The following is a 71,247-nucleotide window of genomic DNA, read 5'->3' as shown; positions in this document are numbered from 1 at the left end:
ACAAAAAAAATAATAAACTTATATACTCACCCTCCGGTGGCCCCGATGCGCAGCGCTGCTCCCCCGATGTCATCGCGGCTCCTCTTCTGGCTTCCCGGCTGTTCTTCTTCCTTCAACGTGCTGGGCGCCGCCATGCTCTTCTCGCGGGCGGCGCCTAGTATGACGTCAGCAGCGGCGCGTCATACTAGGCGCCGCCCGCGAGAAGAACAAGACGGCGCACAGCAAGCTGAAGCAAGAATGGGAGCCGCGATGACATCGGGGGAGCAGCGCTGCGCATCGGGACGCACGGTGAGTATATAACTTTATTTTTTTATTCTGCTGGGGGCACGGCTGTATACTACTGGGGGCAGGCTGGGCTGTATACTACTGGGGGCAGGCTGGGCTGTATACTACTGGGGGCAGGCTGGGCTGTATACTACTGGGGGCAGGCTGGGCTGTATACTACTGGGGGCAGGCTGGGCTGTATACTACTGGGGGCAGGCTGGGCTGCATACTACTGGGGGCAGGCTGGGCTGCATACTACTGGGGGCTGGCTGGGCTGTATACTACTGGGGGCTGGCTGGGCTGTATACTACTGGGGGCTGGCTGGCTATATACTGGGGGGTCTGTGACTAATGCATTTCCCACCCTCAGCTTATACTCGAGTCAATAGGTTTTCCCAGTTTTTTGTGGTAAAATTAGGGGTCTCGGCTTATACTCGGGTCGGCTTATACTCGAGTATATACGGTATATACTGCAATACAGTAGTATTGCAGTATATAGTATTAGCAATCGGACCCTGCAGGGTTAAAATACCCTGGAGGATCTAAAATAATGGTAAAAAATAAAAAAAAAAAAATATGAAAAAATAGTAAAAAGAGTAAAAGTTTAAATCACCCCCCTTTCCCTAGAGCTGATATAAATATAAATAAACTGTAAAAAACAAACACTTTAGGTATCGCCGTGTCCCAAAATGTCCGATCTATCAAAATATATTAGCGATTTTTTCCCAGCATTTAACCCCGTAACGGGAATTGGTGCCCAAAGTTGAAAATGCCACTTTTTTGCCATTTTGAAAAATATAAAAAATTCTATAAAAAGTAATCAAAAGCCCATACAGTCCTTAAAATGATAGCATTAAAAACGTCATAAAAATTCACAAAAAATGACACCATGCACTGAAGTATGAAAAAGTTATTAGTGTCAGAACATGGCAAAATGAAGAATTTTTTTTTGTACAGAAGGCTTTAATTTTTTAAAAAAATGTATGAAAACATAAAACCAGTACAAATTTGGTATCCTCGTGATCGTACCGAACCAAAGAATAAAACAGACGTGTGATTTGGGGCGCTCAGTGAAAGCTTTAAAATCCAAGCCCACAAGAAAACGGCGCAAATGCGTTTTTTCATCATTTTCACTGCATTCTGAATTTTTTTTCCGCTTCCCAGAAGTGCAATTTGTTACGCCGAAAACAAGCCCAAACAGAGCTCTGTACATGGAAAAATAAAAAAGTTACAGATTTTTGAAGGTGGGGAGTGAAAAATGAAAATGCAAAAAAGAAAAAGGGCCACGTCCCTAAGGGGTTAAAGAGAACCTGTCACCAGTTGTTACCCTACTTAACTAGCATCCTTTCTAGTATTGCCACTTTTATGTGAAATCACCTAGATTTACCTATAAAGAAATCTCCTCCAAAGTCAGACAATTATGAATCTTCTCGTCGCATTTTCAGTTGCGTGAAATTTAGTGGTTTCAGGGGTAGTGTAATTTCAGACTCCCCTATCTTCTGTTCTATAGCACCTGGAAACATGCTAAAGTCATATTAAAGACAACAATCTCATAATTCAGATAACATCAAGCTTATGGCTTTGTCTGCACTGTCCAGAAAGGACTAATCAAGCTGAGCTGGATCACCCATACACAGCAGCTGGGGGATGGTGCAGCGATTGATTACTTCCGCCTGTCAGTGATTACATCATTCTACTGATCAGTGTAAGAGGAGAAGCGCTGAGCCAGGCAAAGGAGCAACAGACTTATTATCCTGAATTTTAGAATTGTTTTTTCATCAAAACCACTCAAGCTCAGGGATTAAACAAGATATGTCCCTGCATCATGGTGTAGCTACACCATTCTTGTGGTATGTTTGGTTCATAATGCATGAAATCTAATGGTAAATTTTCTTTAAGTGACACTATTCCTGCAACCATTAAACTCGACTCATCACACCAAGCACGATCTCAACGTAAAGATATGACCAGAACCAAGCGTAAGAAAGACCCATCACCCTCTGGCCTTTCTATATCAGATCTCTCGCAACAGCTTCAAGCCGCAAGTAGACCAACAATGGCAGCATCTGTGCACACCTGACCTCAACCACATTGATCCCAGGCATCCCCAATATGGGTCGACCCTCCACCATCAGTATCCCGGTCGACCCCACTCGCTAAGGAGGATGTCCTGAGATACATACAGGAGACATTCTGCAAGAAGCTGTTTACAGGCGTGGAGACTTTCACCAAACAACTCCAAGACTTAGCGACCAGAACAGAAGACCTGGTACGCCGCATGGACAAAACAGCTGATGCCCTTGAGGAAGACCGAGAATAACTCGAAGAACACCTAAGACATATTGAGGCACTGGAATGCGAAGATCTGGAAAATAGATCTAGGAGGGGCAATATTAGGACTCCCTGAATCCGTCACTTCTCTCAAGGAGACAGCTACTAACATCTTTACTGCTTTCCTGCCACAAGTGGACCCTAATCTCTTCTACATAGTGCAAATACATCAAGCGCTGGGCAGAACTAGACCGGAGGGATCACCCAGAGATGTGGTACTCAAGCTTCAACATGAGGACTTTAGGGACCTGACCCTCAATGCTGCCAGAGACTGTGCTTCTTTCTCTGCTCTACCAGACCCGGTAAACCTCTTTGCCAACATCTGCCTTGCCACACAGGCTAGACGTCGAGACCTGCACCCTATCACTGCAGCGCTACAAACGCAACAAGTGAGCTTTTATTGGGGTTACCCCTTCTTTCTTTCGTTCACTCATAATGGCTCCCAATTTATAGCCTGCTTTTTGTAAGAAGGACGCAGAGCACTGGCACAAACTGGGATCCCCTGTGAGGAGCAGGCCCTTCTCCCACAGTGACCTACTCGCCCAGTGCGACAATGGCACACTGTGACACGCCACAACGAACGCTTTCCCTACCACCCCTGAAGCAATCCATCTGGTCTCTATGCTGAAACAGCCTGATGTGCCAATTGGAACTGTGAGTTGAAAGAAGTGTATATATGCAATTACTTAAGACACATAATCTAGCCAATACATGGAGAGAGTCTCACAGAAACATACGCGGTTATACATATTTTTCTCCGGTGAACCGCACCTATTCTAGAATTGACTATATCTTTACTGACACTTCTTCACTAACATCCATGCTTTATTCAAGGCATATATCCTCCTCCTGGTCAGCTCACGACTCATAGTGTTTAAATTCGTGGCCCAGATACCCCGCTATATCGTTGGCGGCTAAACAAAGCCTTATTAGAAGACCCTAACATTCGCTCAAAAATAGAAACCGTACATTACTCATATTTCTCGTCCACAGCTGACACTGATCACCCGGTAGGCACCTCTGGTTGGGTCATAAGCAGTTAATTTCAAATGCCATATGTAAATTAGCAGCAAAACGTTAGAGATCGCACAGAGCTCCAACATGCACTAGAAAATCAGCTACACAGGCTAGAACTGGCCAACCAGCTTCACCCCATCCTACATCTTACTAAACGTATCTACTACACCAAACTTCAGCTAAAAGCCCTTCCCACTACGAGAACCAAGAGAGCATTAAACTGGACTCAAACATTATTTTAAAAATAATAAGATAATAAAGATGGATAAAATGTTCTGTTACAACAAAAAGGTGTTCTGTCCATAGAGTGCAATGGCATATCTATAGAATCCTGCTTGACGGAGTTGATGCTCCACGCAATTTGTCTCTGCATGGTTACTGTGCAGGGATAAAATGTTAAGCAGTTGAATGAAGATGTGCAGAGCAGGAGCAGCTGATTGCGGAAAAGACTGTGGCCCCAATGATCATAATTTTATGGAATATCGGAATATCCTACTATTATGTTATTACTTTTGTAGATGCATATACCCCTTTAACTGAAACATCTGATATGGTGGGTAAATGTCACTTTCTGCAAATATCTTTTCAGAGAATCCCACTATGTGACATTTCAGCCCACTAGAAGAAGCATTCACTATCTGCACGGCTTATATTTATTGCACAATTCAGTCTTCTGAGAATGTTGCTCATTGCTGTAGTTGTTCTACTGAAAGTCTGGCTCTAAGGAGTGGGAATTTATTGTCCATATGTTACATCCCAGAGAGATTTATTCCACTGTGCCCGCGTCGTCGTATAACTCTCCCAGTTTGCATTTTTTCTCAAGCTGAGACTGTTTCTCAGCAGTTTGCAGGTATTATGAAAACCTCATTTACTCCTCTGTGGGAACATTATTACTTTGTCTTTATACTAATCAGCTAGACTGATTAAAAAGAAATTAGCCTAAAAAGGTTCAGAACATTCTATAAAGGAATAGTTATTCACCTAAATCATCAATGAGGCATACTGAGCTACATTCTGTGTAAGCTAAATCACATATAATGCATGTGCTATAATCTATGCAGAAGAGGGGATCCTGGGGCGAGCACAGTCTCCATGAAGCTTTGTGAATATATCATGGATGTAGTCGATTCACAAAACTACAAATTACAGTAAATAATTGTTAGTGCTGCTTTCTACTTGCCTAAACAATAGCTAAAAAACACTTAATAATCACAAACAGGGGACTACACAGCAGAGACATTTATAAAAAGTATATATCAGAGACTTAACTTTGCTTGTTGCCCATCTAATGCACAAATCGACTGTTTGATTACGGTAAGCAGATAAGTTCTTTTTTTTAACAACCTGTTTGGGAGAATGTACCACATCCCACCCTAATATTCAAGGGGCCAACATAGATGTCTGCATTTGCTTGTAAGTCATGGAATCTCCACAATTAAGTCTATTTGTTATGAATCAATGGAATAACAAAGTGAAGTCTTCTGTAAGCATATTGCAAACTTAAAGGACACCTGTCATCAGGTCTGTGTCACTAGTCCTGTCACTACTACCTGTTGGAGCAGCTCACAAGGATCCCATCCCAGCCTTTATCTAGTTATTTCATACATTATTCATTGTAAAATCATCTATTTTTTATCATATAAATGAGGCTGGTCACATGGTCAGAGGCAGTGATGTCACCCCTGTTCCCCCTCCCCTCTCCTCCCCCTGCTCATGTCTGTGTGTAATGTATAGTAAATGCTGCATCCTCCTAATATACAGGTGAGAGACACAGACATCAGCTACTCATGAATCTGACATGTAGTGCTGTAACATGGCTGCCTGGAGCTGCTGTATCTCTCCTATACACACACACATGCACACACCAGGAAGCACATCATTATACAGCCTCACACCATTATACAAGCTGTCAATCGTGCACTGGGGGTGTGGCTGTACCTCCCACTCATGAATAGAGTTGACAGCTTGAATATGCTAATGCTTCATTGGACATTTCACAGGTCATTTGCATACAGCTTTAGGACCTCATTGCTTAGGTTTACAGGCATGTAGAGGGACAATGAAGGGATAGAGGCAATGCTCTCTAATGGCAGTTTATGAAAATATATTTAGTTTAGGGGGGTTATTTTGCATGACGGGTTCTCTTTAAAAGCCATGTGCATAGAGGCACAAAGAGCCCTTGTGGTTCCCAGCAATGCAGCCATACGCAATCCATGCACTGGCGTATAGCAACTCTGTACTGCATTGTATTATGGAGAGAGTCCACAGTTAATCTTCCAAGATGACATGTCCATTAGATCTTGCAGTCAAATTTTTTTCTGTATGAAAAACCTTTCTTGAGGTTTAATTTTCTTGAAATTGCAGATTTATTAGAGACGATTAGAACATGATTCACTGGCATTGTTGGCATCACTCTGCAAAAAGCAGGAAAAGTACACAACTGAGCACAAGGTATAGTAGTAGTTATGGTTCACATTTGTTTTGCCCACAATATGTATGGTAATTTATTGTCGCTCTCAAACAACAAATGCAAGAGAGGACAGAATAATGCAGAGAATCTCCATGGGTAATTATTTCAACAATGAAACTGGATTGCTCTCCAGTTCAGGACTGAAAGGGTAGGGATCTGTCTTGTCATACACCTTCCTGACAGGGCCCTTAAAAAAAAAAATAAAAATCTGACCTGTTTCACTTTAAGCAGTCATAATGCTTTAACATATCCAGGTGATTTTGACACATTATACTTCAGGTTGGTTGAGAAATTAAAGCAATATGTTTAGTATTTATTTATGAAATAAAAGGAAATTTGGTAAGAATATCATCATCCCAACTTGATAACTAACATTTTCCATATGCCTGCTTTAACTTGGCATCATTTTTCAAACATCCTTTCCTTTTTTTAAGGATGTTAGGTGGCTTTTAACTTTAGGCGTGATTTTTCAGATTTTCTCTAAAATCATCAAAACCAATTTTTGGAGGACCAATTTAGTTAGAAGTGACTTTATAAGGCCTACATGACAGAAAATCACAGAAACTCACGCCATTTAAAAATTTTGTATTTTGGACGTCATCATTAAAATTGCTGCTTTTGGCTGGTCTGCATTGATCAGACAGTAGCAGCTATAATGAACGGGGGGGGGGGGGGAAGAGGGGCACATAACCCCTCTGGTCCACAGGGCAGGATGGATGGCTGTCAGGAACAGCCGCCACCTTGACTCGATCACTGTGTCTGAACCGTGTTGCTAAGCCACTTCCCGCCACACCGCTCTATTACAGGGCGCGTCAGAAAAGGGTTTATAAGCTATCCAATCTTTATTTTTTGGGCAATTTGGACAAATAAGGGCTTAGTTTTTGCACGACGAGATCCCATATAACAAAAAAAAACCTTTTTAGTGGGTATTTATCTTATGGACTTAATTGTAGTAACTTTTTATTTGTGGAGAAAAATAAAATCATCAAATCTTGTTTTGGATTTTTAGCATTCACTGTAGAATAAAAAATAGTATGTTATGCGGATCACTACGATTACGGTGATACCTCATTTATATAGTTTTATTTATATTTGTCCAACTGTATTGAAGAAAAACTAGAATAGAAAAAATTGCATTTGTTTTTAGTATTGTCATTTTTGCGATAGCCAAACTTTAGTATTTTTTTTGGTTGACGGAGCTGCTTCTGGTCTTAGTTTTTACAGTATGGCAGTATGTGCAAATCGCTCATTGTAAAGAATGGGTTAAATCCAGACAGCCTCGGGTCCTATTAACCCCCCCCCCCCATGACCTCACAGGGGGCGGCGATCGCAGTAACAGTTAACACCCATTGTGTTACAGTGTACAGAGTGGCGCACACAATCTGTACCGCTCCGTACAATGCACCACTCTACACAGGAGTAATTTTAATTAAAATAAAATTAATTTTAATCTAAATTAATTTCATTTTAAATGGTCATCAAAGGGCTACAGGTGGGTGTTTGCTGCAGGGGGCACCTTATTGAATTTTGCTTCAATAAGGTGCCTCCTCCTCGGCGTATAAGACAACCCCAGGCAATTGAAAACACTTTCAGGAGTAAAAAAAAGTTGTCTTATACACCGTACAATACAGTAATTGAAGACCACCAGCCAGTATTCAATAACCTGGTGCACTCTAAACATTAGTGACTGCACATACTGTTCTGAAAAATGAAAAACATTCAAATATTGAAATAATACACAAATATTTAGTAAATTGTCCAGTCAAATATTATCAAGTAATATTCTTTCATTACTATCCGCAGGAAAGGGGGAACACAAGGGCACATTAACTTACAAATTTTGACGGTTCACTAAAAGTGAATTGTCCATCTATAATGCTGCGTATGGCGATTCACTAAAATTGTGCGCTAGAAATCATGTGTCGCTTCATGTGTTGCATGCGACACAATAGCAATGTAGACACTTCTTAAATACCTATGCAAGCCATTTTAGCCATGAAGAACGTGCACAGTCCGACTAAGGTGCAGCACATGACCCTTAGTAAATGTGCCCCTGGTTGTCCTTGAAGTCAGGTCACAAATAATCTTTAATTTATCATTTGCCAACAGATTTAAAGCACCATGATAAACCGTTCTATCAAAATGATTCCACAGCCTCAGAAGTTGAGCAGATGCAATCACCCCGGAAACCTGACCAATTTAACCCTTTAGATGCAGTGGCCATTTGTTTTGTTTTTTCTTTTTATAGTTACTGGAACTTTGATGGTCCCAAATTTACTGCGGCAAGTGGAGGCATAATAAAGGTTTACATGGCTGCCATCTCACTATACTTATTAGACCTTGCCTTGCAACTTTGTGGTCACCAACATCATACACTAATGAATTTATTTTAGAAAATGATTAAAGTAAAAAAAAAATATATATATATAAAATAACAATATTTATTCATATAGAGGCCAGTACATCACCTTGAGTTCTCAAAACAGTTTAAACAATTTTAGTGTAAACCAATTATTCCATCCACCTGCAGCGTGTATTAACCTATGTATACAAGTCCTTATTAGCATACTATATTATTGATCAAGAATTCTTTAGTTTTAAAATTGTTTATTGGGTTTATATACACGAAAAAAAAGGCTTACAAAAGTTCAGGTCAATAATTTGCCATGTAAGTGATAAACAATGACAAAAAAAGGTAAAAAAAAGGTGGGGAAGAGAAAGAGGGATACTGGGGTGTGCAGTCGTCAATCTTATTTCAATACAGAAAGAAAAAGAACATTCGAGACACGATTTAAGGGGAAATGATTAGAGCCCTACATAAGTCACTGGAGCGATGGTGAGTCAACCAGTGATGCTGACAAATAGCGGATAGGTGTCACATCTAGCAGCTTCAAATAGCATAAAATCAATCATATTTATAACTGCCGCATGAGAAAGTGTTGGAGTCCATTCAGCTGCAATATGAATCCTAGTTGATATGAACTTTATCAGATGGTGGACCTTATTGTGTACCCTGGGGGGACGGTTTCACCAGTAACAACGCTAAAGGAGATGGTCAGTGATTGACCCAGTAAAATAAAATTACGTTCCAAAATTCTTGCCATAATGTCTAGACCAGGTCGGAAATGTGAGTTACACAACAGGGAGAGGGATTGGGACTGTAGCTTGTACCTGAATCCTCATGAAGCACCAGATTTGGAGCAAGTGGTGGGAAAATGCGAAGGTAGAGTGGAGAAAATCAGGTAGAGAAGGTCCTGGGGTTATAAAGTTGAGACTCGGAGGTCATCCAACTGGGGGCTTCCGCGTTGCCTTATAATAGAGAAGTCTAAAGGTTTGGGAATAGGATGGGAGCTAAATAGGTACAGGAGATATGGGAGAGACATCATTCTAGATGGTATGAACTCTTTTTAGCTAAGTAAGAGGTGTATGGCTACATAATCATTACTAGAAACTGGAATGGAGCTAGTGGGAATATAGAGTTTGGTATAAAGTGTTTAATTGTTCTCATTGCTTAAAAGAAAATCTACCATTAAAATCAAGAATGGATAAACTGGGGACACTACCTCATAGATCCAGGCACTGTGACTGTGTAAATATTCTTATATTTCTTATCTATGGTCTCCTTCCTTCTAAAATTATGCTAATGAGTCAGAAAGGGTCCTGTGGCGGTCCCCAGTGGAATTATCTGCGCCTCAGATAACAGCAGCCTTGAAATGGATTATCCAAGAGATTGACAATTTGGGCATTCCAAAGCCTGTTGATTTAAGCTCGGTGGGGTTTCCCCTCCCAGCCACTAGCTTATAATGTCATTGAGAGAAGGTTGCCCCTCCTTACAGTCGGGTACATTTTTTGAGAGTTTTTTTTTATCAAACTCCATAACTCTTAAAAAAAAAAAATGATGTCTTAATTGTAAAATTCCCTCCAATCAATTGGGTATGTCATTACTAAATGTTAGGGTGGTATGCCCAGGATTGGAGCTGTTTTTGACAATCAATATCACCGGCAATTAACAAGATACACTCAATAAAGGAGTGGTTTTGCAGGTGGGGACCACAGACAACTTCTCAGTACCAAGGCTTTCTGTCTGATGTGGCTGAGGTAGTGCAGCTTATCCAAGATGGCACATCAATGCGAGCTGTGGCAAGAAGGTTTGCTGTGTCTCTTTGGTAGTGTCCAGAGACTGGAGGCACTACCAGGAGTCAGGCCAAAATTGTGTCTGCACACACAGTGGATGGTATCAGGGTCTAATGTCCAAAGATGGGGGTTGAGCCCACAGCTAAACACTGTGCAGGACGCTTGGTATTTGCCAGAGAACCCTAGGATTCCCAAATTCGCCACTGGTGTTCTGTGCTTTTCACAGATCAAAGCAGGTTCACACTGAGCACATGTGACACATGCTGCTACCTGCAACATCCTGGGTCAGTAATGGTGTGGGGTGGTGTTTCTTTGGAGGGCTGCACAGCCGTCTATGTGCTCACCAGAGGTAACCTGATTGCCATTAGGTACCAAGATGAGATCCTCAGATCCCTTGTGAGACCATATGCTTGTGTGGTTGGACCTGGGTTCTTCCTAATGCAGGACAATGCTAGACCTCATGTGGCTGGAGTGTGTCAGCAGGTTCTGCAAGATAAAGGCATTGATGCTATGGACTGGCCCGCTCATTCCCCAGACCTGAACCCGATTGAGCACATCTGGGACATTATCTATCCACCAACGTCACGTTGCACAACAGACTTTCTAGGAGTTGGCGGATGCTTTAGTCCAGCCCTGGGAGGAGATCCCTCCGGAGACCATCCGCAACCTCATCAGTAACAGGAGCATGCCGAGGCATTGTAGGGAGGTCACAGAGGCACGTGGAGGCCACAAAGTTGGACCAGCCTGTAATGTGTTTTTCCACTTTAATTTTCTGGGAGACTCCAAATCAACACCTCCATTGGTTAATAAATTTGATTTCCATTGATTATTTTGTGATTTTGTTGTCAGCATGTTCAACTTTGTACAGCACAAAGTATTCAATGAGAATATTTAATTCATTCAGAACTAGGATGTGTCATTTGAGTGTTCCCTTTATTTTTTCGAGCAGTGTATATAATTTTCATTTGTTTGAGTTTTCCCTCCAAATTCGCATTACTAATGCCCTTCATATACTAATGAGCTTTTCCCTATCATCCAGTGTTCAGGATGAGGGTGCAGCCACACGTTGCAGTAACAACTGCATCACACTCAGTTTTGAAGTGATTTTAGCTGCAGTTCTGTGAATTTAACAGATGGAAGTCATGAACTAAACGGGTGAATTGGATTTTGAAGGGGAAACCTGTTCCACAACTGTCTTTCACCTGTTAAATAAACAAAACTACACCTAAAACCAACTCAAAGCGGATTGCGATGCATTTGTAACTGCAACGTGTGACTGCATCCTTAGATAGAATTTAGAATTAGAATGTAGAATTGTAATTTAGGATTGTAATGTAGAGAAAGGAGGCCAATAAAACCAATAAAATATTTCTTTGCCATGACCACACTATCTTAAAATAAAAAAAAAAAAAAGTCTAAGGCGCCCTGCACATGATAAGGATTTAGGGGTTGTGTTTTTTTTAACAGCTAGCACACATTCCCATTTACTTCATGGGGTAATGCACAAGGCCATGGATTCATGTATGTACCAAATGCGTGGTCTACAAAAGATAGACAAGGTCCTGTGCAGTCTTTGGCTGAAAATAAAAGTCCACATTGTGTGGAAGTCTAAAAGGAGGCAAGCCAGTGGTGAACAACATACAGCACAGGCCTGAAGTCCAGCAAACTTGGCATCAGAGAAAGAACACATATTACTATCTAAGTGTCAACTTTATGTGGCAACAAGTGTCAGAGGGCCTCAAAATCATGGACGTCCAAAATGCAGGATAGGACAACCAGAAGTTGCTGGGAGGGGTTATGGTATACTGGGTTGAAAACCCATAGATGCACCTATATTCAGTTTAGATCTCAGCATATCCAGTTAAGGATTGTTTGGTGACCTGTTGTTGTATATCTGAACGGTGCTCCAGCACTTTCTTGTCTTTATTCAGGGATCTGGCATGTTAGCCATTAAATTAAGGTAAAAAGAGAAGTAAGTAAAACAATAATGGAAATGGGTGGCTTGGACAACCACTGACACAATGCTTATGACCTATAGTACACATATTTTAGTTGTAAGAAGTCTATAAGTCTTCCAGCCTCTCTTTATCTTCCTCTAGCGCAGTGGTTCTCAACCTGTGGGTCGCGACCCCGGCAAGGGTCGAACGACCAAAACACAGGGGTCGCCTAAAGTCCTCGGAGCCCTGATTTTATTGCGTTTTGGGCACAAACACAATATTCCTGTACATGATTTGGGGTCACCACAACATGAGGAACTGTATTGCGGGGTCTCAGCATTAGAAAAGTTGAGAACCACTGCTCTAGCGCATCTGATGTCTCACCCATGCATTTCTCCAAGTTGTCTGTAGGCGCTGCCACCATCTTAGAAAAGGTATCCACAGCAGAAGCAAGCTCCCTGTGAAAGTCTTCTGTCTCCAGCGGAGTCTGGGGAGGGGGTGATGGAGGCAGTGTATCTCTTGCAGGCAGGGGATCAGGAAGTGGTGGTCAGTGTCATGACAGGCCTGCCATTCTTTTTATGGGGCCTGGTCATCTTTGGGGGCACTCAGAGAAAATACAGCAACTGTCCGAATGCAGTTTCCCTTGGAAAAAAGCTCAGGTTCCAGCTAGTCTCACCAAGCGCTGCCCATGCCACTCTGATCAAGGCTTCTTAAGCAATGATGCGCAAATTGTGAAATAGGACTATACCCTTACATTTTTTTGAATCTCCAATTAAAGGGGTTTATTGGGCTTTCCTAAGGATAGGTCATTAATATCAAGTTAGTGGAGGTCCAACACCCACAAATCGCTTATCTCCGCAGCTTAATAACAGAGACCAGAACAGGATACTTAATAAGGAAGCCATTTCCTTCTGATTTGCTGTCATTGGCCTGCTCTAGTCATCTTAATGTCTTATTTTAAGGTTATATTTCCCTTTCTCAATACTCCAGACCCTATTTTTTAATAGCACCTTTTAGGATTGTAATAAAGTACCTCCGAGACTCGGGCTCAGCAACTAAAGTGAACAAGTCAGCAAATCCTCTTTCTTAAGAAATATATTGACAACTACTTTGTTATCTACAGTCTAAACCTTTTCACTGGCATGTGATGTAGAGATGTCTACCACATTAATGCAACACAAAACATCGCCTAGTTTTAACAAAGTCAATTGTAACGCAGTTAAGGCATCCTGACAAGCCACACTTGTACTCCTTTTATTTTACAATTTGTGCCAAGGTATGAATACCAAAGTTAAGAAATGTTTAACTGACTGCAATTTTACTTTATGAATACAATTTACCGGTATACATGAAATTACTGAGCAGAAACGTCTTTGGAGTATAATCTGAGAATGAATATCCTGGAAATTTCATCACAAATTGCAGGATATACATTCCAAAATTATGACCAAACTAATTCTCGAACGGGAATTTACCCTTAAAGGGAACCTGTCAGTTTAAGGACGGACTGAAAAGTGCCAAGGAGGAAAACTAAACAAAGCATTGTGGACTCTAACATCATCCTTCTGAGCCAATGAGGAAAATGTGAAGCATTCCGCATGTTAAAATTCCACCCCAGCCTCTATATTCTCATTAGACTATGGTGCTCCTATGTTTTACAATCACCGGTAATTATTGGATAATATTTGAATTTAGCTGTACACAGATGGACCGCAATAAGCATTTACTGGTGGCTCTCCCTGTGAAATTGGGATTTTAAAAATTTCGGGTTGCCATGCAAAAAAGGTTAAGGGTGCGCCAAACGTTCAGTTTTTCAGATGCAGTTTTTGATGCCCAAACATGGAATGGAGTAAAAGTAGGAGTAACACCTTTCAATTATTTGTCTCAACCCAATATCATTCACACCTGCTTTTGGCTCCAAAAAGTAAATCTGAATAACTGAACGTATGGCTACACCAGTAACAAAAAAAGCTTCTTTGCAGAAAACCTTTGATAACATTTGTTGCCCATTTAAAGGAAACCTACCACTTGTAGTGGCAGGTTTCCGATGGAAATACCGGGCACCAGCTCAGAGTGAGCTGGTGCCGGAGCTTATTTTAGTTAGTATTTTAAACCGCGGTATAGCGGGCGCAGGCAGGTACGCGCTCGGCGCTTACCGTGCACGCGGCTCTCATTCACTTCCTATGTAGCCGCGCGCACGGTAAGCGCCGAGCGCGTACCTGCCTGCGCCGGCTATAAAGTTTAAAAAGTGTTTTAAACCGCGATACCGCGGTTTAAAACACTAACTAAAATAAGCTCCGGCACCAGCTCACCCTCAGCTGGTGCTCGGTATTTCCATCGGAAACCTGCCACTACAAGTGGTAGGTTTCCTTTAAGTCTGGGGCTAAAGTATAGGAAATATATATCTTAACCAGGAACCACAGAGGTCCGTTTGGAAGCAGAAGTTGTCTGTAAGTCGGTTGTTCTTAAGTCAGGACTGCTTGTATTTGTAACTGTTTTGGGGCTTTGTTTTTCAGTGTTTCGCCTGATACGTCTTTTTGAACCCAAATGTGGACTTTTTTTTGCATGAACACTGTATAAACTTTCAAATTTTAGTTCAGATAAACTCCAATACTGAGCAGGAGGGGCAGGTCTGGTTATTATTTGGGCATTGAGTCAGACAACTTACATGATACCACTAGCAGGAGCACAAGCTTTGCACATTGTTGCAGAGGGGAAACTTCTGGGGGGCTTTTCTATCTCTACTGCCCCATAGTTGAGTCCTAGTCACCGGTTACTCGTGTGCTGGACTCCTGTGCTTCACCTCACAGTAGGGACCTGTTCACACGTTATCCGGCAACTCAAGGAGAATTCTCTGGGGACCAGCACGAGGAGGAGGGGGCGTGCAGAGCTCCAGGACTGCCGACCCTGTGGCCTCACGCGCCCTGTGCGAGAGACGCGGGCTTGTATCTATTTGCAGGCAGGGCCCAGACAGACAGGCGCTTTATTAAATGCCGGCAGAGAGCCAACACCAGGTAGCACTGCCCCTTTAAGGCGCGTACCACACACGACCCGAATACGCGCAACCCTTCGAGCCGAAACAAAAGATTCTTCACCTCACGTCATCGCCGCTCCTCCCACCTAATGACTGGGGTGGGCGGGTCATGGCATGTCACCAATGCCTGCTCGTTGTTTCTGTCTACGGCTGTGGGCGGAGCACGGGAGTAGCGAGGGCTGGAACGCAGACTTTGCGTTCCACGAATGGAAGGAGGCCGTGCTGTGCGGCGCGCTCCCGTAGTGCTGCTCTGTCTGGATCGCTTGTGGTCGCGCAGTTAGTGGTCGCTGTGCGGTGGTTACTATGGCGGAGCTGCCGGCCTTCTTCATTGTCACCATCACCATCCTTGTACTAAGTGGCGGCCCCTGTCTGACAAATGGTGAGTGAAGCGGCTTTGTTTGTGGTTCCGGGCGTACAGAAGCCTGGAGCCCGCGGAGAAGGGGAGGAGGAGCAGGAGAGTGCAGACATTGTGGAAGGGGAGGAGGTTACCTATACATACACAGTGCATACATGATGGACATGGCCGATGTACGGAGGAGAAGCTGGACGTGACAGACCAGCGCGGGGGGCTGCTGCCTGCATGAACAGTGTGCTGTATAGCAGAGGGGGAGCAGGCAGCCTGTATGGTATATAGCAGAGGGGGAGCAGGCAGCCTGCATGGTGTATAGCACAGGGGGCAGTGTGCTTGGTATATAGTGGAGGGTATATAGTAGAGTGGACAGCGTGTGTGATGCATAGTGGTGGGTATATAGCAGAGGGGGCAGCATGCATGTTATAGAGTGGAGGATATATAGCAGAGGGGGCAGCATGCGTGTTATATAGTGCTGCGTAATCTGTGCACTATAAAAATAAAGGAATTTATTATTATAGCGGAGGATATATAGCAGAGGGGACATAGAGCATGGTATGTAGTGGAGCGCATATAACAGAGGGGGAAGCAGGCAGCATGGATAATATATAGCAGGGGTGCCAGCATGGAAGGTATATAGCAGATGGGGCAGCAGGCAGCATGGATGTGTATAGCAGTAGGGGCAGCGTGGAGGGTATAGAGCAAGAAGGGCAGCGTGGAGGGTATAGAGCAAGAAGGGCAGCATGAAGGGTGTATAGCAGAGAGAGCAGCGTGGAGGGAATATAGCAGAAGGGGCAGCATGAAGGGTATATAGCAGAGAGAGCAGCTGGAAGTGCAAATTGTACATAGAGCGGCAGCAGGTGGCTTGGATGGTACATAGTAGAGTAGCAGCAGGCGGTGTGAATGATGTATAGGTGGGCAGTGGGCATTATGGATGGTGTGTAGGAGGGCTGCAGCAGGCAGTGTAGGTGGCAAATGTAAAAATGATGCAAGCTGCTTGCATAGCTTGGGGGGCAGCAGGTTCTGATACTTGACAGTGGGAATAGCATGTGAGAGAGGGAGGAGATGTGTATGGTACATGGCGGAGGGATGCTGGGGGATTCTGGTGGCAGGGTGCTGATCTCTGGCACCTGTCCTTGTTGGAGCTGTAACATTGTGACTAGATGAGATCAGAGTGCATGCTTGCTATTTGCACCACATCACGCTGTCAGAAGTTGAGGGAAGTGATATACTGTGTGTTATGGTGAATACAAAAGCTTGGTCAGTTGTGAATAGAGGGGGTGTGATCACTTTCAGTCTGCAGACGCTCCAGACCTGTAATTCACAGATATGTTTATTGGATCGTGTCACAAACTGTATCCTGATCTGTTGTTTTTTGTGTTTTTTATTTTTTAAAGTTGGAGCAGCTGGTGCTGTCTTGTACAGAGTATTTGCTGCTATAGAAAAGTTCTCCTATAATATGTCTGTACAAATGCAGCGGAGATGTGTCCGGTACACAGTTTTCTTTTAGTGATCACTTTGACAGACTGACTCTAAAGACTCTTTATACACAGAGCAAGTGTTGTGTCTAGAAGACAATAATTTATGGGGCACCAATGCATATTTCATCAAATCACACAAATATTGAGTCTATATAGCGTTTTCCCTGCAATGGGCTGGTTGTTTACTATATTGTACACTTAGATAGATCTTAGTTTGCTCTTAGTTGCTGCTCACTTATGTGTTTACTCAAATACATACATTAACATGTGGGATTTGCTTGTGAGTGTATCATCCTTTTCTGGATGTTATTTATCCTTAAAGTAGGATATTCTGTTGTCTTCCAACCCTGTAAACTGCACTTAGTGCTCCGGAGATGATAGTGATGGTATTACATGGGTCGGCCATGAGATCAGGCTGCCTACAGCAATTTGAGACTTAATTTTGATGATGGATCCCAGCTAAGGGCTGGAGCAGACAGACACGTTCTCACAGCTGTCATACAAGGCTTTTAAGATATCACAGTTACACTTTTTGCCTTTTGGGAATCTACATAAATGTACAGTTTTATTTTAAAATCCCTCTTGCCTCCCTTTTTGTGGGCTTTTTGTTTTTTTTCTGATATCTGGCTTTAGAAACCTGAAACAACTGTTTTTGTCACCATCACCCCATTAAAAAAAAAAGTGTGCAATTCTTTAAAGAACATATGGTACATGTTTATAAGAGAGCTGAACATGAGGATTAGGGCACATTTGTGATTCAGGATCTTATTGCATATACATAACAAGATAAAAGAAAAGTGTTTAAATCAGCAGTTTCCTTTCATTTTGCAAAACATTGCTGTGTTAGTAGTCAGTGGCGGATAACGGAGAGCAGTTGCTTTTCTCTTCAGTGTTTCCAAGTATAACAAGGCCATAGCCATTACAATGACCTATACCTGATAAAGAACACTTGTGAAATTTGCCCAAAATATCTGTCTGTAAATCATGGACCATATGGTGAACAAAAATTTCACGGACCAAACACTGCTGAGGCCTTGACTCCGAGTATCATAGTTATATATGAGCTACTGGAAAACCCCTGGATAACAGCACTATATCGTTATCATAATTACAGTTCGGTGTCGTTCTCTGTGAAAGAAGGGACTCCTTGTATCACAGTGATGCTTGGAGTCCTATCCCCAGCAATGTGTTTGAATTGTGTAATCCGGCCATGAGACTGTCCGTGCTATAGCCTTTTTTTTACGGTTGTCCACTGATTTTGGAGGGAAGGCCATGCATCTAGTTTGTATGTGGCTGCTCAAGAAAGGAGTTGTATTAGATTTAAACTTCCCTTATTCTTTGTTAATTATGTTGGTGGTAAAGGGGTAAGTCAGTCGCCCATTACCCAGTCATCAGTGAAATGAATATGCATAATTGACCTAGTTGTGCATGTAAAGAATATGTTTAAGAGAAATGTGGTTGAGCACCTGCCTATCTCTTGTTTATGGGTGGCTTCACTTCTCTCCGAGGGATGGAAAGGCTGGAATTGTTCATTGCCGTCCACTGCAAAACAACGTTATCATTTCCTGAAATATTTCACTTGTGTTATTTCTATGTAACCGTTGATACAAGAAGTGTTAATAGTCGGCCATTGTAAGATGTCATTAAATAAACATTCTGTCAGATTTCACTTGAATGTGTTCTGCCAAGATATGTAGGAGTACACCTTAGTATTAGCAGCAGCAGCCTGCTCTCATATGGGGAGGCAGTGTTTAGGAGCCAGGCAAATAACCAAGACACTGATAAGATGTGCGGCCGGAGATTTTCTCTTTTATTGGTGTATTTCCTCAGTTATAAAAACGTTATTCTGGACAACATCGCCATAAATTTAGGATAATTGCCTCAATTTCCCTTTCACCTAAGTAAAATATATGGGATAATCTACAGGTAGAAGTATAATGCAGCATTTGAGTGTAAAGCATATTCTAGGGGGGAGCAGCGGCAGACAGTAGTGTAGTATATAGCATGGGGTTGTACATGTGAAATGCAAACATCATTATTGTAGTATTGCAGCAAGATGATCAGACGTTCTGAAAATCTGATGAGAATTGTGGATCCAAAATGTTGTTTAGGCTAAATTCAATTGTCTGGCTTAGAGTATGAACAGGAGCCATGGAAAATGATGTCTAAGCTGATAAGATCTGCAGATACATACTCAGAATGTTGTCCATACTTGTCCTGAAGTGTAAGTGCTTTTCTTACATGTCTCTCTTACTACAGAATCTCATAGCTGTATTTTCTCATTACTTGGTGTTCTTCCTTTCTTGCTTCTTTCTTCTCAAGTAGAGTTGTATACAACGCAGATGCTGTATTCTAACCTGTGCTTTTCATAATAAGTGAGGGCGCTGATGTCTAGCCTCAGACATAGGGGCTCCAGCCTATTAGTATATCGGCATACGGCCAGATCAATTCTACACCAGGTCTTGCCTGGCGTAGAATTACACTATAACCTGCACCCTGCCTTGCGGTGTGGCACTGCCCACTCCACAACCCCTCTTTGCCTAATTGTCCTGGAGGTGGTAAAAGGGAATAGTTGCAATTCCCGGCCGTTTACTCTCCTAAAAAAATTTTTTATTTGTATAGCACCATCATTTTCCACAGCTTTTTACAGATAATGGGGACAAATACAAACACATTAGACAATACTGAGCAATAACATGATAAAACCACGTCAATAAGGGTCATCTAGTCATACATCAATAAACTTCAGCAGAATAGATAGACTTGAAATAAAGCTGGTCATAATATTAAAGGTGTTCTGCAGATTTTAAGTACATATGACTTAAGAGTTCCAAGTCAGGAAAAAAAAATTAGAGGCAGAGTAGATGTATCTTGTGTATGCCCCTGTTTTATTTGGGTCAGGAAGTTATTTTTCCTCATGGAGAGTTGGCCAATTAAGGTGGGCTTATAGGCGTGTGGAGACTTAAAGCCATTGATGCTTCCCTAGGGGATTCTGGGAAATTTGCAAATATGTTTTCAAAGGTGGGAAAAGGAAAACATTGCCTCTGTTTACTACCTTGAAAGGCAGCCCCCTTAACACCAAGCATGACTTACAAGAAGCCTGATAACATGATGTGGGATGAAGCCAAACCAGTATATCTATTTCAGAAGGAAGAGATTCCCAACTGTAGACAGCACTTTTTCGACCTGGTCGGGCCTCTTTGGTGCAGTGTAAGGAACGGGTTTGTCTTTGGCTATTTACTAGGGTCAGGAAGTAAGTGTTCTACATTTAGGCTTCTTGTAAGTCATGCTTGGTGTTAAGGGGGATGCCATCTTGGAAAACATATTTGCATATTTAACAGAATCCCCTATTGGAGCATCAATGGCTAAAAGTCTCCACATGCCTATAAGGCGACCTTAATTGGTGAAGTCTCCATTAGGAGACCCTAGTCAATAGCCTCTCACTTAGCTAAACCAGTTCCCTACGCTTTACTAAGAAGACGCAACCAGGTGGAAAGAGTGCTATTCCTCCTGGAATAGATGTACTAGATTGGCTAAATCCCACATCATGGTTTTAGGCTTCTTGTAAGTTATGTTTGGTGTTGCCTCTCAAGGTAGCAAACAAAGGCATTGTTTTCCTTTTCCCACTTTGTAAAACACTTTCATATTTCCTTGCTTTATTTGTGATCCCTGTGGGATCAGAAATACTACAGGGATATACAACTCCTGCCCCTAATCTCATTGTGGATTAGCATGTCCTATCTTTGTAAAATCTACGTGGGTTTCTAGCGATGACTGTGTCAGCAGACGACCCAATGTGGACCCCAGTGATCCGAAATGTTCTCCATACAGATGAGACTTTGTTCATGTATTTCTATGTATTTTGCTGAGTGATCTCTGAAGCTGTTTGATTTTACTTGTTACTTCGCGCCTTGGCAGTACAATAATGTTAATTCTTTCAATTTGCCAAGGTTTTTTCGGGTCATGCGGGGTGCACCTGCAATGGCCTAGTTTAATGAGGCTGCCTATCGGGTGTCGAGACTGGAGCAGCACCTGCATGTCTTTCATGCTCAGTTGCTGAGGGCAATGTTCCTCTCACCATAAATACCATACCCCATAACTGCGCAGAACAAAGCCCCTATTCTTTGTCTGGAAATCTGACGTTCAAGCATGTCAAAACAGGTCCCCGAAGGTTGGGTTTCATAGGCAGAACAGACTTGCAGCCGTGATCCATTGACTAGAAGTTGGCTGGAATCTGGGAGGCAGATGTTTACTTACTGTACTTGGATAAATCAAATACATAACTGTGGGCTGGATATGGAGAGGATTCCGTATGTATGTGATGTTTTCATGTGTGCACATACCATCCTTATCCGCCCGTCTGCTGATTTTTGTGCCTCAGACATGTCTGGCCAGACCTCTCCCTGGTGCCTTGTCCCTTGGTGTATCCATTTAACTCATTGATCAGAGCTTGACGTATTAGCATTGTTGATGTGTGGATGGAACATAAAAAGAAAACATGCAAACTAGTGCAGTAGAATATCCCGATCTGAAATGCCGTCTCTGCCGCAATGTCAATAATATTACCTGCAATGTAATTACAATAAGCACCTAGGAACTTTGCGGTGACGCTGAATGAATTGATTCGATTGCTAAAATGATTGAAAATGGAGGAGATTTTGTTTTAGGATGTGACTGGATATCCTTGCTAGATCCCTCTTTAAGCAGTAAACGCTGTGGTGGTATGGTAAGGATCATGTATCGTAGCTGACCTATTGTGTTTATGCTTTTGTGAATCGATACATCTTAAATATGAGCAGTCTATTTATTCTGCTTATGCCAACATGCTAGTGCCGAGAGATTGATGGCCGGGCTAAGGGTCTGCTGAAATATATTCCAGGCCCAGTTAGACTGCAGGCAAAGCAATTAGTTCTGGCTAATGTTACATTCGTCATCAGCGTGTTTAGTGTGTAATCCTGACCTGCATTCTGGGCCACATTTTACTGGCTTAGCTTTTATATAAGCCTTATACACTCTGTATGTAGCTGCATGCAGTACGTAAACACAATATAAAATGAACCATTAAAAAAAACCTATGGGGGAGCACTAGAAACATTTCTATATCTGCTTCTTTGAACTTGTTACATAAGAGAAATTTGTTTTGTCTAGCCACCTTCTTACAGATCCACGTCGGCCCATTGTCTGGGTTGATACTAAGCTTGCAGTCAGACTCCATGCACAGGAATGGGTGTCCTCCTCTTGGTTCATATCTGTGGGGCACGTGTAATCCGTTGCCATGTTCAAAATGTGATGTTAACACAATTTAATTGGGCAAATCCCCTCTCCACAGCCGTTATATTGCAGTGTTTGCGTGGGTTGATTAGATTGTGAGCCCCATTGGGGACAGGGACCGATTTGGTAACCACTGTGTAGCGCTGCATAATCTGTGTGTGCTATATAACTAAAGGAATTTTTATTATCATTATTATCATTATTATTTTTATAAAACACAATGTAAATGCCACGTGTGACTGCAGCCTCACAGAAATACGACAATTAATCCCAACCCCAAACCGAATCTTGCCAACCTCCTATCAGTCTGTAGCCAATCTTGTTTTCTTGCTAATATTCTCAAGATTCTTCATATTTGCGTGAGAGGCTCACTTCTAGCTTCTGTTAAAAAGAACCAACACAAAGTCCTGAGAAAAACAAGAGAAATAACAAATATGTGAACTTATCCTTAAGTGTTTTTATTTGTGATTACTATAAACTGTGCTTGAAAATTTAGTGTCAAATATATCAGTTTATTGATAATCTAAAATATAATCACGTATAGATGATTATTATAAGCTGTGCTTGAATATTTACATTGTACGAAATCCATACAAGAATATAGCTGTATAGTTAAAAAGGTTGTCCGTACATTGAAAGAAATGGCTGTTTTCTTCCAAAAACTGGTCCTCTCCTGAACAGTGTGCGGTAACCAATCTCCATTTGTATTCATCTGAGCTGTAATACCATGATCTTTAACTTCCAGACAATTCCTTTTAATTATATTAAAAATTATTCATACGTAGCCGTCATATTCCACAGCATGTTGTAGTTTTTACAAAACAAAAACAAGACGGGGTAATAACGCAGTTAGATGAAAAAATAGGATTGATGGACTGCTTGCAAGAAATTTTAGGCTTTGTTCCCTGTGGAGATTACATTCCACACAACACACAAATAGTTTTTTTTTTTTTGTTCATTTATTTTTGGAGAAATTAGCCAGTTTCTTTTTTTTCTTCTATAGACCAGGGACACATGGTCGATTTGGTTCCTCAAGTTGGGATGTCTGGTGATGTTTGTATGGTGACTACTGGCACCTGAATCTACAAATTGTCAGAATGTTTTAAAAATTTTGTATTTTTAAATGTTACATTATACACCAGTGTTTGTTTTTATTTGTAACATTTAACCCCTTAACATCTAACCGCTGCGGGTGCATGGAGAGGGCTCACGGGCTGAGCCATCTCCATAGCTGGTAAGTCTTTGCTTGGTGACTATCGTCACTCCCTGTGACGTCATCAGGGAGTGGCGTCTTCCTAAGATCAGAGGCTGTCTCATTTTAACCCATTCATTATAATGTGCGATTTGCTTATTTTAATGAATGAGGTGGAAAATCCCCATATACTGCCATACTGTAGTATGGTAGGATCGATCAGACACCCTAGAGGTGACCCCTAGGGGGGTCTGAAAAATAGTAAAAATAAAGTTTTAAAAAAACCTTAAAATTCAAATTGCCCCCTTTTTCCTAGAACTGATATAAATATAAATAGTAAGTAAAAAATCATAACAGTCAGGGCCGTGAGCCCATATAAGTGTATGGGGGACATATATCGGCCGTATATACGTTCCCCTATACATGTGTGTGAATGTAGCTTAAAACAGTAAAAATGGCAAAATATAATTGTTTTTCACTGTGTTTAACAGAAAATTAGGCCCATGGTCGAAAATGTAACTTTTTTGCCATTTTGAAAAATAGAAATAATTCTATAAAAATTGATCAAAAGAGGGTATAGTACTAAAAATGGTAGCATTGAAAGCGTCATCAAAAGTTGCACAAAATGACGCCACATACAACAAAGTATAAAAAAGTTATTAGTGCCAGAAGTTGGCAAGATTTTTGAAGGTGGGGGATGAAAAATGGAAATGAAAAAACAAAAAAGGGTGCGGTCGTTAAAGGGGTTAAAAATTATACAAATAATTAGCACAACCAAAACAATCTGGGGTTTTTACACATAGTGGTGACTGGCCATACAGAAATGAAATAACCCTGTAAGCCATGGGTTAATGGTGTTACAATCACAAATGTTTCAATGTTTGTCTCATTTTCTGGAAAACCTGTCTGCTGGAATCTGGGTAACATCAGAGAGCACACAATGCACGCCACCATTGTTACAGCTCATACCTCAGCGGGGAAAGAATGCAGGCGCCTATCCAGAGCACAAGCGTATTGTGCAACCTCTCGGCTAAGTAATGGGGTGAGGTTGAAAAAGGGAAGACAGACAATATGTAGATAGAGAGAAATGTTTCTAGACAGCCAAGAGATGGAAAGGCTGTTCAATGAATGAATAACAAAGTGCCCTTCTTTATTGTGCATTCTGGTGCAGAGCTGATCAGCTTCAGCTTGTGAGGTCCTCTCGGTGGCCACCCCACAATATTATGTGCTTTTCAGCTGTCGCTCACCTATTGACATTTTTATTCCCAACAAATGTTAAAGTGGTTCTCACTGTTTAACAAAGTAAAAACAGAAAAAATAGTGTTGCCTACTGATCCAAAGGTCCCCCAGTCATGGCAGATAGTTCTGCTGGCCAGTAGCCAGTCACTGCTGGAGCAATCGCTGGCCTCTCAAGTCAGTAATGTGATATCTGTCATGGAGGTCACTGCTGAGACCTGTCCCAAGACTGCTTACAAATATCACTGTGTTGTCCTAGGATATTTGCAAAATTAGAGGTCTTGTAAGGCGGCCCCCAGAAACTCCCCACATCAAATGTTTTGACAGACCCTTCAACCAGATGACCAACTTCTGTCCTTTCTGGTCATTATGGTTCCATTCAACATAGATGTTAACATATATATTTACATAGCCTGCAAGACCCCCTTAGGAAGGATTTTGGGGGTTCCTCGAACATTGTCTCTAAGGCAGGGTACCTGTTGGTCAAACCTTTAAAGGGGTTGTCCATTTCTAGCAAATAATTGATTATTGTTTGTCTAATATAAAGTTGTACATTTTCCTGTGGATAAAGACCAGTCCATGATCATGTGATGTCACATGATGCACAGCTCATTATATCACACAGCTCTGATTACTCAGATACTAATGAGCCGTGCACCTGTATGACACGGGTGTCCATAATGTATTGCCCATAGTGTTTTCTGTGCAGTAAATCCTCTGTGCAATGTATGGGGTTTATCAAGATGCCATAAACATCTTGTGGAAGAAAATCCTACAACATCGCTGATTGGATATGTGGTACCACACGGGTGTATAGGTGTACCCAGTATTGTGGCTGTTGGGTGTATAATATATCACTTTGTTTGTCGAGTTTTGATGAAATGACTCTTGACTGTGTAATTTTACAAGAGTATGTTATAGCACGTTAGTCATAGAACAGCAGGATTCATTACTGTGTGACACGTACCGGGAAAAACCTAGAGATGGTAATTAATGGATGTGATCCCGCGTGTAGAATGCTGCGCCGTTTCATCCAGTTTTATGAATATTCACTTCATGGTCACTTACATTTTCTACCACTCATGTAAAATCTTTTCTCGTCTATCCATGTCACTTTCAATTTGGGCAGGGGTGGTAGAAGGCTCTGAAGACTGTCCCTTTTTCCTTGCAGAATCAGCTCTGACACTTCATTCGCAGCCAAGTGTCTGAACTGAGCTGATCTGCTGCGAGATGTCCGGGAGGATAACGCTCTCCACTTCACGCTTCACAATAAACATGAGACGAGTAGAAACATGTAGAGAAGATGCATGCTGACACGCCGAGGAGAAGCCTTTGTGCCTTTATTATTTCTCCTCCATAATAGAGTTTATTATTGTGCTGTGTATTTGTCAGAAGGACTGGGACACATTTCAGTCTTCCTAAAACGTGGAAATTAAATGAAGGTGCCAGATGTCACCAATGACAGTCACTGTATAGTGTACAGCTCATTACTTGATACATATAGGGCTGTATTATCTGTGTGGGGCACAAGAAGAGCCCAAAAAATCCTCTTTGATTGGAATGGGGTTTTTCAGGTTTCCATTACAATTCAGTCTAATATTTTGCTTGACAAAAAAAAAAAGGTCCACCGTGATGATAACACAACCTAATTTTATTTCTCTGGCTTCTCTAATAAAAGAAAGTTGTAGCCAGTGACATATACAGGCGGTCCCCTACTTAAGGACACCCGACTTACAGACAACCCGTAGTTACAGGCAGACCCCTCTGACCTCTGATCTCTGGATGCTTTACTATAGTCCCAGGATGTAATAATCAGCTATAAGGTGTCTGTAATGAAGCTTTATGGATAATCCTTGGTCCCATTACAGCAAAAAATGTTTAAACTCCAATTATCACTGGGGCCAACATTTTTTTTAGTCTGAATCTACAATTATAAAATATAGTTTCGACTTACATACAAATTCAACTTAAGAACAAACCTCCGGACCCTATCTTGTACGTAACCCGGGGACTGCCTGTACAAGTGAATGTGTCTAGGGGATTGATCTCCTAATGCTTTTGGTGATCATTTTTTTTTGGAGTATTTATTTGTTAGCTGTTTTAAGACAGACAAGTGACCCGTGAACGTGGCTGCATCTGATACCATCTACCCTTGCATCGGTCACGCCTAGATGAAAGGGATTGCCCCAAGGTCACAGGCCATGTATTACAGAATACACTTCTAACATAACCTCTCCTTTGAAGTAGGAATTGTTGAAGATCTCTAAGGCGCTTTACATACTTTACCCCCATCGTGTGTGTAGCGTATACATCATGAAAGATAACTGACCCATAGACATGCATTATACCCACAAGAGAACAAAATAATGAAGGAGTCCTTGTTTTTTTACTTTATGGAATAGTGCAGAGGGCTGTACTTTTCCATCCAAAGGTTTAGTTGCAGCCTTTTTTATTAGATGTACTTTGGCTCCTGCCAAGCTTTCCTGCTATTATAGAGGTAGAATGAGCTGCTTCATTCAATGTCTGTCTGTAGACCTGATCACAGTGTAACACCGTGCGAAAGCAGGAATAAAACTCCTTATGTGGAGTATAGCATAGGTGACTATTAGTTATTACTGTATGTCCAGGATACAGAAGTTGAATATATGTTTGTCTGGATTGAGATAAGTTTGCGTCGTGATCAAGTCCAGAATGTCCTTGGGGCTGTAATGTGTAGCTCTTTTGGCTGGACTGAGCCTGGGTTGTGTTACAGAAAATATAAATAACTTGACAAGTTGGCTCCTTGTTCACTGTGTGATGCCTAGTTCACGCTTTGGATTTTAATGCTTTATTTGGGATTTTTTAATTTTGGATAGAGATGAGATATAATCCTTGTAACCATACACCACTATTCTCCTATGGAGCTATCTCTGCTTCAGTAATTGCCTACCAATGCTGAAACATCTCGGTACCATTCCTGTTGAGATATTTAGGAGTAAATTGACAAATGGGTTTTACCCTCATGGTGTGTTCCTCCTCTACATCCACATCTACAATCACTGCTGCCAGTGTTGCTATGTAGGGGTACACTCACTTGACAAAGGAATTTGAAATTGTTAGGTATAACAAAGGAATGGGACAACATAGAAAAAAAAAGTGAATAGGAATAAGAGTATATATTATCTGAGATAAAGATGACCTGGAGCCAGTTCACACATAAGAAAAACTAGACTTGCATATAAGGAAATTTCCCTGCCCCGGGTATCCGCCTGCAGTATTTCATCAATGTAAAGAGCTTGTTGATGGGAAATATGATCTTGCATATTTCCAGTAAACTGACTCACGGTTATGCAATCCATTTAGTAATCTTACATGGATTATAATAGTTATCAACATTTTTACTCCTTGATCAAATGTTTCTTTCACAGGAAATCCCTTATTAGTGATTTACTCATTCCTCTAAATAAGCCAAGAACCCGTTGTCCTGGTACAAGCGCCAATGCGGCTTTTTCTCCAGTCTTAAGTTCTGTCCCTGGAAGTGAGGGTTCACTCAAGATTTATACTGGATTTTACTTTGAAATCCTACAAAGTAAATATAGAGTTCTGCATCTCTTCCTTTTGCATATTGCTTTTCAGGAATCCCCATCAGAGCTTTAAAGGACATCTACCACTAGGATGAAGGACTGTATGCAAATTAACCTGAGGGGCTCCAGGCATAGGTGTAAATGGAGCCTCAATCCCTTAGGCTCATTTGCATACAATCCTTCATCCTGGTGGTAGATGTCCTTTAAGACTCTATGCACCTGTAAAAGGAAGTACGAATCGCCCAATGTGGTATAACAGAACAGATACCTTCTGCTGGTGCAAATTCAGACTGAAAAGATCTTGATAATTGATAGAGCAATTCTAATTATTCAGGTAATAGACATTTCCTCTAGGGACCATAATGCAGCGACATTTGAAAATTAAGCGATTCCTTCCTTTCGATCAATTTAATTTATTTTGGAAAACCTCTAACTAGTCACAAACTGCAAAATTTATGTACATATCTGTGAAGATAAACAATGACAGGGGAACTTGTATTTGCTGAACAACATTTATTGGAATATTGCACTTTTGCATAAATATTGTACCAGCTTCATGCCTTTTATTTACCTTTTGTGTTTTTGTTGTTTTTTTTTTTTTAGCTTTGACTTGTCTTTGCTCCAGTTGCATCAAAAGCAACTACACGTGTGAGACAGATGGCGCTTGCATTGTATCTATTGCCAACATAGACAAAGTGGAACATCACATGCGAGCCTGCATTTCAGCAGAAGAACTTGTTCCGGCAGGAAAACCATTTTATTGTCTTAGTTCAGAAGATATCCGCAACACTGAATGCTGCTACACGGACTTCTGCAACAGGATCGACCTCCTGGTACCAAGTGGTATGTATTTAAACTGAGTCAAGCGGATGATTTAGCATGCGGATGTATGCTTTTTGGCCAACAGCTCCCTCATCCCCTTTCCCTCATTCCTGAGCAAAACTAAGTCACACAATGACTTTCTAACTCTCTGAGGCAGGGAGCTGGTGGAGAGACGAAGGTGAAGAGAAAAAATGCCCCTTGTTACTCATTGAGTCTGCTGGCAAGGTGGCATTCCAGGTAGAATGGACCTTCCATTTATAAGGATCTTGGCAATTTTTGTCCTTCCAGATCTAAACCTTGGTCATATTATTTCACAGTTTAAAATTATTGGTAAACTTAATAGAACAGGTCCTTGCTATCAGATTGGTTGGGTTCCAACACTTGGGGCTGAGCTGTTTTCTTAAAAGAGAATAAAACCAGAAGCAGAGGCTCCTTTTTGTATGTTGTGGTCAGGCCAGGTTACTATGTTGGGTGCGTTTGGTATATTTGCATAATTGAGTAGAACTGAACTGAAAGCCCCTTATTGCTTTCTATTTTAGGCGTCACAAAGGAGAATCCGCCATCAGGATGGGGCCCAGTAGAGCTTGTAGCTGTCATAGCGGGCCCTGTGTTTCTCATTGGTGTTATCATCATTGTGGTGGTCCTTTTCCACTGCCACCAGCGGGTTTATCACAACCGCCAGCGACTTGACTTAGAGGACCCGTCTTGTGAAATGTATCTGGCAAAGGATAAAACTCTTCCAGACTTGATCTATGATCTTTCAACATCAGGATCTGGCTCAGGTACAGTTCAGGCGAATAGTGTACTATTCTGTGTGGGTGTGTGTGTATTAATATGTGTATATAATAAATGTAAAAGTTTATGGATTGAGCAATTGCGTTCTTGAACTACTTGTACAGAACTATAAAAAACCATATATGTCATGCTGGTAATAAAGGCGCTAAATATGCAGTGGGTTTGGTTTTATTGTATATTGCACTTTTCCATGCACCAGAATACAGGTAACTAAATTGATGGCCTATATCATAGGTTAGCTATTCGAAGGGTATCTGGGTAAGTATTGCATTATTAAGATTGTTCTATTCCCCACCACAATGTGCTTTAAATAGTGTTTCCACTTGGTATTGTGCTTTATCTCTTTTACTTGAGTTGTACAAAGTTGTAATACAAAGCACGGCCACTATTAAAAGAGCATTGTGCAGTGTAGAACAAACAGTTTATTGAAATGTTTGGGTTCCTTTTAAAAGGCTGATCAGTGGTGGAGCACAAAGTTGGTCCCCATATTCTAAAATATTAAAGGATTTAGAATTTTCAGTACAATGTTGCTTCCATGTATTAGGGTACCTATATTTAATGATAAAAAGATTTTTCATAACTCAGATTTGTTTTATCCACAGGACTTCCACTTTTTGTGCAGCGCACTGTAGCAAGAACAATTGTCCTTCAAGAAATCATCGGGAAGGGGCGCTTTGGTGAAGTGTGGCGTGGGAAGTGGAGAGGAGGGGATGTGGCAGTCAAAATCTTTTCCTCTAGAGAAGAAAGGTCATGGTTCAGGGAGGCCGAGATCTATCAGACTGTGATGCTGCGTCATGAGAATATTCTGGGATTTATTGCAGCAGATAATAAAGGTATAGGACCTCTAACAAATGCTAGATAACGGGGCCATTTCTTGTGCAAAGTAGATGGGAATGATATGGTAATGCTACAGCGGGGTGATATATAGCTTTATAGATGGACATGGATATTATTACACTTCAACAGAGGAGTTATTTATTTCTGTAGTCTTTATTGTAAGCCTTTTTGAAGTTTCTAACCAAGCCTTTGATGTTCGCTTCTATAATGTTCTCTCTGGCAGACAATGGGACCTGGACCCAGTTGTGGCTTGTGTCTGACTACCATGAACACGGCTCTCTATTTGACTATCTGAATAGATATACTGTGACAATAGAAGGGATGATAAAGCTTGCCCTCTCAGCTGCCAGTGGCCTTGCTCATTTGCATATGGAAATAGTTGGAACTCAGGGTAGGTCATCTCTTAAAGCCTTTCTCTTATTTTATTTTTTTTTTCCTCCCACAAAGTATTTCTGATCAAACACTGAATTTTTCCCGCTATTTGCACAGGAAAACCTGGAATTGCTCACAGGGATCTAAAGTCCAAAAACATCCTGGTAAAGAAAAATGGAGTGTGTGCCATTGCAGACTTGGGTCTTGCAGTTCGGCATGACTCTCTCACAGACACTATAGATATTGCTCCAAACCAGAGAGTCGGGACCAAACGGTTAGTAATTTTTCTGCACGTTTGTTTTACTGTCATCTTGAACATTTATGACATATCTGTTCACAAATGACTAATAGATGCAGATCTTGGGGTGGCTCTGCCATCTTTGAAACTTGCACGTTCAGCTCTCTCACCTCGAAAAGATCTCTCCACCAACTACAGCCTTAGGACATTGTCTGGGAAGCCCTGTTCTTCCGAATTTTCTATAGATATACCATAAATGGCCAAAATTGCTGCATTCACACTGACGGCCATAGCCGTGCAGGAATACGTCAGCCACAATGGAGAGGAGGACGGGTGACTCGTTCCCCCTTCATTGCAAAGAATTACGTACGTCCCGTAACACAGGGGAAAGATGAGACGTGTCCTATCTTTTTCCTATATACAGCGTTCCGTGCGGCCGTTTCTGGTTTATGGGGGACGTATGTACGACCACAAGCTTGCAGTCCTACATAAGTCCCCCTATGGTCGTGTGAATGAGGTCTTGCTCTGTCAAATTTTGATGACTTTATAAACTCTTTAGTTGATATCATTAGCCTATCTGCACAAGAATGTGTGCACCAAAGTGTATGGTCCGATCACATGGTAAAATAGACTGCCTTAGCCAAAAACATGGGCAGGGACAGGACCTTCTGAGCTTTGTGGTTTGTGTGGTCGGGTCATACACAAAGCTATGGAAACCACCAATGTCTATGTGCTCGTAGAAATGCAATTATCCATGTAATATATGTTGAATTAACACGATCAAATAACAACGTTTGTGTGCAGGGAGCCTTGTGCATTTTTCTCTTAATAAACTTGTTAAATTAAAATTAATTTTGAGACGCTGTCCAGTTGAGTTTTAATATATTTTGAGCCATTCCGGGGAAAAAGTGATTTGGTTTTTACTATATTCTCATCTTCAATTATTATCATATGATGTGCAGTAAAAAAATGCTGAATTATATGTGCTCTTGTGGTTGCTTGGGAGGTGACCGTGAAACTAAGTCTCTTTCCTGTCTTGCAGATATATGGCACCAGAAGTCCTGGATGAAAGTATAAATATGAAGCACTTTGACTCCTTTAAGTGTGCAGACATTTATGCTCTTGGCTTGGTGTACTGGGAAATTGCTCGTAGATGCAGTGCTGGAGGTAAGAATGGATTTTTTTTTTTTTTTCTTTTTTAATCTCTTCTTTTGACGTTAATTTGATTTCTGACAATATATTGTCACAATTGTCAGTAACTCTAAATCCATATAAATTTATACTAATAGAAAGAGATAGGGTTTGTTGAGCGGCTCACCTCCACCTTTAGTCGTGCTCAGGAGTACGTCCGGACCTTGACGTTTGATACAAATGCTCATGAAAAAGGTTCACTTCGGCACCGATAAGGCTTTAAAACTTCAGTTCTTTATTTTCTTCAAGTTCCGAAGATTATACAATAAATCAAGACATCCCAATGGCAACACCAGATATTACATATTGTGCCATGACTAAGGGTGCATTTAGCACCTGAAAAGCGTAGGCCTATACCCCACAATATGTAATATCTGGTGTTGCCATTGGGATGTTGTAAAGCCTTATCGGTGCCGGAGTGAACCTTTTTCATGAGCATAAATTTATACTATTGGCTAACCAGGAAACTGGTAAGGGTTGTATATCAATTATTTGGCGCAACTGGGTCCGAACTTTTATATATCTAAGTTTGCTGGTTGTAGCGAGTGCCCATGCGCGGGGCAGGAATGCCTGCACCACATCTCCCTTAATGCCCTTAATTGCGATTTATTTCAGGGCTTGAATACTTGTCTATAAATGTCTCTCAAGTGCTCGTGTCATTGAGCATTTGGTGAAGATTTCTCATTCCTTGCAGCAAACAAAGACTTAAAGAGAACCCGTCATGCAAAATATCCCCCCTAAACTAAATATATTTTTATAAACTGCCATTAGAGAGCATTGCCTCTATCCCTTCATTGTCCCTCTACATGCCTGTAAACCTAAGCAATGAGGTCCTAAAGCTGTATGCAAATGACCTGTGAAATGTCCAATGAAGCATTAGCATATTCAAGCTGTCCACTCTATTCATGAGTGGGAGGCACAGCCACACCCCCAGTGCATGACTGATAGCCTGTATAATGATGTGAGGCTGTATAATGATGTGCTTGCTGGTGGCCACGCCCCCTGCAGTCTGTGTGTATAGGAGAGATACAGCAGCTCCAGGCAGCCATGTTACAGCAAAACATGTCAGATTCATGTGTAGCTGATGTCTGTGTCTCTGTGTATTAGGAGGATACTTGCCATGCTTTACTATACATTACACACAGACATGAGCAGGGGGAGGAGAGGGGAGGGGTAACTGGTGACATCACTGCCTCTGACCATGTGACCAGCCTCATTTACATAATAAAGAATAGATGATTTTACAATGAATAATGTATGAAATAACTAGATAAAGGCTGGGATGGATCCTTGTGAGCTGCTCCAACAGGTAGTAGTGACAAGACTAGTGACACAGACCTGCTGACAGGTGTCCTTTTAATGATATCAATTATGTTTTGATTTTTTTTGTGTATTATGTGTGTTTTAGAGAGGTATAGTGTTTTGGGTCAACAGATTTCCAACTTTATTTACAACCTCCAGAGCATGTCTTTTCAATAGTAAAAATGTTACATATTAGATGCTTAACATTTCTTGAAATTTCCCCTGCCAGCAGCTATTAGCTCCGTGCTCCCTCTATGTCAAAAGAGCAGCACCTTTTGCATGTATAGACCACCACTATACTTACCGGTGGTCTGAATTGGTGATTTTCCCTGATTCATTTTATATATCAGGCTGATGTTTGTCTTGTTGTAATAACTACATTTTCTATTAACTATAATTTGGCAGATATTATGCACAGTAATAAGACATTAGAGCAAAGTCTGTGAAATCCTAATCTATACTGTAACTGTGCAATTATATTCATTTCATCATGTTTTATTTGCCTTGTGTTTATGGCTAATTATCAAATTTAATTCTAATTTCAGGCTTCCACGAAGAATATCAGCTTCCATACTATGATCTCGTTCCATCAGATCCTTCTATTGAAGAAATGCGTAAAGTTGTATGTGACCAGAAATTACGGCCTAACATACCCAACTGGTGGCAAAGTTATGAGGTATGTGACAAACAAGGCGACACCTGCAGACACTTGCCAAGCACAACTAATTAATGTTTCCAAAAACGTTAGTGGTGTTTAGTGTTATAAAGGGTAAAAATATGTCTGACAAAATCTTATAAATAAATAGTGCAGATAATGGTAAACTTTGTAATAATATACTTTATTAAATATGTTCCTAGGTCTTTTACCTCTGCCTGTTTCCGATACACTGCTCACTATAGGAGCAAAAGTGGAATAAAGACAGAGAAGCTGCTTTAATTAATGAAGTATATTACAAAGTTTTTTTTTCATCACCTTATAATAAATATTGTCATTCGCTGTATGCATTTTTGACATACTTTAAACTTAAAGCTATTTTTGTAAGTTATAATGTATACAAATGTATACACATGGGGGTTTGTTTGGCAGTTTTCTCCTTTTATGCCGGTGGTACAAATATAATGGTGCAATTGTAAACCAGTGCACCAAATGCATGAGGAGGCTGGATCCTCTGGATAGATCCGGCAGTGCCAGACAGGAGCGATTTCATCGTATACCGGCGAACAATACAAATTGGTGTAAGCCAGCGCAAAAGTATCTGGAATAGAGAAGGGTGTTTTATCTGTAGGGTGTGTTCTTGAAGATTTCTCTTCTCTACTTTTCTAGGCTCTCCGGGTGATGGGGAAAATGATGAGAGAGTGCTGGTATGCGAATGGGGCAGCGCGTTTGACAGCACTACGCATCAAGAAGACACTGTCACAGCTCAGTATACAGGAAGATGTGAAGATCTGAAGCCTCTACCAATGCTCCTGACAAAATGTGGAAAATTCATACAAGCTGCCATGATGTAGTACATAAGTATGAGGCCTACCTCAACGTTTCTTCCCAGACAACTGCCAGTTGAACAATGGGGCCTTTTGGCCATAATGGAAGAGAACAGCACACTTAAATTTATTCTATGTTTGGGTCTGAAACAGAAACCTTATTTTTCTTCTATTTTCTTTTTATTAGCATGAAGATATGGAATCGGATTCGGGTGATTACCGCATTGCCTGATTTTTAATTTTTTTGTTTTTTTTTAAATGAAATTTCCATGGTGGCACCCCCTTTCCATCTGTGTAGGGTAAAATCCACTTCACATTACTTGCTTAAAGTGGTTCAGGGTATTGCCCAGTACACCCGACCATGCTCATCTACTGGTTCAGGTCTTAGTGAGCAAGCTGAGGTTTCACTTGGATTTACCCTAAACACGGACAAGGGGACTCTTTTTGGATTATGTTCAGGGTTTGTACAATGACAATGGAGCTTGAAAGCAAACACTACACTGTCCACGTAGACCTGCGTCCATGCATGTGCAAGGGTGTGTGTAGCTAATTTTGACCTGTGTTTTGTAGGTGCACACGTGTACATGTGAGCTTGTCTGCATGCGCCAATATAAAGCTCCTCTTTTTTTGAGGTGTCGGTATGTAGTTCACCTTGAAAGACACTTCATGTAAAGTTTGCATACAGGGCCACTTGTCACCTTAATTTTTCTCAATTTTTTTTTCTGCAAAACTCAAACTCTTAGCTTGTTTGAACATAACCCTAACATCTGCTTTCCGGGAAGAGGAGATTCATGCTGGTGAAATCTATTGGCAATAGAAATATTACAATAAAAGACCCTCAGCTTGTGCTCTCCAAGCGGATGTGAAGCGAGGAGGACAACCTGCAAAAATCCATTGTCATTTGTAAATGAATCTCAGGTGTCAAGCATTTGCCAACAGCAGGGATTTTAGATGTTTGTGCTCATTCAATTGGCCGGCATGGGGAGATGTCGATCCTTTCCAGCCTGACTTCTGGGGGAACTGACATGGAAAGCGAGCTTGGACTTTTGATGCTGATCAGAGAGACAGTTCTGGTCGGCCGAGCCTGGCTCCAGCAGCAGGTTGGAAGCAGGTTCTGAAACCGATTGACCCATCACATTTAAATACAGGATCTTAGTTGAATGGGAGAATTTTTTGGCTCAGCATCTACAGTACAATAACTCTAAAGCCATAACTTTTAACTGGAGTGTTTGTTTCTTTTTTTTTTGTTTGTTTTTTCTTTTTTAATTATAATTCTGTTAAGAATTTTTTTTCGGGAGGGGAGAGTAGGGATTTTAACTTTTTTTATTAAGTATTTTAATTCTTTGTAAAAAAGAGAAACAACAAAAAAAAAAAATCAGAAATATCTCTATATATAAATATATACACACATACATAAGTATAAATATTACCTCTCAGTCTATTGTTTGTATAGAGATCACAACAAGAAAAAAAAACCAAATGCGCCAAGCTATATTTACACTGGATCTATTTGTACTTGTACATGGAATTTTCTTCTAGACGCTGGATTGGTCCTCATGGTTACATGTCACATTTTTATAATGCCATGTTGTCATTGTCTGTTTCTTCAGGTGTACACCATTTTCCTGTGTGTAACCTTCAGGGGTTTTAGTGACGTGTCCAAAGTTCTATAAATATATATATATATTTTTCTGCTTTCTGTGCAGAACTCCCAGTTTTTCTTGTCCGAGGTGCTTCTCAGTCTCATACAGCTCACTAACATACTAATGTGATGCTGGCTTGTGCATTAATGGGGTGTATGTATACATTAGTGTTTTGGGGATGGGGTGTTAGCTGTTGTATTAGTGTTAAGCATAGTCATTCGACGTCTGCTGTGCAATCTCTTGGTAAAACATTTACACACATATATGCAACATATCATATTCCTCATTTGGTAAAATGCAAGACTTGTTGAGCTGCGGAAGCGGTTGTGGTATCGGATCTTAATTGCTGCGTAATTGGGCAGATTCTTATGATTTACATTGATATTAAATAAGTAAGAAAGATAAGGAGTCTTGCTGCAAATATATTTTGTGTGTCACTATTTCAGGGGAGTCGCACTCAAGTCTTGTTAATGTCAACCAAAGTTAATGCAGCATGCAAACTGACAATGCATTAAAATCACAAAAGAAAAAAAAAAAATTCCAGGTCATGTCAGTTTTAGTCGTCTATACTTGCGTTACTCAGATTTTTCTATACAGGCAGAAATGGATGATTGTATGTTCTCGATTAAAAAAAAAAAATCCTTTTATTTGTATCTTCCTGGAGTGGAGGCCTTAGATATACAACCAAGACTACTTATGTTTGCCTTATCTGGGCCAACTTTCTGTGCCAACCCTCCTGTTCTAGCCACCCCATTGCAAACAATCAGTGTCTTAGGCCATAGACAGATTCCTATGAAATATATTTATTTTGTGTAAACTCAGTGGATTCTATATAAAAAGAAAAAAATTACAAGGCCACAGATGACCTTTCTTCCATTGCTTGGCCACCTTCATTCAGTGCCTATACAGGAACGTAAATCATCCCATGCAATGTCTCCATCCTACTACCGTGTAAGCGGGTGTCTCTCTCTATGATAAGTAAAAAGGCACTTATCTTCCTGGGCACTATTCCGGGTATTTAATCTTTTTTTATGTTAGTTTTCTGTTTGTCCCAATGGATATGTGCCTTGTTCATCTGTTGTACATCATCTCATGTGCATACGGGCTTTCATTTGGTCATAAATTGCATTAACTTGACTAACCACTACTTATTGGGAGGTAACTTTGTTTTCCTTTATTTAGTTTTTTTTTTTTCCTCAAATTTTTACCATGGAATCGTTCATCTCAGACTGCTGTGTTTTTTGTATGTGTTATGAAAGTTTTTTGATTTAGCTTAAAGCATCATCTGGATTACTGGCCCTCCTCTATTTTTATTATTTTTTATTGTACATATTGTGACTATTTTCCAGCTTTCGGCTGACTGGTAGTTTTAGGCCATAAGCACATAATTTAGTGGTGGTAAGATTACACCTTTTTATGTTGAATTGTAGCATGATTTCTAATCATTTCTCAGGATGTCCAAAATGTTTTACAGTAATCAGAAGATATAGGTACATTATCGACAGGGACAGCAAAACTTCCCATGATTTGCATTGTCTGCTTAGACGGACTGCTACACAAGGGAGGTTGAACTTTCCCCTTTGTGGTACCAGCGGAGTCTACACTGGATTTTATGTTTGATCCTTCGCTACAGGTGCAACAGGTGTGGAATCTTTTCAGCTTTGGGTCTAATCAGTAGAAAATATAGGAAATAAAACTGAACAGGTTATTACCTTAAATTACATTCATAGATTTGGGACTGATTTTAGCAGTTTGTACCAGGCTGCCTTGTTTTTTGGAATTATTTTTGCTCCGGTGATTGGATCCACACGGGTGCAATAAGTCATGAATGTTCCGGGACAGCCCCCTTTAAAGAACATTTACTCCAGGATGAAGGACTGTAAACCAAGCACACATACAAGCTGGTGTGCGCGCCCCTTCTGCCTTTTAGCTTCTTGTGCCCAGATTTTTTAGAAAAAAAAAGCTTTTGCAGTTAAGCAAATGAACCTGAGGGGCTCAGAGCACCATAGGTGTTAATGGAACCTTATGCCCCTTTGAATATTTTTTCTTAAACGAGATATAAAGCTTAAAGAAGAGCAGATCCTGCCAGTGGGGGCGCCCACCAGTATGTCAGTGTGCTTGGTTTACATTTCTTGATCACGGTGGTAGATGTTCTTTAAAGACTAAAACTTGCTTTGGGTTCAGTGCTGCAGACATTCTGATATGGATGCATTGAACACTGTTTCCATGTGGCTAGCCTGGCTTTCTTCTTTTTTTTTGTTTGTTTTTTTTTTTTTTGAATCTTCAGCAACATTTTGAGCCGAGGATTCGTAACCGGCTACGGTTTTTATGTTCAGAAATCTACAAAAAGATTCTACATCTGTTGTAAAAGGGGAACATGTGGAGTGAATGGACCTTTTGCTGCCTGGACACATAAAGGTTCAATCAAATTATTTGTTACTTGTGACTTCGGTGATGGTACAAATCTTTGGTGAATTTTGTGTCTAAGTAGTCCCAAATTTTTTAATAGATTTGACCTTCAAAACTTACATTTACATAATGTAAATTTTGGGACTTCGGAAGTCTTCCATGTTTTTCTTATGGCTCTTGATCTCAGTGGAGGAACAAAAGGGTGCACTTTCTTGATTTACAGCCTATAGTTGAGGCTTGTTACGTTGAATGTATGTGCACCAAATATTAATTATTGATCCTAAACTCTGCAAACTTCTCATTGTGTAGTTCTGGCAGCCATATGGTTTAGCTAGCTTTAAAGTCATATGCATTTAATCTGAAGTCCACGCTATTATATTTTAGATTCTTTTCATGTTTTGAAGGTTTTTAAATCTTTTCCTCACAAAACACGTTCCCTCTTTTATCCAGGTAGCCGACATTGATCATAAAATGTAGTGGCAAGTTCTTGGTATTTAAAGCTATCCTTCCAGAGCCAGAGAACAGAGCGATGAATCGTAGACAGATGTAGAACCTTTCTGCCAATCTGGCTCTGCAGGTTTGGCTCTAGAAGAGATGAAATTGGTACTTGTCTTTTCATCCAGGTTTTCATTATATTGGAAAGGACTGTAAAAGAACCACTTAGACACTTTACCTCCTCAGTATGCAAATGTAAATACATTGTATGATAGAAAATCTTTTGTTAATATAAAAAGCTGTCCAATTTCTGCTGTACATTAAAAATTTGTTTTATTCATGTTATTTGTGTGTGTATTCTATATTTTATATTAACTTCATTCCATCCCCAGGTTTACCAGATTTGCAAAGTGGCCTTCTCAGTGAGTATCACAAGCCATAATCAATTTAATCCTAAACCCTAGTCAAAAGCCTCACTCAGCCAAACCAGTTTCCTATACTGTACCGAGGAGACCCAACCAGGTCGAAAGAGTACTGTCTACAGTTGGGAATCTCTTCCTTCTGGAATAGATCTACTGGGTTTGTTTTAACTCCACATAATGTCATGCTTCCCGAAGGCCATGCTTGATGCCAAGGGAGCTGCCTTACAAGGTAGCTAAAAGAGGCATAGTTTTCCTTATCCTATCCCATAAGGATTGAATCCTTTTTGTTTTTTGGAGATAATCCACTGCCAGAGGTATCCAATTAGGCATCTAAGGGAGAGGGAGCTGTTTCTTATGTTTTAGCTGTTAAGTCATTTTTTATTTTTCCATTTACGGATCTGTATGATGCCTTGTTTTCTGCATAGCAAATTGTACTACTTTTGAGCTTTGTATAAACAGGGCTCAAATAAAAATAAAGGGAACAATCTAACACTGGTGGCAAACATATGGCACGGGTGCCAGAGGCAGCACTTGGAGCCCTCTCTGTAGGCACCTGAGCCATCACCCCACAATAGAGTTCATCAGACAGGGCTCAAAGAATGCTGGCCCAACGATTCTTCTTGTACACAGGGAACCTGAAAAGAAGCTGCAATAGTCCAAATTTGCCTTTGGTTGAAGTCTGGGCACTCATGATCTAAAAGGTCAGTGGTCTAACACAGCCTAGATCTAAACAAATGAAATATTCTCATTAAATACTTTGTTCTGTACAAAGTTGAATGTGCTGACAACAGAATCGTAAATGGAAGCCTGGATTTGGACTCTCTCACAAAATTAAAGTTGAAAACACATTGGGGGAGATTTATTAAGCTGCACTAAAAAAAAAAAACTGTCTGCACCACATTTATAAAGGGTTTTAGACCGTTTTCTGGCTCTCCTAGAACTAGCTCAACAAAAGGGTGTGGCCTATGAAAAGTGGGGGGGTGGCCTTGCGCCAAAGATGGTCAGTGCACTAAAAATACTGCTCACCCAACAGAATTTTTTCCTAGTTTTCTGGTGTAAAGTAAGCAGACGGTCTTATACTGCACCTGATTTCTCACCCAGCACCAGACACTTGCAACAATCTGATGCAGAATAAGACGGTCTAGTCTAACCTTAGGACACTTTTTTTTTTTTTTTTTTAATAAATCTGCCCCATTTTGTGTGGCCTCCACATGCCTGTATGACCTCCCTATAATGCCTCAGCATGCCACTTATGAAGTTGCTGATAATTTCCTGAGGGATTGTCCAGACCTGGACTAAAGCATCCTCCAACTCCTGGACAGCCTCTGGTACAATATGAAGTTGGTAGATAGAGCAAGACCTGATGTCCCAGATTTGCTCAATCGGATTCAGGACTGGGGAACGAACGGGTTAGTCCATAGCTTCAATGCCTTTATCTTGTAGGAACTGCTGACACACTCCAGCCACATGAGGTCTAGCATTGTCCTGCATTAGGAGGAAGCCAGGGCCAACCACACAAGCATATGGTCTCACAAGAGGTCTGAGGATCTCATCTTGGTACCTAATTGCAGACAGGCTACCTTTGCCAAGCACATGGAGGGCTGTCCGGCCTTTCAAAGACCTCCACACCATTACTTACCCACAGCCAAACCAGTCATGATAAAGGATGTTGCAGGCAGCAGATCACTCTCCATGGAGTTTCCAGACTGTCACATCTGCTCAGTGTGAACCTGCTTTCATCTGTGAAAAGCACAGGGCTCCAATCCTGGTGTTTCCTTGGCAAATGCCAAGCATCCTGCACAGTGTTGGTCTGTGAGCCCAACCCTCATCATTGGGGCTGCTGGAGGTATTTTTGCAGGGCTCTCCTGGCCGCGCTCCTCTTGTACTTCCTTGCAGAAAGGTGGAGGTAGCAGTCCTGTTGTTGGGTTCTTGCCCTCATACGGCCCCCACCACATTTCCTGGTGTACTGTCCTGTCTCCTGGTAGTGCCTCCAGTCTCTGGACACTACCAAACAGACACCGCAAACCTTGTTGCCACAGCTCGCATTGATGTGTCATCCTGGATGAGCTGCACTACCCCAGCCACTTGTGGGGGTTGTAGAGTCTGTGTCTACATTGGGAAAACACCACCAACATTTACAATTTACCAAAACATAGGCAAGAAAGCATTGTTATTGATAAGTGATCTGTGGTCCCTACCAGCAGAACCACTCTTTTGAGTGTGTATAGCTAATTGCCTGTGAAATTGATTGTTAATAATTGTTGCTTCCTAAGTGGACAGTTTTTGATTTACTTGGAGTTATATTGTGTTATTTAAGTGTTCCTTTTTTTTTTTTGGAGCAGTGTATGTTTTCCATGACCACCTTCTAAAATCAACTTGTAAAATTATACTTATGAGTCAACTTCATAGGCCGTGACCCTGTCAAACCCTTTCCCTCTGCCTGATTTAATCTCACTGCAGCGTGGAAGTTTTGGCATACAGTGGGAAGGAGGAAACCAGAGGCTCTGGTAACACTACCAGGAGTCTTTCTGGGTCATTAGCATAATATTAACAGAAGATTACCACAGTCACAGTGCCTGGATCTATGAGTAAGTGTCCCGGGTTTATCATGTTTTATGATGGTAGATGTCCTTTAATTAGTGTTGTAGCGGACCATACTAGGCGAATAAGTGAGTTGATAGCCTTTGGTTTCCACATACAGGGTTTTGTTTGCCTTTTAAAAGAAACCTCTCAGATTTTCTCTTGGCCCATGAGTCCACAAGTCTCCTTTGTGTGGGCCTTGCCAGGTATATGAACTATACACCACTTCTTATTCCTGTGTTTATATAATGTCTTCAAGACTGAAAAGGCTTTCTAGACAAAAGACAACTTTGTTCTATAGGAGGGGTGAGCCTCACATATGGGAAGAATTGTGTTCATTCACGTCTGTGATGTCTTATTGATTGCTTGTCAACTTTTGTGTTCCTCTGGGTTTGTTTTTCTTAACTTGCTAGACCTTTTTTCGCCTCCTTTATGATGCTTTTAAAAACAGATTGTGAATTTCCGAAAGCTTCTTAAGTTTATGTATCTCCGCCATGTTACTTGTATTTTTAGCTTTTTTTTTTTTTCCTAAACACACCAACACTTGACGTCACTTCATTCATGACATGTTTACTTTGTGTTGAAAAGCTGAGACACAATTCTGTCCTGAACAGTCCCAAACATTGTGTAGGTTAATTCCATGAAACAACTTTGTTTGGTTTTGTGCTGTTGTAAATCCTGAACTTTTCTACAGACAGTTACAAAGAACTGTCTGCCTGTAACGGATTGTGGGACCTTATTCGTAATGCCATCTAAGGTTTGATAGTGTAACCCTTTAATGACCACTTTTGCCTTACTGTCTTTAATCCCATGGTGGTTATGTAGTAGTATATTACTACTTCTGCTTTGCTGCCCACAGTATCCATGTATAAGAGCTGGTGAACACATCCACTGAATGCATTGCCGGAGAAATAGTTCCTAGTGAGTTATATACACACCTCCAGCAGGGCCGTATTTTTATTTATTTTTTTAAACAGCTTTATTTGGTCTAAATGTGGTAACAAGTTACACATACTGTTCACATTATTTATCCAAGTTTAAGATCGATGTACAAGTGTATTTAGTAACATACCAGGGCTGTATTTATGCCCGTACACGGTGCCTGTTCATGGCTGGTGGAGCAAAGGACCGTGGATGACCTTCGTCATGACAATGTGACTTTTGAGTGAGAGGAGCAGCACAGGAAGATCCTAGGTACAGTATGATGCATGTCCGGCTAAGCATCAGAAGTGATGCAAAAGCAGCCTAAGCAAAGGAGAGGAGAATATGGGGTGTAGGGTGACATGGATGTAATGACATGGCGGTTGTCAGATGGGGCCTATTTTGCTGATCGGTAGTGGTCTCAGTGATGGGATACAGTGTGATGACGCTTTCATTTATCTTCTGAGCATTCACAAGTATCTGACACATAGAAAGAGAGATAAGGAGATGGATATAACACACACTGTCACCTTTACTACATCTTGGCTGTAACACACACTGTCAGCTCTGTTATAATTCCTTCTTGCTTGTAGAGGCTGTGGACACTGCTGATTGCGTGCAGGAATTGCTTGTGTCTGAGCTGATCTTGTAAGGAAGGAGGTAAGGGCAGACATACAGAGAGAACTTGCATCGTGAAGGCAGAAGAAGATATTCATGAGAAGAATCTGCCCTGCCCGACCATATAAGACAGAAGATTTAGACACTCATGTTGTTGTAGAACTCGGGCAAAACGGCTGAAACTAGCAGGGGGGAAACGCCCCCTTCCACAGTCGCGACACGTCATGTGACTCATACCGCTAGTTTCGGCAGTTTTGTGAGTAAGAGTCTCTGCCCAAGCTCTACAACAACATGTGTCTAAACTATACAATTATGGACTACGCTGCATAAGCGAACAAAATATATGTACAATAGTGACACTCTGTGATGCAAGCACCAGTATTTTATTGCATGAAATCATGAGGAATATTGCGATTTACCTGTGAATAATTTGTATTGATGATTATTGAAGTAAAAAGCAAAAGTGGTATAAAGAAAAAACTTTTTTTGGTCATGACATGGTCATGTCTGTTGGACATAATTAATGGATGCGTTTATATGAGGAATTGGAGATCCTCTAGTTCTAGACCAAGTCATATCGTACCCCTTTTTATACTTTTGTCTATTTGTAGTACTCAACTGAAATTGTGTACATCAGGAATGATAGAGACAGGTTGGAATTATATCTGTGAAATGCAGTATTTTTGTTAATAACAGTGAATTAGAAATGGTGTCCTTTTTTATATCCTGAGTATATTTAAGAATATTGGCTTTGTGGGATTACTTCACGAAAAAGGTCAGCAATTCACAAGTTCAGGCGCAAAAAAAGAGGAACTTTATTCACCAAATTGCAATATTGCATCTTGGTTTTGTCTTTCTCACTGGAGTTGAAATGTTGCCGGGGGGGGGGGTGAAGAAATGACTATTTTTTGCACCTGAGGGTGCTGAGGTTTTTTTTTTTCAGTTATGTAAATATGTACATGCGCTGAATTTCTTATTATTATTGGTTTTGAGAGGGTGCGGTTTAGAAGCGGAATTAAAGCGCATAGGGACCTACCACAGCTCGATCGCTTATGCGTTTCTATCTGTGATTGGTAACGAGCATCCTATGTCTTGCATATAAACAATACACGCCACCGGGTGCTGGCTACTGAACTCGTGCATTTCCACAGATACACATGTGCAATCAGACTGTGGTCCTGTGTGCTTTGATTCCACTTCTAAAGAGAATCAAAGCATTAGATGTGACCGCACACTTATACCCAAACCCCTTTAACACTCAGATGACAACTGACACTGTCAAGTTAAAAATGTGAGATCACTGATATATACAGCAGAGATATTGTGACACCTCGGAGATGGCTCTTATCATGGAGCCAGGGTTGGTCTGGCTCGCCGGGGGGCCCCGACTCCTGTCACTATGGCAGAGGCCTCCGAACGTATCCAACGGAGGCCCCTGCCAGTTGCTGCAATAGTACTCGATACGGCCGAAACGGCTGCTCGGTGGGTTGGGATGAGGTGAGTACGTTTTTTTTTCCTATTGGCAAAAGAGATGGAGGAGGTGGTTAACGTGTATGGGGGGGGCCTAACTATAATATGAAGGGGCGGGGGGGCCTAACTATAATATGAAGGGGGTTTAATGTGTATGGGGGGCCTAACTATAGTGTGAAGGGGGGTGGAAACATGTATGGGGGGTCTTACTAGAATCTGGAGGGGGCAGTGTGTATGGAGGGGGCCTATTTAAAATCTGGAGGGGGCAAATGTTAAATTCTTTTGGGGGTGGTGTATAATAAGGGGGGGCAGTGTGTATGAGGGGGGGGGGCTTAGTTTATGATGAGAGGGCTCTATGTAAAATTCATTGGGGGGGACCCATTTTGTAAAACTTTAGGGGGAGGCAATGTGTATAATTAATTAGGGGGTCCAGTATATAGAATACATGACCTAGTTTGGAAATGAATAAAGGTGACAGCATAGAAGATGTTTGGGGACAATATACAGAAATAAAACTATTTATATGTAGAGGGAACGTGTCAGCAGGGAGTGTCCCAGTAACTAGCGCCGTGTGCAGCAAGTCATTCACTTTATATTATAATAGAATGAAATAAAGTGCAGATGCCATGTGTAAATAAATAGGAGGCAAGTTGTAAAAATATATAATTGAAGGGATGCTTTATGCTCATTAATAATTTGGAGGGGATTATATGTATAATAATTATTAGAACATGGTATAAAAATGTATTAGTACATTTTGTATAAAAATAATAAGCTCATTGTTATACAGCAAATTTTTTAGTAGGGGAAATGTATAAAAATAATTAGAAGGGACATTAAATAGATTAATTCATTAAAATAATTCAGAGGGGAACCATACTTTTTAATGGTACAGTATTTATTCACGGACTGTAGTAACAATGTAATTTTTGATATGCTGGGGGCACAGAGGGGTTTCTTATGTAGATTCTTTAGAAGTACAGTGTTGGGACATTGTTTTATCCAGGTGACATTATACTGTAAGTAACTGCAGTTATTTTTAGGGACGCAGTGAGGGTGATCTGCTTCGCAGAGCTGAACACATCTGCCAGAAAATTCTGCAACCAGATTTTACGATGATTCTGGACGTGAAGGAGAAGACAAATCACCTGTGAGGTACTAGATCTTCCTTCTTCCTGTGTCAGATCAGTATTGTAGTCACTGATTAACCTTCTAGTGTGAGACAGCTCTCAGAGTATGTACGGTTATATCTATAGGGTCAGAGAGCCAGGGGTGACTTGTCTATGTGGTGCGGGGATGCCAGAGTAGGGTAGCATTTCCTTACTGGAAGGTTGGTGTGTAGTGCAAACTCTTACATCCCTAACCACAGCCCAGCCACCAGCAGTAGCCTCGGAAACCAGGGGTAACTCTTTTACTATCCCTAACCACAGCCCAGTCACCAGCAGAAAGCTTGGGAAAACAGAGGTAACCCTTATACCCTCCCTAACATTAATGCCCTGAGGTAACGTCACCACTGCAGCCCCTGTACACATACCAAGAACCGAGCGGTAGCGGGAAGGGAGGGAGAAAGGGCTTTGCTTATCCTTTATCTCACTGCCCCCGCTAGTACTTAGAAATTCCCTTATCCAAGGATATTTCTATGTAGTAGTAGGTGGGCCCCCAAAATCAATTTCACTGGTGGGCCCCAGGTACCCCAGTGTGACCCTGTATGGAGCATTAAACCTTCAGATACAAAGGTCTAAATAGATCACGGCATCTGAAGGCTTACATTCATTTTCATTAAAGGTAAAGGAATAGTTCCCCCGTGTGGAAACCTGGAGAACTGTTCCTTTTCCTCTGATGCCTGATTGTGGAAGGGTTAGATAGTAATAGTTTAAAATATATATATATATTATACATTCAGAATTTGCATCCCCCCTCCTCAACTTCCTGGTACATTTGATACCCCTTCCCTGTAGCTTCTAAACTTCACTTGTTTCGGAAAAGAAATGGCTCAATTACTCTTCTCTGCTCATTTTTACATTACTTTGGTGGAGATTTTTCTAATAATCAGGCAAGTTTTAATATAAAAGAGTGAATTCTAGAAGGGATATTTAATACCCTACCTAAGGGGGCTAGTAGTCTACTGGGGTAACATCTAGTAATAGGTTTCCTTTAAGGGGTTAAAGACATTTTATCCTTAAATTATAAAATGTGACTTTTTTTTTAAATTTTATCTATAGAGAATCCACTGGTGGTAGACAAATATTTATTTGACCACAGACATCAGAATAGTCTAATCTAAGACTAGGTAGTCTCATTCTGCACAGTATTTATCATGCTGGATGACAAATATGGTGTATTATAAGATCATGGAGTCCTACTGTATCCCATTAGTTCCATACCTCCCAACTGTCCCGAATCCAACATTCCCATATTTTGGGCTCTGTCCCGCCTGGTGGTGGTGGTGGTGGTGGTGGGGGGGGTGTATGTATGTGCTGGGACATCAGCCTAGACGGCATCCTTTGGAGATCCCCGAAAGAGCGGATTACAGTGATAGTGTAAGGCGCTGCTTGCTCTGTGCACTAGAACTGTTCCTCTACTCCTAATGTATACAGGCCTGCCTCTAGGGATTTTGGGGCCCTTCCTGTAAAAAAAAAACACACTAGTTTCTCATTTTGTCTGTGATGTGGTATAGTAAAAGTTTAAGAACCAAGCAGCCTACAAAGATACAGCAGCAGAATCAAGCATACTACATAGAAGTGATACCAGAATCACGATTACTACATACATATATTACCAGAACCAAGGTTACTACATACATATATTACCAGAACCAAGGTTACTAAATTGATAGCTTAAAAGAACCAAGATTATTGCATAGAAAAAGAACTGGTACAAAGCTTACAACCTAGATATGGGACCAGAACCAAGCAGATATTTGATTCTACACTGCACCAGATACAGTATATCACAGTGTCTGCTGCAGGATGATAAATCTAACGTATTATAAGACTGTCTCCAACTAGATTGCCCTCACAGAAGGAGATAAGAGAAATCAAATCTAGTGACCAACACTTGATGTCTGACAGAATGAACTCTTTATTTTTTTCTTTTACCTGGCCATGACATCAACTTCTTCCAGCCACAATGTGTCTTCTGCGGATTTCATAACAAGAACATTTTAGCATCTTCTCAACATAAACCGTAGCCAAGACATACTCCATGTCAGTGTCCCCTAAAGTAGGCAATAGTCATATTGTCGTACAAGGTAGCCAAGTCAGTGTCTTCCACAGTAACCAATAGTCACACAGTAGCCAAGTCAATGCCCCCCCGAGTAACAAATTTATACTAGCACTACCTAATAGTAACATTGCCCCCATAGGAAATTAAACTAAATACTCTCCTTACCCCTCTCCTCATATCTTCTTGGTGCCTTTTCACCTACAGAGCGATGTAGGAGCTACAGCAATGGCAACATGTAATGATGCGTTCAGCTCCCCTCTCCTGGCCCACTTGAGTCCCCCCCCCCATGGATGCCCTGGCTGTATGTAGCAGAGTTGGCAGGTTATGATGTCATCCTTGCCTGCTGGCATTATTGCTACATACAGCAAAAGGAGGAAAGAGGAAAATAAGGCACAACATAAGAGGGACAGCAGTATAAGAGGGCCTACAAGGTGTCCAGCAGTTGAGGTGCACATTATAAAAGAGGGGGACAGGAAGGACACTAAGGGGTAAAATGTACTTTGTGGGGCTGGACATGGGGGTGGTGTAAAATGCATGGCTAAAGGGAAGAATATTCTGCGGTGCACATAGCACCAAATGCAGATGTGGCGCGCACTGTATTTCACACAGTTTTTCACTCCAGATTTATTCCACAGACCCGACTGCCTGGGCCGCATTATGGAGCAGGTCCTATTACTGCCTGTGTTTATGGCTCAGGTTTTTTTTCTATGGTCAGTGGCTTGTTAGCCGAGGTAATACACTGATGACACACAGCCCACAAATAATGGACCACGGGACCATCGGTGCAGCTTGGGAAAGGCACATGTGAAATATACAGTTGTAATCACACCACAAATTGCCTTGATCTGTTAGTAGAGGCACTGTGGATTATGTGCCAGCAGAGGGCGCCAGTTTACCACAAACGAGGTCTCACACTAAAATCTAAGCATGTCTGATCTCTGCTGAGGACATATGCAGTAATGTTCAATGATGCACGTTGAAATATGTAATCAGATACACAAGAATATTGCTTGTTTTTATGTGGAGTTTAGATTGCAGTATATTTTATTAAAACAAATAAGTGTTAACAAAAGAAATGTATTTTTAGGTTAAAAACTGCAACATACATTGAGATAGGAACTGAACCCAGTTTCATTATGTAGTAAATTGAGGAAAGTTTAGGTTTTATCCAAATGTTGAAAAATATTTTTTGCTTCCAAAAACAGCTCATCCCTTGACCATGGGTAGTGTGCAGTTTTATAACTAATCCCCTTCACTTCTATATAGCTGAGCTGCAATACAGGAAGAATAAGGGACTCAGTGGAAAAAAACACTTGAGATGGCTAGATTTGTCAAAAAGTCTTTGAAGCATCCCCTATTGCTGCAATTTGGCTGCAACAGTGCGCCAGAATTTAGGTGCAACTACTACACTTATGCACAGAAAAGTGATACATCTGGCCCAAAGTTCATAATTTGCTGGTGCAATTTTGGCACAGTTTAGTTTAGCGCAATGTTAGATAGGAGCAGTTACATGTGATCCTCCTACAAGCTCCTCTCTCCTACATCCCAGAATGAAGGTAACACTCACAGCAGCACTCTCTCCGCTCCTTCTCTGAGCTGAGGCTTCTGCAGATTGTTTAGTAAATAGAAGGTCATGAACTGTAAATAAAGCTGTAGGTCCTGTCTATATTATCTGTACTAGTGTCTGCTGACCTCTGCTGCTGGGGATGAGCTGCTCTGCACAGGGGCTCAGTGCTTACTTCTCAGTTAAAGGAAACCTACCACTTGTAGTGGCAGGTTTCTGATGGAAATACCGGGCACCAGCTCAGGGTGAGCTGGTGCCGGAGCTTATTTTCGTTAGTGTTTTAAACCGCTGGTGCCCGGTATTTCCATCAGAAACCTGCCACTACAAGTGGTAGGTTTCCTTTAACGCCACCTTTGGGCTGGAGTGTTTTTGCACCCGTTTTTGTGCCTGAATGAAAAGTCACAAGTGATGAATATTATTAGGCACAGCAAAACATCTGCATTGGTAGGATAAATGAGGGGAACATGGTTATTTTTTGCTGCTCTGCTAGTTTGGCGTTTATTCGCAAAAATGGCGTAAAACGGTGTGTCAGTATGAAAAGGCGCAAAAAAAGGCGCAAAAATCTGGCTCTTTATATTAACTACATTATTTCCAATTCACTGATGCGAAAATTATTATGACATTACACAAAAGGTGTTACTGCATACTATCAAAAGGCATGCAGCCTGGACTATTTTATCTACTACAGGTATCACCAACCCCCGCATGGTACAAAGCACACTTTGTATCACACCTGTCCATGTACATGCAGAAATAATCCAGGTGCAGTAAATATACTCAAGAACAGATGGTGCATGTAAGTTTTATTTAATTTTGAAGATACTGTAAATGTTTTATGTATTTATGAATGGAACTGTTTTGTGTCTATTACAATTACATGCACACCCATTCTGTGGTCAATAACAATAGATGTGAACTGATAGGGGACTCCTCGCTTTGGATTACAGGATCCTATATATCAGTGGTTTTTATATTGAATAGTGGATTAGGGTGAAACCTGGAAAGTTGTACAAAAAGGCCAAGTAGTTCATAACTCTACTTAACTTTCCATCAAGCATTTCTTTAAAGGAGACCTTCCATTTAGAATGGCAGGGGTAAGCTGTAAGTACCGAGCACCAGCTCAGGGTGAGCTGGTGCCGGTACTTACTTTCGTTAGTGTTATAAACCGCTGTATCGGGGTTTTAACACTTTTTAAACTTTAGAGCAGAAGAGGCTTTGGCGCTGAGCGCGACCGTGTGCACGCAACATCTCCGTTATTTCCTATGTAGGCGCGCGCACGATCGTCGAAGCCTGTTCTGCTCTAGAGTTTAAAAAATGTTAAAACCGCGATACCGCGGTTTATAACACTAACGAAAGTAAGTACCGGCACCAGCTCACCCTGAGCTGGTGCTCGGTACTTACAGCTTACCCCTGCCATTGTAAGTGGTAGGTTTCCTTTAATGATAACTTCTTAAATTCTGCCGGTTTTACTCATTGCATTGCTAAATATGCATTTTGGCTGCCTATCAATCAGATCCTTTAGATTTCTCCCTTGTAGACCTATTTATATAACAGTTAAATAGAGTTAAAAACTCCTTAGAGAAATGTTCCCATGATTGGACAGTAAAATTGAGAGTCAATTGTCCTATAATCAGGATATAGATGATTTGTAGCAGAACAAGTAGTGACGTGGTCCATGTGCACAAATAGCAGACAGAAGGTAGCTTTTGTTAAAGGTCTTAATGTAATGAATCTTTAATGTTTTCCAGTGAGTTTGTGAGCGGAAAATAAAAGCCGCAGCCCACAGGGGGTAGAGATCACACAATAGGCAGGGAAGTAATGAATGACGACAAAACAGGCAATGAAAGAGAAGAAAAGAATATTCAAGAGCAAAAGCTTTTACCACAACACAACATCTCACATGCAAAAGCTACAAAAGTCTCAAAAGATTCTGGTCTGTTTATGTTGTTCCATATATGTTTTCTGTCCTGAGGCCTAAAGTTTTCAAAGTCCTCCATTTATATATAACGGAGTGTTTTGTAAAGGAAAGCAAAGACCTAATGTTACTTGGTTTTATATTGAAGAGCCCAGCAGGGTGGACGATGGGGGTCATTGTACATGACCCCTGACCATAGCAACTCCAAAACAGAAGGATCAGGTACCAGAGGAACAAAAAGAAGGTCTTCAGTCGTTAGTATCTTAAGAACTCCAGCTTAGGGTCTATACAGTGAATATATAAAGTCTACATATCCCTTTAAATGCCAAGAAGGATCATTTCAGCATGATTTTCACTAGTAATCTCCCCTATATTCTATACATTTCAATTGAAACCTTTTAGTGAATTGAAAAGTAAAGAACCAAAATTTAATGTAGAGTGTATACCTGGAAGTTGTTGAAGATGAGGTAGCCTTTACATTTATAACATTGGTCAGTATTGTAGGGTGGGAGTGTTTCTGGTATCTAGGCTTGCCAATTTCTGTCTGCTCTTCTTTGGAAAATAACTTCTAACGTGTCAGATTGTTAGGACACCCCCTGTGCATAGCTCCTCTGCTCAACCAACAGATTTTCAGTTGGATACAAGTTTGAGCTTCAGCTGGAACTTTTTCTAACGATTTGATTATAGATGTGGATGTATTCTTTTGGTCATTTTCATGCTAAAAAAAAATCATCTTCCTCCTCACCTTAATCTTTTTCCAGCAGTTTAAAGGGTTTGTGCCAAAATTGCATTATATTTGGATAATTCTATCATAATTCTATCCAGCTAATACCCCAGTTCCAGATCCCCTAAACATAATGCTGGCTCCATTTTGCCTCACTGGATATGGTGGGGCATGGTGGAGTATGGTCTTCCTTTTGGTGATGCACAGTGTTGTCTTGCATCAAACATACGGTAACTTTTGGAATTATATTCGAATAGTATCCCTGGTCTTGTCCAAACTGAAAAGATATTTTGTAATTTTTTTGTTATTTTTATTTCCTCCCTTGTAAACCATGTGTAGATTTTTTTTATACCCACTATAAGTGATTTGTAGTTGAGTTGGATCAATGTCAAAGAATATCCATTATAGCTGGTACTGAAGTAACATTATTGGGCTTTGCTAGGAAAAAGAGACGATCGGAATTTTGTAACATGTCCCACTTGCAAATAATACTACTCACTCTCTCTCCTTTCGTAAAAGTGATTGGGGCTCAGTGGAAGGAATATTAGAAAGCTTAATTTTATATTTCTATTTCTCAAGATGAGAGTTACGTGGCAGCTGTAGCTGCAACATACAGGATAATGGAAATCAACACAGATGCTTTGCAAGTTGCATGTTGCAGCATCAATCACTTGATAATCACAACAATTCCAATCACGATAGATTTTTTTTGTAATTTACTCTCATGAGCTGTGACAAATGTACTGATACCATGTGATCTATGGCCACTCTACGCCCAGTAGCTGTATAGTCCTAGACAAATATAACCCTTTTGAATCGTGTACATAATTGTCATTTAATTTGCTTTTTGCTTTCTCTTGGCCAAGCTGGAAGCTGTGTGTTCAGCTCCACAGGGAGTAATATGCATTTTCTCAGGTACAAGGGTCCTGTGAATTACAGCTGTGTTCTGGCTTTCTTCCTCTTGTTTGGTTATTGGATTTTAGGCTTCTTCAAAACAAATACAGGTTAATGGGATTTATGATGTGTGCAGGTCATCCGATTCCTGCTTCAGACAGAAGCACCTGAAAATCAGGGCCGATTCTAACCCTTCTGCTGCCTGAGGTGAAAAATTTAATGCCCCCCCCCCCACTACATAATCTGATCCCCTGCTATATTTGGTCCATTTAATTTACAGTAAAAAAAGTATCTAAAAACTGACCCCAACATGCTGATAATATACCCACATAGTGCCACTGATGCTCTGTGACTGACACTACACATGCTGATGCGGTCTCACACGCTAGTAGTCAGTCAGTGATATAATATTAGATGTGACAGCACATATGTCATTTATATTTTGTATTGCCCATGTGGATTGGTTTATGTGGTCGAAACCACACTTGAATTTAAAACTCATTTTAACCAACACTGATCTACCACCTGGTCAGGGCACATAGACTTACCTGTCTCAAAACACTTTATTGAGGCAGGACATACAGAGAGACACCTACGCTTTCGTCCAATAGATCATATTCCAGTATTAAGATGTGGGGGTGACAGAGAAAGCTTGTTAAAAAAAAACATGAATTGCAATGCATTTTTACATTAAATAACTTGAAACCGAATTGACTTAACATTGATTACAAACTAAGTGTGTTATAACCGTATAACTACTTGAGATGTCCTGTAGTCCTGTAGCCCCTGTATATGCAAATTATTACAATTGGTGGATTTTTTTTTACATGAAAATTAATTTATATTTTCGGTTTTCTCTTAGATGCAATGTATCTATATGATCTGAGCCAATTGGGACGACCTCCGTGTGTTCTCTTCCTCCTGTACATTCTTCATTGTTTTCATATGTGTGTTAATTTGTGCCATATCTGTATGCTTCCAGCCACCTTGTGCTATTAATATGGGTTACACAGATTTTGTCCGTTGTATCATTCATGGTATCTTCCATATAGTAGGCAGCTACTTAACCCCTTCCCGACTTGCCTGAGGCGGGAACTTCATCCAGTCTCATGGCAGATGCGGCCCTACTGACAATGACACCTACTGAGAATGTTGTGGTGGTACAATTACTGGGAGGGTAGACATCAATTTTTATTAGCATATATTTCATTAGGTTCTTAACTTCCAGCAGACGTAAAGCATGTATGAATATGCATATGAATGAAGTTGGCCATGCCCATAAATAAAGGCAAATTTCATTTTCTTTTTGCTTTGATTTCAGCAAATTTCCATGAGGAGAGAGGAATACGCTAGGCACATACACATATTACAGATATGCTTGTCTGCTGACATATATATTTGTTATTTTGGGAGTTGGGAGATGTCCGCAACAAAATCTACCATCAAAATCATAATAAACTAGGGACACTTACTCAAAGATCCAGGCACTTTGGTAACCTTCTTATATTTGCTATCCATGGGCTCTTTCCTTCTAAAATCAAATTTTAAATTATGCTAATAAGCCAGAAGAGCTATTACCAGAGCCTCTCCATGCTTCACAGGCTGTTAAACTGTTTCCCCCTCTCCCATGCTCCCTTGTCACTTCACCCTCCCTATGCCCAATGTAATCTCATGGCAGCAGTGACTTTAAGCACACAGTAGGAGGAAAGAAGTGCTCCTTGCACACTGTAACAGCCAACAAAGCTGCGGCAGAGAGGGGCTCTGGTGATGTCTCCCCAGAGCCCCTCTGGCTCATTAGCATAGTTCTTGATTTTAGTAGATAGGATGCCATGGATAACCTACCGTATGTAAGAAGATCACCACAGCCCAGTGCCTGGATCTATGAGTACGTGTCCCCGGTTTTTTATGCTTGATATTGATGGTAGATTTAAATCGAGTTGGGCAGATATAAAAAATGTTATGCTATGTTTATAGCCGGCTTGTTGCTGCTCATACACTTAATATAGACTTTCTCGGCGTTTTCTCTTGGAAGTACAACAAATACAAGTCTAACTTACCCAATCTTTAAGGGAATGCCTCAGACTGTTTTTTAAAATTATAGGTTACAGGGATTGTAACGGATTAAAAAGTAGTACCTGGTAGGAGATATATTTCAAAAATTGAAATTGCAATGAAATTTTAGATAAATGAAAATGAAACACCTGATTGCAAGGTAAATATAAACCTAAATTTGCAAAATCCCAACATGGCTACTCGATGCAACTGCTGCCTCTGCACCCACCGGCAGAATGCGGGCCTCTTTAAAAGCGGCATTTTGACGCTCCAATGTGGGTGATTCGGGCGCACATCGGCGCCCGAATCGCCCTCCAGATAAATCGCACCTGTCTCTTTAAGAAACAGGTGCGATTTACATGCGGAGCGACACAGCGCCTTTCCAGCTGCTGGCGTCGCTCCGTGCAATGCAGTGACACAGGCGCCGGATGATGACGTCACGCCGCCTGAGTCACTCAGAGGAGCCGCGGCTGCCAGAAGAGCCGCGGGGAGACGGGATCCACGCGCCATGGGAGCACCCTGCCGCAAGGGGTAAGTATAAGCTTTATTATTTTTACTGTCCAATCAATGAATCAAATGTGGCCATACATATATTAGGGGGCGATTTCTGCTGTAACGGGGGGGGGGGTTCTTCTATGTATACTTATATGAGGCCAAATATTTTTTTTTTTTTTTTACTGTGGGGGGGAGGCTGTATTCTGTTTATTCTGGGGGGCTGTATATATTTATATGGGGGCCAGATTGTGTTAATTCTAGGGGGGCTGTATATATTTATATGGGGGACCATACTCTGTTTATTCTGGGGGGGGCTGTATATATTTATACGGGGCCACATTCTTATTTTCCTGGGGGGGGTGTTTGTGTATATTTATATGGGTCCGGACACTGTTTATACTGTCACATGTAACATAATAACAGGGTGGGATATATTAGTTATAGGATACAAATTTCTTCGCATCATGTAAAACAAATGTTGGGGGGGGGTCTGTATTAATAAATTATGGGTGTTGTATATTGATTGGTGGCTGTGCATGCTATAATACCAGTAGACATAAATAAATAAATATATATATAATATATATATATATATATATATATATATATATATATATATATATATATATATATATATATATACTCACCGGCCACTTTATTAGGTACACCATGCTAGTAACGGGTTGGACCCCCTTTTGCCTTCAGAACTGCCTCAATTCTTCGTGGCATAGATTCAACAAGGTGCTGGAAGCATTCCTCAGAGATTTTGGTCCATATTGACATGATGGCATCACACAGTTGCCGCAGATTTGTCGGCTGCACATCCATGATGCGAATCTCCTGTTCCACCACATCCCAAAGATGCTCTATTGGATTGAGATCTGGTGACTGTGGAGGCCATTTGAGTACAGTGAACTCATTGTCATGTTCAAGAAACCAGTCTGAGATGATTCCAGCTTTATGACATGGCGCATTATCCTGCTGAAAGTAGCCATCAGATGTTGGGTACATTGTGGTCATAAAGGGATGGACATGGTCAGCAACAATACTCAGGTAGGCTGTGGCGTTGCAATGATGCTCAATTGGTACCAAGGGGCCCAAAGAGTGCCAAGAAAATATTCCCCACACCATGACACCACCACCACCAGCCTGAACCGTTGATGCAAGGCAGGATGGATCCATGCTTTCATGTTGGTGACACCAAATTCTGACCCTACCATCCGAATGTCGCAGCAGAAATCGAGACTCATCAGACCAGGCAACGTTTTTTCCAATCTTCTACTGTCCAATTTCGATGAGCTTGTACAAATTGTAGCCTCAGTTTCCTGTTCTTAGCTGAAAGGAGTGGCACCCGGTGTGGTCTTCTGCTGCTGTAGCCCATCTGCCTCAAAGTTCGACGTACTGTGCGTTCAGAGATGCTCTTCTGCCTACCTTGGTTGTAACAGGTGGCGATTTGAGTCACTGTTGCCTTTCTATCAGCTCGAATCAGTCTGCCCATTCTCCTCTGACCTCTGGCATCAACAAGGCATTTCCGCCCACAGAACTGCCACTCACTGGATGTTTTTTCTTTTTCGGACCATTCTCTGTAATCCCTAGAGATGGTTGTGCGTGAAAATCCCAGTAGATCAGCAGTTTCTGAAATACTCAGACCAGCACCAACAACCATGCCACGTCCAAAGCACTCAAATCACCTTTCTTCCCCATACTGATGCTCGGTTTGAACTGCAGGAGATTGTCTTGACCATGTCTACATGCCTAAATGCACTGAGTTGCCACCATGTAATTGGCTGATTAGAAATTAAGTGTTAATGAGCAGTTGGACAGGTGTACCTAATAAAGTGGCCGGTGAGGGTATATATATATATATATATATATATATATATATATATATATATATATATATATATATATGAAGGGATGTTTTATATGTGTGGATCATGTGGTCAGTTGTGTTGTGAGGGGCATATGTCTTTTAGGAGCACAGTGTTGTTATCCAGGAGACTTCATACTGTAAGTGACTGTGATATTTTTAGGGACGCCGGGTTGAGATGCTGCACGGAGCTGAAGATATCTGGCCATGAATTCACCTGTGATACGTCATGGATTGGAGAACCTGGAATAAAGTCCTCCTGATGGAAGAAATATTCATCTATAAGGTACTAGATGCCACTAATGACTCCCAGAACCTGTAGTCAGTTACACAGTGTCAGGGAGCTGCCTGTGAGGATGTTAATTGTTAGTAAAGTTTTCAGCATTTACTGAACAGGGAGCGGGGGCAGCATTTTAATATTCGCCTCAGGCAGCAAATATGCTAGAATCGGCCCTGGCTACAGCTACTCCCACCTACATGCATTGTCAAAAGTGGAAATAGATTTTAATATTGTTGAAACTATTCCCTTTATGCATTATATGGTAGGAATATAAATACAGGCAGTCTTTGGGTTATGCACAAGATAGGTTCCATAGATTTGTTCTTAAGTTGGATTTGTATGCGAGTCAAAACCATATATTTTATAATTGTAGATCCAGACAAAATTTTTTTTGCCCCAGTGACAATTGGAGTTTCAAAATTTTTTGCTGTAATGGGACCAAGGATTATCAATAAAGCCTCATAACAGCCACCTAACAGCTCATTGCAGTCTGGGACTATAGTAAAGCATCCAGAGAGCTTCACCAGAGGTCAGAGGGGGCAGAGGGGTCCGTCTGTAGCTAGGGGTTGTCCGTAAGTGGGGTGCCCTTAAGTAGGGGAGTATATCTTATGTGCAATTGTATTTTGCCACTATCATAGCTGCCACATACATGTATGTTTCCACCTTGCAGAATGACATCACATGTTTCTCTAAGACTTCATGAATAAAGCCATGAAGATAAAGCCTCATTGAAATGTTCCTGGCATTGAGAAATTGCAGGAAATGTTCCATAAATGGCTATGATAGATTAGATTTTACTATAGTCCATTGTCAAACAATGGAGCCATTGTATTACAGATCAATCCATCTGAAAGCAACAAAAACTATACAAAGTTACTGTAAGTGGTTCTACTGTTTATATGGAAATCTACCAGAATTAAAATTATTGATTCTTTCAACTTTATTAACTGTTGCTTTTGACACCACAAAAGGTCAGGAGGTGATGTTTTAGAACACAAGATGGCTTTAATAGTGAGATTTATTGATTTACTTTGCATAATGCATTGAGGTTTAGACATAGCCATAGTGTAACCCTTTAAAGACACAGCCCTTTTTGGTTTTTACAATTCGATTTTTCACTTTCAAAAATCCATAATTTTATTTTTCTGTACACAACTGTATGAGGGCTTTTTTTCCAGGTAACAAATTGTACTTCCTAGTGATGATATTGATTGTTCCGTAAACTGGAAACAAATTCCAAATCTAGTGAAACTGCAGAAAAAACACATTTGCGCCATTTTCTTTTTGGACTTCTTTTTACTGCTTTCCTTGTGAGCTCCAAATTACTCCTCCCCTTTATTCTTTGGGTTGGTATGATCAGGGAGATACTAAATTTATATTGGTTTCATTATGTTTTAGAGGATTCAAAAAATTTAAATGTTTTTTTGGGGGGGCGGGGGTAAATTTGGGAGCCTCGGGTTAAACGCAAGTATTTAGAGTATGAGGGGGAGTTACAGGATGCACAGAGGCCTGGGGTAGCGTCCACATCTCTGTCACTGTCTGGAAGATCTGGTCTGCACGGCAGAGGGTGGAGGGTTTCATGCAGTTTGGGAATGTTTGGCTTTTCTAAATACTGTAGATGGGTTATAAGAGCCCAATTGTAGTTCATCATTAAATTACTTTTATAAACAGTACAAGGATATAGAGTAGTACTTAGGTCCTAACATCCGGATACATATTGGTTTGGATGCTGGTGGGTGGCCCTTGTCGTGTGAACAGCTTGGGGCACATGGGACACTTAATCTGCCACTGGTTGCCGCTAGGAGGAAAATATTTCTTGGCACTTCCAATCAGGGAAGCTGAAGCAAACAGGAGGAGGGCGGTGGCATTTGTAAACACTTAAGAAGTTAAAGGGGTATTCTCATCTGGGCATTTAAATTTAATTGAATTCATTTGCCATATGTAAACATTTCTTCAATTGGATGTTCCTGTGTGAAGATAATTTCTCATAAATGTAGCCATGTTGTCCCTTAGAAACAAGACGGCTTCCTCGGATACGATTACCTCACATTTTGGCAGCAGTGGCCAGACATGCGCTATTAAGTCCTCCCTGACCACCTGGATTCAGCAATCATTACCACAGGACGGCTGTGGGACCTGCAGTAACTCCTGGACATTTCATATACAAAAACTTTTTCTTTCTTTGTGCAATCCCTCCAGCAGAGGTGGCTGTATCCAGGGACACAGTCTTGTTTCTAAGGGACCACATGACTACATTTATGAGAAATTATCTTCACACAAGAAATTTTTTTTAATGATGTCTAATTGAAGAAATGTATATATATATGGCAGATTAATGAAACTGAATGTGAATGCCCAGACGAGAATACCCCTTTAAGGAGGCTTAAAGCGGTATTCCCATTTAACCCTTTCACGACCCGTGACGTAATAGTATGTCACGGGTCGGCCGCGGGTGCATGGAGAGGGCTCACGGGCTGAGCCCTCTCCATAGCCGGTAAGTCTTTGCTGCATATTGCAGCAAAGGCTTACCGATAACACCCGCGATCGGTGCTAGCACCGATCGCGGGTGTTTTCGCCTCGATCGCCGCCGGCAATGCTGCCGGCGGCTTCAAAAGGATGGCGGCGCGTGGGCGCCGCCATCTTTTCGAGGATCGCCGTTCCCCGTGACGTCATCAGGGAGCGGCGATCCGTCGCCATGGTAACCTCGGGTCTCGCGAAGACCCGAGGCTACTTCGGGTTAACCCATGCATTACAATGTGCTATCAGCACATTGTAATGTATGAGTAGTAAAATCCCCATATACTGCCATACTGTAGTATGGCAGTATATGATAGGATCGTGCAGACCCCCTAGGGTTAAAGTACCCTAGGGAGTCTGAAAAGTACTAAAAATAAAAATAAAAAAAAGTAAAAAAAAAAAAAATTATAATAAAAAACCCTAAAAACTCAAATCACCCCCCTTTCCCTAGAACTGATATAAATATAAATAAACAGTAAAAATCATAAACACATTAGGTATCGCCGCGTCCGAAAATGCCCGATCTATCAAAATATGATAACGGTTTTTCACTGCGTTTAATCACGGAAAATCGTGCCCAAAGTCGAAAATGGCACTTTTTTTGTCATTTAAAAAAATTAAAAAATTCTATAAAAAGTGATCACAAGGTCGAACAGTCCTAAAATTTATAACATTGTAAACGTCATCAAAATCCGCAAAAAACGACACCACCCACAGCTCAGTACACCAAAGTATAAAAAAGTTATTAGCGCCAGAAGATGGCAAAATCCCCCAAAAAATTTTTGTACAGGAGGTTTTAATTTTTTTAAATGTATGAAAACATTATAAAACCTATAAAAATTTGGTATCCCCGTAATTGTACCGACCCAAAGAATAAAGTAGACATGTCATTTGGGGCGCACAGTGAAATCCGTAAGATCCAAGCCCACAAGAAGGCGGCACAAATGCGTTTTTTACCAATTTCACTGCATTTGGAATTTTTTTCCCGCTTCCTAGTACACGGCATGGAATATTCAATAACATCTCTATGAAGTGCAATTTGTTACGCAGAAAATAAGCCATCACACAGCTCTGTACATGGAAAAATAAAAAAGTTATGGATTTTTGATCATGGGGAGTAAAAAATGAAAATGAAAAAACAAAAAAGGGCCAGGTCCTGAAAGGGTTAAGCAAGTTAATGTTATTGTTTGTATTCTAAAAAAATTGTACAATTTTCTAATATACTTTCTGTATCAATTCCTCACAGATTTTTAGATCTCTGCTTCCTGTCATTTTATAGAAAGCTTCTATGTTTACCACCAGTGGACAGAATCTGACGATGGTCAAACAGGTGCACGCTCGTTATCGCACACAGTTCTGATTACTCTCTGTGACATGACGAGCTGTGCACCTGTGTGACCATGGTCAGATTTTTGTCCACTGGTAGTAAACGTAGAAGCTTTCTATAGAATGACAGTAAGCAGAGATCTAGAAATCTGTAAGGAATAGATACAGAAAGAATATTGGAAGGTTTTTTTAAAACTTTTTATAATATAAACAATAACATTAATTTGCTGAAATGGTAATACCCCTTTAACTATTTGAAAGCAATACTTAAAAGGGTATTCCCATGAAGACAAGATTCTCATATGTACAGGCAGTCCCCGGGTTACATACAAGATAGGATCTGTAGGTTTGTTCTTAAGTTGAGTTGGTATGCAAGTCGGAACTGTATATTTTATCATTGTAATCCCAGCCAGAACTTTTTTGGTCTCTGTGACAATTGGATTTTAAAAATGTTGGATTGTCATAAGAATCAATATTAACACTAAAGCTTCATTACAGACACCTGTGATAACTGTTACAGCTGATCATTGTAGCCTGGGACTAAAGTACAATAAATTACCAATATCCAGAGGTCCGTTTTGTAACTAAGGGTCGTGTGTAAGTCGAGTGTTCTTAAGTAGGGGACCGCCTGTACTCAGGATAACAAAATAACACATTCGCTAATTTACTGTTATTAACAAAAATACAGCATTTCACAGATATAATTCCAACCTGTCTCTTTTTAGTTAGACCTGAAACTGTATCTTCTGACTTTAGGGTCATCAGCCATCAAGCTTCTCTCTCCCTCTACTCCCTGCAGCAGCCCCTCCCCTTGCATTCCAGCATGAGCTCACACACTGACGTGCTGCTGGCATGTACACAGCATGAGGAGTGTAAGGCTACAAGCTACAGGCAGATAAGTTCTTTATCCAGGGGAGAAGGAGGCATATATTATATCTGACAGTATGTAATGGCTGTGATAGCAGAGGGGAGAAAATCATGTGTAATATGCATCTCATGGATCTCATCTCTCACCTCTGATCTGTCTCATCTCTATTTCTATGTATCAGATACTAGTGAATGTTCAGAAGGTAAATAAAAGTGTAGATGTTCTAACCACATTGTCGGCACACAACATCTTATAGCACAGAGGAATCATGAAGTGTCTTTTTTTTAATCAAACTTGTTTTTATTGATTTTATAGCATAAACAATTACATACATTAAATTTTCATTAAGGAGACATGAATAAAATCGGACAGGCATGGCTTATATTATCCCACGATCCTGAAGTACAAAATAATAAGAATATCTTCTAAAGCATAATCATGAAGTGTCTGCTTAGAGAGCCACTGACCATCACTGAGTGATAGGAGCTAAAACAGCAATAAAACTAAGTAAAAATGCAAAGGAGTTAAAAATTATCTTTATTGTGTAAGCTTCACTAGGAGATTGAAATTTGAGAATTTTCTTTCATGGGCACAGCCCTTTAAGGGGGTTACACCAAATATTTAAGTATATTTTTGGAAGTTAGTTATCACCGATCTACAGGAGAGCTGATTGGTGAAACTTCCACTTTTCATGAGAAAAGCAACCAGGAAAACTGTGATCAGGATTTTACCAATAGGTGTGGAATGATGGTCCTGCTGCTCCATTCTATTGAAATTGACGAGCATCGTGGTTGGCTATATCTGGTGTAGCAGGCTAGAATAAACCCGTTCCAGATTATACCTGGGTATAGTTGGACCTAGGTCAGAGTATACTCCGGGGTATAAAGTAGCCTAGGCCAGAGTATACCACCCCAGGCCAGAATACACCCTTTTAGGGTGGATCCCAAATATAGTCTGGCCAGGCCACAGTATAACCCAGGGAATGTTTGCACTACGTTTAGTGATATTTACGCAGCGTTTACATAAACGCAATTGAACATTTTTATATACACATAATGCAAAACCATGTTTACACCACATTCACGTAAACGTGTGTATCCAAGGACAACTATCTTGTTTCTTAGGGACAAAATGGCAATATTTATGGGGAATTCTCTTCAAACAGCAACATTTTTTAATACAATATAATTGGATTTGGTATATAAAGCAGATAAAATATGTCTAAACAAGGAGTGGAGTAAATATACGAGCAGAAGCAGCATCTCCATTATATGTTCTCTCCCATTAGGATCCACACCTGAACTGCATCGGAAATCCTCGAAGTGGGAATGCAGCCTAACACAGTTATGGTTATGTGTCTGGAGTCAGTTGGACCAGAGAAGTAAATTCTTGTGAATATCACACTGTTACTGATGGGAGTATAAAATGGCCTAGGCCAAAGTATACACTGGGTTTATTCTGGCCTTGGGTATACTCTGGCCTGTTACAGCGGCATGCTTATAATGCCACTCTTCCCCTTGGTGAGAATGGGACCCCCAGTTCTCCGTATTGCTGGCATTTCCAGTTTTCATGATTGTGGTCAGACCCTCACTCACCAGCTTATTATTCACTATCCTGTGGATAGAGGATAACATTAATAGATAGTACAACCCCATTAACAGGTGAGTTTTAAGGGGAATACTATTTAACATTTTGAGCAAAAATTTCATGTTTATGGACAGGGGTGAATTAAGACTCTCATGGGCCCTGGGCTGTATGAATATTATCCAGAATTCACTTCCTATAGCTGTTACTAGAATCCAATTTTGTAGGGAATGGAGGACATGTCCCTTCTGCCTGCTTTCAATATGTGGTTTTAGGATCTTTGGAGGACCTTCAAAAGGTCCCTAAATGGATCTACATGTGTATTGAGAGCAGGAACAGATGTATGAGGATTTCATGGATGAAGGTCCTTCTAAAACTGGTGGATGGCAATGGGCCCCCTATAAGGCTTCAGCCCCGGGCTACTGCCCAAATTTCTCTTCTGTTTATGGGAAAGTTTCTGTGCAAGATTTATTCTAGATACTTATTGTTATTAGGTTCCGCTTTCTTAAATGTGAGCATGATGCCACAAGCTGCAGGGCAGTTCCCTGCTAATAAAAGTTCTCCTTTCATATATTTTTTTTATTGACTATATGTAAACTCATTGTTACTAATAAGAGAGAATGTGAATGGGATGTAATTACAGCATGTAAAATCTTTTAGTCCTCCCATTGTATTCACTAGAAGGGATCACGTCAACATGCTGTCCTGTGTCACAACACCTCTCAGGTAAACAGTGGAGGATGGGGATTCTTAAATCTATTACTTCCCCTGAATAAACACAAGATAACAAGGTCTTCTGCTGTTTCTTTAACAAAGCTATAGAAAAACAAACTTGTCTAATGAACATTTAATGAGATGGCATCTTTAACCAGATTACAAGGAATTATTATTATTGTGTTTTTCCCCCCAACATAATAGAATACTCTAATATACTATTCCATACCATAAAAAATGGTATACCAAACCAATTGCCTAATAGAGGACAAGTTTACTCTTTATCCTCCTTGGATACACTTATATCTATTGTAGGACTGAACAGGCTCTTACCTTTTTGCTTGAATATCAAGTAACCCTTCACAAGGGCCCATATTTATTTAAGTGTTTGCGCCAGTTTTCTTTCTGACTTTGCACTGAAAAGAAGGTGCAAACTGCTTGTACATGTATTAGTAAAGTGTCTGTGCCAGTTTTGCGTCACGGCACTTTGTCCGACAAGACAGAAAAAAAATGTGCAACTAAATGGGTTTAGTCGGAGTTTGCGCCACATTTATTACTGACGTGCGCCACAATTCTGCAGCATGAACAAAGTGAACAAAAAAAAAAATGGTGCATTCTGATGGAGCAGTGCAGGGGGCGCCAGATGTGTGTAGACCATGCACCAGTTTTGATTAATCTGGTGCCCTATGCACAGGAAAACTGCACAAAGTACAGACTTTACTAGTTTTGCTAAATGTGGGCCAAGGTGTATATAGACATTGCATTGCACATACTGGTCCACATTTATCAAAACTAGTAAAGTCTGTATAAGTTGCAGTTTTTTTTAATTTAAACTTTATTTTTGGTTCACCTTTAACATAGATTGTGCAACACAATTCTGTTGGACTCCTCATGATAAATGTGGCAAACCGCCGGACTCTGCACCGGAACGACCATTTCAGTGCAGAAATTTGTGTTGCGTTGTATGTAGAGCAGTCGCAACACAAATACGACACAACTTTATTGATCCCCTGGGGATGATGTGTCAAAGACAATTTCTAAATACATGTGCAAGCAGTTTGCTCTGAAAAGAATGTGCAAAGTCAGACAGAAAACCGGTGCAGGGGCTTTAATAAAAGGGAGCCACTGTATGTACCTATGTGTGTATGTGAGAGTATTGATATCTCTTCATTTATACTGGGAAGGAGGAGGGAGGAAGAAGCAAGGGAAGGGAAGGAATGGAGGAGAAGGGAGGTAGGTGAAGGGGAGTTGAGGAAGCGGAGGGGGAAGAAGGAGGGAGGGAAAGGAAGGGGGTAATGGTGGTAGGGAGTAAGGAAGGCAAGGGAGCTAAAGAGGAAGGACGAAAAGGGAAGGAAAAGTAGGTAAAAGAGAAAGGAATGGAGGAAGGAGAAGTGAGGGAAAAGGGAGGTGAGTGGAAGGATCGGAGAGGGGGAGAAGGGCAAGGAAGGGAGGAGAAAGGAAAAGGAGGGGAAGGGAGATGAGCAGATAGATAATCCAGGTATAATCAAGGGGGAGAAATGGAGAGGAGCAGTCAAATAAGTCAGAAATAAGTGAAGGGGGTAATGGTTTCTAATCTGCTGAGGATATTCATTGTCATGACAATGAAGTTGAAATTGATGGTAGCCCATAAAGGTCTATAAAGAGACTTGTTATATATATTGTTACCTCAAACTACTAGCCCTCTCAGGCAGGGAATATAAATATCCTTTCTAGAATTCCCTCTTTTATATGAAATTCCATTCAGCTCAGAAGAATCCTATATTTAAAATAAGTCAAGTTTAGAAGTTGCAGGGGGTTGTCACTTTAGACACCCTTATCTTTGGCTCTATAGTACCTAGAAGCAGCAAGCTTGTGGCTCTGATCTATTGAACAGCAGATACAGCGAATTATACCTTCTTCTGTAATGTGTGTGTACCCTGGAGTTGTTTTTACAATATTTCTAGGTTGCATCATGAATGAAAAATCATAATTTATTCTTTTGCAGGATGCAGTCAGAAAGACAACCTGCATCCTGCAGTCAGTCTGCTCTGCCCACACGATGCATCTAGTCCAGTCCTGCCTCCTAGATCTCCAGATAGCCAGAGAATGACATCACAATTAGGAGGCAGGGCTGGGATTTCAGATGCATGGAGTGGGCAGAGCAGACTGACTGCAGGAGGCGGGGCTGCCTGACTGCAGGAGGCGGGGCTGCCTGATTGCAGGAGGCGGGGCTGCCTGACTGCAGGAGGTGAGGCTGCCTGAGTGTCTGACTGCATATTACAAGATTATTTTTATTTATTTGCAACCTAGAAATATGCTAAAACACATCCAGGGGATGTACATATTACAGAAGGGAGGGTTAGTGTGGTTATAGGTTCAAGTTAAAGTTTAGAATGTGAGCTTCAGATAAAAAAAGTAATTTCCACCTTTTTCTTTAACTGCCTGTATCTCTTGTTCATTAACTCACAGAGTTACTGTGTGGGGTCCCCTCTGATACTTAGGTGCTCCAAGCAATTATATAGGTTGTGTTAGGGATAAATTCACATTTGGCAATTGTAATTTGCACAACTTTAGTTGCATATTATCCTTGGAATGAGATGTATTTAACTTAAATAGCCGCAGAGATAAATGCTAAATGCTGCTAAGTACTGTTACTGGGAATATTCTCCTGTATATATCACTTACTTCATGTCTCATTGTTTTAATGTTTCATTATGTCTCATCCAACAAACTGGAATGCAGGGTCTCCTGGCCAGGCGCCCTATATACATTGCCAGCAGTGCACTACCATTTTATTGATTCATTCCAGTCTCAGACAGGAGTGATTCAGCAATCAATGAACTCAGATAATTAAAACAGCATTTTATGTTTGACATAAGGACAAGACTATTCATTTCATTCCTGGTTACTCACATAATGATGCAGCCTTCCCCTCTTGTAAGTATTTTCAAGAAGAGAGAGTGTTACAGTAGAGGAGTAGCAAAAAGTATTCTCAAGCTCTGTTCACAAGGCTACTATCAATGTTAAAGGGAACCTTTCACCAGGGACCTAATTTTCACTAAAGACAGGTTGCAGAAGCCCACTACAGCTGCATTGCAAATCTGCCTCTTTGCTTTTTATAAGCATTTGCATTACAATATACACTCACCGGCCACTTTATTAGGTACACCATGCTAGTAACGGGTTGGACCCCCTTTTGCCTTCAGAACTGCCTCAATTCTTCGTGGCATAGATTCAACAAGGTGCTGGAAGCATTCCTCAGAGATTTTGGTCCATATTGACATGATGGCATCACACAGTTGCTGCAGATTTGTCGGCTGCACATCCATGATGCGAATCTCCTGTTCCACCACATCCCAAAGATGCTCTATTGGATTGAGATCTGGTGACTGTGGAGGCCAGTTGAGTACAGTGAACTCATTGTCATGTTCAAGAAACCAGTCTGAGATAATTCCAGCTTTATGACATGGCGCATTATCCTGCTGAAAGTAGCCATCAGATGTTGGGTACATTGTGGTCATAAAGGGATGGACATGGTCAGCAACAATACTCAGGTAGGCTGTGGCATTGCAACGATGCTCAATTGGTACCAAGGGGCCCAAAGAGTGCCAAGAAAATATTCCCCACACCATGACACCACCACCAGCAGCCTGAACCGTTGATACAAGGCAGGATGGATCCATGCTTTAATGTTGTTGACGCCAAATTCTGACCCTACCATCCGAATGTCGCAGCAGAAATCGAGACTCATCAGACCAGGCAACGTTTTTCCAATCTTCTACTGTCCAATTTTGATGAGCTTGTGCAAATTGTAGCCTCAGTTTCCTGTTCTTAGCTGAAAGGAGTGGCACCCAGTGTGGTCTTCTGCTGCTGTAGCCCATCTGCCTCAAAGTTCGACGTACCGTGCATTCAGAGATGCTCTTCTGCCTACCTTGGTTGTAACGGGTGGCGATTTGAGTCACTGTTGCCTTTCTATCAGCTCGAACCGGTCTGCCCATTCTCCTCTGACCTCTGGCATCAACAAGGCATTTCCGCCCACAGAACTGCCGCTCACTGGATGTTTTTTCTTTTTCGGACCATTCTCTGTAAAACCTAGAGATGGTTGTGCGTGAAAATCCCAGTAGATCAGCAGTTTCTGAAATACTCAGACCAGCCCTTCTGGCACCAACAACCATGCCACGTTCAAAGGCACTCAAATCACCTTTATTCCCAATACTGATGCTCGGTTTGAACTGCAGGAGATTGTCTTGACCATGTCTACATGCCTAAATGCACTGAGTTTCCGCCATGTGATTGGCTGATTAGAAATTAAGTGTTAACGAGCAGTTGGACAGGTGTACCTAATAAAGTGGCCGGTGAGTGTAATTGTGTATTATAACTTACCTTGCACCATGACAAAATCCAGGGGTTGGGCTTTGGTTTGGATGCATTTAAAAAAAACATGTGGCTTGTCTGTGTTACTCACTCCTCAGAGCTTGGCCCCCACCTTTGTGCTCCTGTACAGCTCCACCTCCTGCTCCTTCTCAGAGATCACAGCCTGGTCAGCCTGACATCAGTGGGGAGGGATAAGCTGTACAGGAGCACCAAGATGGAGGCAGCCAGCAGCTGAGACAAGAAATGCATCCAAACCAAGCCAAAGGATGCAAGAGTAAATTATAACACACAATTATAGTGTAATGAAAATGCTTAGAAAAGGCAGAGAGGCATTTTGTACTGCAGGTGTCATGGGCTTTTACAACCTGTCTTTGGTGAAAATGAGGTCCCTGGTGACAGGTTCCCTTTAAAATGGTCTGACATATGCCACTGCCTAGGTATTCTCATAGGTTGCCAATTGGCTCTGTCTAAAATATACTATTTTAAAATGAAAGAAGATGCCATTGCATATTGGATTGTCATTTATTCTGGGTAAATGATCCCCATGCTATATGCAACCTTCAATCATACAAGAAAAAGCCCACCTTTCAATAAACATTACACAAATCTATAGAGTGTGTACATGAATAAAAACACTTTTATTCAGCATTTTTAGCAATGAATCTACTTGTAGGACTCTTAAAGGGATGTCCAGGAATAATATATATATTACACTTCTGTAGAGGCTCTGATCACAGAAAGTTAACCTTTCTGAAAGCTCCCATGTCTGCCCTTATGAATGACCCCAAACCTGCAAAAGTTACATTATTTTGTCCCCCCCCCATCTTCTAACTGACCCAAACTTGGCCTCTCCCTTTCTGTCTGCTGTTTTCTGACTTTTCCTGTGCACCATACATTCAATCTCTTGCTCTCTCTTGCCGCATGCATCTCAAAAACATCTTTAGAATCTTCCCATTTTTTACAACGGAAACTTCTAGAATGCTAATTGTCTCTCTGATTCACTCTTGTCTTGACCAATGTAACTCATTACTTATCGTTCTTCCACTTAGTA

At 41.0% G+C, this 71,247-nt stretch overlaps 1 protein-coding gene across 1 annotated transcript; it reads left to right on the top strand.

Moving 5' to 3' along the window:
• Positions 1–15,357: 15,357 nt before the first annotated feature.
• Positions 15,358–40,144, top strand: ACVR1B (activin A receptor type 1B). Its single transcript, XM_072135202.1, has 9 exons — positions 15,358–15,565; positions 28,882–29,121; positions 29,640–29,882; positions 30,498–30,728; positions 30,956–31,123; positions 31,222–31,378; positions 32,385–32,509; positions 34,381–34,511; positions 35,160–40,144. The coding sequence occupies exons 1-9, from the start codon at positions 15,490–15,492 to the stop codon at positions 35,283–35,285; spliced, it is 1,497 nt and encodes a 498-aa protein (XP_071991303.1). The 5' UTR covers positions 15,358–15,489; the 3' UTR covers positions 35,286–40,144.
• The last annotated feature ends 31,103 nt before the right edge of the window (positions 40,145–71,247 follow it).

Source organism: Engystomops pustulosus, chromosome 2, assembly GCF_040894005.1.
Source record: "Engystomops pustulosus chromosome 2, aEngPut4.maternal, whole genome shotgun sequence".
NCBI lineage: Eukaryota > Metazoa > Chordata > Amphibia > Anura > Leptodactylidae > Engystomops > Engystomops pustulosus.
The sequence above is the reverse complement of the archived record's forward strand: the minus strand, read 5'-3'. Positions and strand labels throughout refer to the sequence as shown.

What these genes read in the sequence shown, in the direction of transcription:
- ACVR1B (XM_072135202.1), top strand. Translation starts at nt 15,490, where the DNA reads ATGGCGGAGCTGCCGGCCTTCTTCATTGTCACCATCACCATCCTTGTA. An exon ending in GGAAATAGTTGGAACTCAGG is followed by an intron (nt 31,124 to 31,221) that starts GTAGGTCATCTC and finishes CTATTTGCACAG; the next exon opens with GAAAACCTGGAATTGCTCAC. An exon ending in ACTGGTGGCAAAGTTATGAG is followed by an intron (nt 34,512 to 35,159) that starts GTATGTGACAAA and finishes CTACTTTTCTAG; the next exon opens with GCTCTCCGGGTGATGGGGAA.